The sequence below is a fragment of the Lynx rufus genome, unplaced genomic scaffold (assembly GCF_022079265.1).
Source record: "Lynx rufus isolate CCGP_SWC_20201006 ecotype Redwood Valley unplaced genomic scaffold, mLynRuf1.p SCAF_6, whole genome shotgun sequence".
NCBI lineage: Eukaryota > Metazoa > Chordata > Mammalia > Carnivora > Felidae > Lynx > Lynx rufus.
The window spans coordinates 95,707,069-95,779,157 of record NW_025814878.1 but is presented as its reverse complement, the minus strand read 5'-3'; the positions used below and the strand labels follow the sequence as shown (position 1 = coordinate 95,779,157).

Sequence of the window (72,089 nt, the reverse complement as noted above, 5' to 3'; positions counted from 1 at the left end):
CCCCGCGCTGGGCTCTGTGCTGACAGCCTGGAGCCTGGAGTCTGCTTCAGATTCTATGTCTCCCTCTCTCTGACCCTCCCCCGTTCACACTCTGTCTTTCTCTGTCTCAAAAATAAATAAACACTAAAAAAATTAAAAACAAAACCCCTACTATTAGAACACTATCATATACCATGGCTGTGTCTCAACATAACACAGAAAGAGTACTTGAACCACAACATAGGCAATTTTTGACTCTGCATTTGTTTTCCCCTTTTTCATATTTATCTCCATCTATTTTTGATGACATATATGATTTCTACATCATTCATAATTTCATTTCCAACAAATAAAAATTCCTAAACCATTGTTGTATGTCATCTTCCTAAAAATCACTCGTACCTTGATTTGTCACATATCAGCTAATAAATCACATGCTCTATTAAAAAAAAGAAAGAAAGAAAAAAGGAGGCTTTGAGTTAGAGGCAGTGGGACGTTAGTTATGTTTTTTTTTTAACTTGAGAATAACATGATCAGATTTGTATTTTGTAATCCAATTAAATAGAATATTTTTCTTAATGTCCAACTAAAACTTGCCTATTCTAACTTAAGCTAATTTCTTCATGCTTTGTGTTTTTTTGCAGATATAAAGAAACTCACAAAAATATGTGTGGACATGAAATTAGTAATCCAATGTGTGTCTCTCAGCCTTCTTGTGCTTTAATTATGCAACCTTTCCTCATAGGACCTTTTTCCACTCCTTTAATTATCTTTGGCATTCATCTCTGAATCCTCACACATTTCTCCATCCCCTTGATGAGTTGTGGTGACCAATCTTAATAATGATGTATGTTCCAGTACCACGTGGGCTCTCCCCCACTTTTTTTTTTTTTGCAATGGCATCATACTACTGATTCATATCTATAAATTATTAATCATAGAAGCCCTTCTTTGGTAGTTAGTGTCCTACTACTTACTCATCCAATTAAATTGTATAATTGGGATAGTGCTTTCCTAGATTATCGTTGAGAAAGCTGTTTGTGAAAGAATTAAGAACTTCAGTGAAGTTAAGATAGAGTCATTTATTTAACATGGCCACCCTAACAATTTCTCTTTGTTATAGTTTGTCATATTATCATAGAACAAAATTCAATTACTCTAGCAAAATTTGACTCTCACCATGCCATGATAGCTGCTTTTTAATCTTACATTATTTCAGGTAATTACATAAATGATTGTACAATGGGTCAAACTAGTGTCTCTTCAGGCACTGATGTCAGGTTGACAGTGTACAATTTTACTGAAACTTTACTAAGATGCTAAGCATTATGCAAGGATTTAGGGGCACATTATGGATAAGATAAGGGTCCTTCCTTAAATAACAACGAACACGACCCAAAAAAATGTAGAAAGTACTATGAGAATATGGTACAGAGAGCAACCAACTCCTGGGTGGAGGGAGGGATCTGACAACCCTTTGGAGAAGAGGTAGTTATGGAGATATTGAAGAATGAGCAAAGTTTTGTTATACAGAAAAGGGAGAGAAAGGAATTACAGAGGAGGAAGCTATGTGTGAAATGTCGGTGGTACAGGACCTTGGTGTGTTCACAGGAGGGCAAATGCCTAGTGGTTCCATCCCTGGCTGAACATTAGAATCGCCTTTAAAAAAATTTTTTTAATTAATGTTTATTTTTGAGAGAGAGAATGTGAGCAGGGTAGGGGCAGAGAGAGGGAGACACAGAATCCGAAACAGGCTCCAGGCCCTGAGCTGTCACCACAGAGCTTGACACGGGGCTCAAACTCACGAACCACAAGATCACGACCTGAGCCGAAGTCAGACGCTCAATTGACTGAGCCACCCAGGTGCCCCTAGAATCACCTTTTAACAAATAACTGATGCCCAGGCCCCACCTCTAAGGAATGAGGTCGGGGCCCCGCGTCAGGCTCTGGGCTGATGGCTGGGAGCCTGGAGCCTGTTTTCGATTCTGTGTCTCCCTCTCTCTCTGCCCCTCCCCCGTTCATGCTCTGTCTCTCTCTGTCCCAAAAATAAATAAACGTTGAAAAAAAAAAATTAAAAAAAAAAAAAAAAGGAATGAGGTCGGGGGCGGAGGGGGGGGTGGCGGAGGGGGGGAGGATGAGTTTCAGTAGTTAAGAAAGCTCTCCAGGTGATTCTAATGTGGAACTAGGCTGTGAAGTATAGGGTTAGGACATAAAGACCATGGAGGGCAGTAAAGGAAATGGCAGGAAATGCCTAGAAACTCAGGGTAGGACCCAGCAGAGAAGGGGTATATTTGTCATGCAGGAATTTGGTCTTTACTCTGCAGGGGGGAGCTCTCCAGGGCTTTCAAGCAGGGAGATGATTGGAGAAAGATCCCTCTGGAGAACAAACAGATGTTAGGATAGAGACACCAGAAGCATAGAGACTAGTTTGGAGCATCTGCAGTAGTCCAGGTGATACCTGCTGAAGGCCTGAACGAAGGTCCCTGACTGGATGAATCTCAGATACAGGAGATACAGGTTTGGAATAGGGAATGTGTGTTTGTGTTACTCGGACAAGGTGCAGAAATAATGGGTCTGTTTTCTAAGGTGTTGAATTTGACGTATGTACAAAACCTCTCACTGGAGATGCTCCATAGATAGCTACAAGCGGTTTTATTTTTTCCAAAGACAATGCATTATTGGAGCTCTTAGGAGCACAGCATTCAGACAAGGTTGATACATTGCACAACTCTGGATGACAAACTTTGAGAGATACTGAAGAACACAATCAAGGGCCTAAATAAACACACAAGAAGAGTAGTTGAAGAAAGAATACTTGAAGTGAAAGAGACTTAGGAAGCCATGATCATAGTTTCAAGTGTACAAAGGGGTATAAGAGAGAAGGATTAGTTACGCTATGTCTGGATCCATAGAACAGACCATGGCCATTCTCTTGGCCTTCTAGTCTCTACTCTAGTGGATTATTTCCCATACTAAAAAAATGCAGTGGTATTATTCAAATTAGCATTACACAAGAAGCATCAGTCAACCCAAAGTCTATTCTGAGCACACCCCAGCAGGAACTGGTTAAATACATTTGAGATCAGTATTTTCAGTTCACCATTTTTGTGGTGGCCCAAATATGATGACTCATGTCATAATCTGAAACTGAACAAAACCCCACTGCTGCTCTGGGAAAACAACAGGGCAATGGACAATGCAGTAGAAAAAAGAAGGGAGAGACAGCAGATGCCATTGCTGATCTACCCAATAGCATGTTCCCCTTCTTGCTTAATTTACAAAACCCTGATTTTATTCAGGATCCAACATAATCAGGGATGGCAGCCACCTACCACAGCCCCAGGGCATGAACTCTGATCAGTCTAAGCCAAGCAAAGCAGTTCCACTTCTCACTAAAATTTGTTTAGGAATGGAACTATGGCTCCCACTTAGAAGATGGAAAGGAAAGTGAGCTGGTAAGGGAAAGAGAAAGGCTTCTGAGAAGGAAAGATAAAGACAATTGACAAAGAGGCTGGCCTATGTTTCTGCCTTTAACATGGTTGCATAAAACTGTAATGTTTAGGGCTGAGACAGCCTCCTAGTGACTATGAGAAATCAGCTCTAAAGATGAGAATCCAATCTGCTGAGAATGGATAAAAAGAAAGAAAGAGGAGGCTGAGTCCATGATAATATGATCTCTGAAAATATCAGCTTTAGATTTCTTGTTATATGACCTAATTAAAGGTCTTTGTTGCTGAAGCCAATGTTAGATATTCTATTGAGTACAGCCGAAAGCATTCTGGATACAGTAGACTAAGGCTACCCTGACTTAAGAGGCCAAATACAAAATTCTATCTATACAGAAGGTGGTAGATTAATCAATCAACAGTTTGAACTTCTGTGGCTAGCATGGTTTTGAAGACTAAAAGAGGAATATAGCTGGAGACAAATTAGAAGAAGTAATTCTCTGCTAGCCTAAGGTTTATTTTCCATCGACCATGATCTGCTTCCAATCTGGAAGAACAAATGACTACAAATCTTGTGATGAAACAAACATGACTGTCCAAATATGGCCCTGGGTGTCACTCAGAGTTGCCTGCACAACTAGCCAGCTGGGACTGGGGATTCTTCTCCCCAGGATTTATCCAAACCCAACTTCTCTTGGACATTGAAGGTCCCTCCAAGTTAGGCAGACGGCGCTCCCAGATAAATATTCTCTATAGCTGGCAACTAAACCTAGATTCTGTAAATCCTCTAATAAGGGCCCAATGGACAACACCGTTCTGATGCCCACGTGGGACCCACTCTGGATGTTACCAATAGTGAAACTTACCACATGGAACAACAGAGCTTAAGTGAAAGGCAACCAAGGAAATCCTAGAACTCTCAGTCTGAGTCTTAGCAGGAAAGAAGTTTCAACATACTAATGACTGTTTGTATTGTACACTCCTCTTTGATGCTTGAGAGACAGCTACATCTACAGAGTCAGTTCTTGACAAAAATTAAGTGACAAAAAGAAGATAACCATCAAATGTGTAAAATGCATATGTGAAATAAAAAGTTTGGTACTTCAGTGTATTTTATTAACTGAGTGTTTCGGAATGCTCATTTAGAACAAAAGCCACTATGCACTACTCTATGTTTTTAAACTGTAGCTAACTCAAGACGACTCAACTCAGTATGAAAATAAATCATGGTCGTATCATTCTGGTTCCCCTCAAGCCCATCATGTCTTCTCCTCTCCACGACATTGTGTCTGTAAGTCATTCCATTGAGATCTCAGTACATAAGGAGAAGACAGTTTCTACTTTTGAGTTCTTTACAACTGGTAAAAATTTTACAATTTTTTACAACTTGATAAAAAGGCAAAGTACTGTCTTTTCCATGGTTGTGAGGTTTACTCACATTTATGTTGCACAACATAGAAATATATGATATATATATTTTTATATAAGTATACACATATTGGGGCCCCTGGGTGGCTCAGTTGGTTGAATGTCCACCTCTTGGTTTCAGCTCAGGTCATGACCTCAGTGTTTGTGGGATTGGGCCCCACATTGGGGTCTGTGCTGGCAGCGTGCAGCCTGCTTGGGATTCTCTCTCTGCCTCTCTCTCTCTCAAATAAATAAATGAAATAAAAAAAATAAACTTATTTATCAAAATAAATAAACTTAAGAAATAAAGAAGTATACAAATATTTAAGATATACAGGAATATCTGAAATATGCTCAAAAAGTTAAAGTAGCAACAAAATACCACACATGTGAAAAATTATGCACAAGGGACTATGCTCAGTTCTGAGACATAAGATCCAAAGAGCTGTGGGAGGAGGATCTGGCCTGTAGGACCTTCCCATGTAACTAGGAGGTGGAACATACACAATGACCAGGAGACATGGAGGTTGGGGTAGGTTCCCAGGAGGAGTGTGGAGACAACAAGAATGCTATAGGTGCACAAGAAGAAGTCACTTTGCAAACCACAGGTAAGGAATCTTAAGGCTTTGGGTGACTGACCTCTAAATAATGGCTAATTTCTCTTGTTGAGGACATGCCATTTACCCATATGCTGACAAAAAAATAACTTTTAAAAAAATATATAAAAACTCTTCCTTATCAGCTGAATTAGTTTCCCATGGCTGTTGTAACAAACTACTATAATAGTACCCTGGTGGCTTAAAGCAACAGAAATTTATTCTCTTACAGTTCTGGATGTCAGAGTCTGAAACCAGTACTGGGCTTCTCAGTGGGCTGAGATCAAGGTATAGGCACTTCCTTCAGAAGCTCTAGGGGAAATCCCTTCCTGGTTTCTTCCAGCTTCCGGTGGCCGCTGGTCTTCCTTGGCTGTGGATACATCACTCCAGTCTGTGGTCATGTTGCCTTCTCATCTGGGTGGTGTCAAATCTCCCTCTGCTTAAGAATTTGTATTTGCATTTACGCCCACCCAGATCATTGAGGGTACCCCCCTCACCTCAAATTCCTTAATTTAATACACATCTGCAGTCTATTTTGCCATATAAGGTAACATTCACAGACCTGATATCTTTGGGGGATCTTATTTAGTCTACTACTCTCCAATAAAAGTCTCTAAGTCTTTCAAACAATCATCTGAATTATGGAGCAGTGCTTTTCATTCATTCAAAGTTGAGTGTTTTAGGAATGGAATCAGAAATCTGTGCTTACTTACCCAACGAGTTCCTTTTTGAAATACAGAGAGGATTTCTCTTTAATTTTGCACAGTGAGTGGACAAGACTTGACAATTCTGACTGAAATCCCTGAATATATGACATTAGCATATGGTGATTCCCAAGTGTGGACCAGGGGTTGCCAACTAGCAGCCTGAGAACTGAATTCAGAGGTATGCTTTGAGGCTACATTTAAAAATGAGGGGGGGGAGGCCGGCCCTGGGCCGCTCAGTTGGTTAAGCGTCTGATTCTTGATTTTGGCTCAGGTCAGGATCTTGTGGTTGGTGGGTTTGAGCTCTGAGTCAGGCTCAGTGCTGACAGTAGTCTCTTTCTTTCTCTCTCCCCCTATCCTGTACTTTCTCTTTCTCTGTCTCTCTCAAAGTAAATAAACTTTAAAAATAAAAATAAAAATAGGAACTCTACGGGCGCCTGGGGGCTCAATCGGTTAACGTCTGACCCTTGATTTTGGTTCAGATCTTGGATCCCAGGGTTGTGAGATTAAGCCCCACGTGGAGCTCCCTGCTGGGGCTGGAGCCTGCTTGGGATTCTCCTCCCCCCTTCTCTGCCCCTCCACAGCTCACGTGCATGCACTCTCTCTCTCTCTCTCTCTCAAAATAAATAAACATTAACAAAATAATAATAAAAATAGGAATTCTAATATAAAAATGAGATTTGGGGTTTCTCTGGAAAAACTGAAGAGCTAATAACACGGGATCCTTAGCCTTCTATGGTAATAAGAAGCTAGAGAAATGTCACCATCCTTTTAGACTTGACAAGAGTCCCCATGCTCATCACAGTCCTCATTTTGCCTGTTGTCCCTAAAATGGATACCACATAGGTTGCCAATATTTTTAGTTGTCATTTATTTTTGTACCTTCACACCACTTGGTTACTGGTAGAAAAATATTTCTCTGTTCCTGTACCTCTATTGAAAGAGACAAAGTAAAAACCAGCCTGAACCATGCGCGGCGCCCCCCGCCCCCCCCCCCGGCCCGCTCCCCGAACTGCCACGTTTGAAGAAAAACTGGAGAAGAAAAAAAATGTTTTTTTTTTTAAAAGAGAAGAGCAATTCCTTTCCTGTTTAACAAGCACATACCCAGCTTTCCTGAGTCTTCTACATTTCTTCCTCTGCCTCTGACAGAATTTGAATTCACAGCTCCCAGTACTGACTGCCGTAGTAGTGGAAGGAATGCAGCCACACATCTTTAACATGGGAATCGGCTAACCTGGTGATGAGCAGTGCTCTAAATACTGCTTGGACTCCAAGAATTAACCTGGATAAAGCACTCGTAACTAAGCCACACTTAGCTTCCTAATATATCAATTAAGCCAAAAGGGCAGTAATAATAATAATTTAAATACTTAGCATGTGTATAGTACTATTATGAGTGCTTTACATATATTAATGCATTCAAATCTCACAGCTCAATCCATAGACGCTATTATTATTATCCCTATTTTACAGATAAGGAAACTGAGGCACAAGCAACTTGTCCATAGTACTATTACCATCATCCTCTCTCCCCCCAATTTTCTAGATCAGGAAACTGAGACATAAGTGACTTGTCCAAGGTTATGTAACTAGTAAGTGATAGGAACCCAGGCTGACTGTACCAAACTCAAAAGTAAGGTGAAGATCTAAAGATCATGAAACCTTTTGAGGATCTGAGAATGGGAGGAATTAGAAGTACTTTGTAGCTCAAAGTCCAAATACGGAAACCAGTGATGTCGCCATGCTCTAGGTGGCCTCATTCTGCAATCAAACATCAGCGAACCCAGCAGGGACCTCCCCAGCACCAACTGTCTACAATGGAGGCAAAGTGGATGCAGATAAAGAGGAACTGGATCCCACTTTCAACTCAAATGCATCCTCATGTAGACTCTGGGCTCACAGGCTTGTTGAATGCTTTTAAATAGCAAATGATGTAATAATGTTTGAATGTCTTCCCCTGTCCTGCAGAATAATCACCTTCTCCTTGGGGTTTTGTGTCTTGTTTTTGTTTTTTTTTAAGGAAAGGTTTTTATTATTATTATTATTGAATGTATGTGTAGCTGTACGTATGTAATCTTTACAGCAAACATGGGGCTTGAACTCATGACCCCCAAATCAAGAGTTAGATGCTCCACTAAGCCAGCCAGGCACTCCCTCCTTGGGTTTTTAAACCTGGTATCAGGAGTCATCCTTTGCTTTTATCATGGGACCCACCTGGGATAAGAAACCCTGACCACTTAACTATGCTCACACCACTTAGTCAAAGTCACTGTTGTTGGGATCATTTAGTGCTCTATTTAAAAATCCTCTTTTTAATTCAAACAGAATAATTTTTCTGTGACTATGTCACATATTGTAGATTGCCCCAAACCATTATTCTGGCTAAAGCTGAGATGCCCTTGACACCCTCATTTTTTTGCAACACATCCAGTCTTTTAATGAACACTATAGTAACAGAAGTCTTTTTCCTATAACACTATTTGATGCAGGCCCAGTATCTTCTGAGTCCGATTTCTTGGTTTTCTTTTACAGAATACATAATAAAGGAGAAGAGTATACAAAGAGAATGATGTATGAAGTATACATCATCTGTAAGACAGCAGTTTAATCACTTAGATTAGTGCTCTCAGGATTTCCTCCACCTCGTCCAGATCACATGGGTAGGGTCACAGGCACCAACCCTGTGACTTGGAGTACCTCTTGATCCTTGGGTTTACTTTCTGTGAAATCGGGATGTTGAACTGACTCATGATGAAATGAGGTGGTTTTCCCTCTCTAATGATCAGTGATTCTGTGACTCTCTGTGTAAGGATTCAAGTTAGTTTTTGTCTTAGAAAAAAAAGGACTGGGGCGCCTGAGTGGCTCAGTTGGTTGAGTGTCTGACTTTGGCTTAGGTCCTAACCTCACCTCTCGTGAGTTTGAGCCTCACATCGGGAGAGCCCTGTGTCAGGCTCTTTGCTGTCAGCATGGAGCCCGCTTCGGATCCTCTGTCTCCCTTGCTCTCTTTACCCCTCCCCCACTTGTGGTCTCTCTCTCTCTCTCTCTCTCTCTCTCTCTCTCTCTCTCTCTCTCTCTCTCTCAAAAATAAATAAACTTAAAAAAAAATGACCAATGTTTCCACATTTCCTGTCACCCACATAAAAGCTAGCAAAGGGAAGGTAGTAGACCAGAGGGACCCTGCATGCTACATGACATCTCTTTCAGAAGACAGTGCTCTACTGACTCAGCCAGGCCCCCCAAATCAGAATCTACTCCTTTCCTTCCCTCTCAGTCCAGCTCAAACAGCACCTCAAGAGCCTCCTGTCCCAACCTGCAACAAGAGACACAGCTAATGGCTCTTTCCCCCAGCTACAACAGCATCCTGTCCCCACCTCACTGCTAGCCTCTCCCTGGGATCTGTGACATGCAAGCCTGACCTGTGCATCAGCTGGGACACTCACCATGCTTCCTTCATCTCTGTGGCCTCACACCTCACATTCCACTTGCATACAGTAGGTACTCATTGTTTGACTGGTCAAAAGTTTAATTTTAGTCTTTGCTATTTATTTCCTGTACCACCCTTGGTAAGTATCTCCAAACAGTGCTATTTCTTCATGTGCAAATTAATGATAATCAAATTGACCTGACCACAAATGCTGTGAAGTTCTGAAATGGAGAATAGTAAATACCATGGAAAGGCTAAGGCAGGGCTTTCCCACCACAATGCTGGAATCACTGCTTCTCAGAGAATCACAGAAAGGCCCCCTCAGTGTCATCAGATCAGGCCTTCGGCCTTTGGGAAGGGCTGTACTCCACTAACACAGACATGCAGCCTTATTTTGCTTTCAGAGTTCCAGCAAATCTCTGAAACAAATGTTATGGTTTCTCTAGTTAGGTGACATTGGGGAAAACCTTCCTGCAATCCGCCCCAATTCCCTCCCTCCCTCCAGCTTCAATCCTCAGTGGAGGCCAAGAACATCTGCTTGTGGCCAGCAGCTCATACCATGTACCCTGCTCATTCACAGCCTGGAAAACAGGCTAGGTGCAGGGACAATAGTAGTCCATTCTTTATTCTTAAACTTTGAGAGTCATTGAATTGATGTAACAATTACTATTTTTTTTTCTTTTAAGAAAGAAGACAGAAAATGGTACACAAACTTGGCCTTGTCTGGCAGTTATGGTTTACCAGCCATGTTAAATTCAGACCCCTCCGAGCAGCTTTTCTCCCTCAGCCTTAATCGTTTTACACCGAAACTTTCTATCCTCAGAGGAAAACAGAATTACGTGCAAAATCATTAAATGGCCCTTCTCATGGCACTTTAGAGTTCCATTTTACCTCATCCTACAGGTAATTACACATTGTATTGATATTCAAATGTGTCATAACTTTACAAGAGTTAATGTTGTCAATTTACTTTAAAAGGGTACTAAAAATAGTACATTTGTGTTTATATTTTTCTTTCTGGGGCCTAATCTTTCTGCTCATATTCATTTTAGCAAAAATGTCTTCTAAGTACTTTGCCTCTTGGAATAGTGCTTTTTTCTGCACTGGGGACAGCAGCCAGAAGACCAAAAGAGCATTCTTTATGTGGAATCCGCCTTGCCTTTACCTTGACAAAGGAATGCATTAAAGATGCTTTTGGCTACTGCATCACCTGGAGTGAAGGGAGAAGAAAATCAGCTACCTGGTGTATCTCTGCTATTCCCCAGAAACTGTTCCAGTCTCGCCCTCCGTCTCCTCCTTCAATCCCACTTCTGAGCAAAAAACTTCTCACGCACCAGGGTCTTTAACACCACGAGTAGGATCCATGACTTCCCATTGCTTCTCCTAGGGTACCAAAGGGCGCCCCTGCCCTGAACCAAAAAAAGTCTTCAGTCACTTGTAGGTTACTTTCAAACTGGGACAAGTCGTTGTATGTGGCTCATGCAGACCGTGAAGAACTGAAGGAAAAGTGAAATGTTGAAGAGCTGGAGGAAGAATCACTGTACCCTGACTCGTGTGACACTGTGGATGAGCTGGGGGATGGTCCCCAAAGCTTAATCAAGAAGGCCATCGAGGGTGGCGACAGTCGGGCCCCAGCTGCCTGCCTGACTGCCACCTCAGGATGGAAGGGTGGGAGAGGTAGGGTGAGGAGCAGATGGGGGCAGTGAACGAGAACGAGTCACATATGTCAGGTATTGTGCAGATATTACAGCACCTTTAACTCAGGAGCTGACCTCACTCCATAGAAGATGCTATGCTGTCATACACAACAAACCAATCAGTAACACAGATGAAAGAGGTAAAGGCTGAATATAAAAATAAAATAGAGCAGGGGTCAGCAAACGTTTTCTGTGAAGGGCTGGTAAATATTTTAGGCGTTGAGGGCTATGTCTCTGTCACAACCACTCAACTCTGCCCGGGTAGCACCAAAGCGGTCACAGACAATACGTAAATGAATGGGCTGTGTTCTAGTAAAGTCTATTTAAAAAAAATAGGCAACAGACAGACTATGACTACAAGGCACAGCTTCTCTACCCCTGAAACAGGAAATCTGCACATAAACATTTTAAGTACTCTCCCCAATTATGCCTCGAGTACCCTCAGGTTACAGGGTGGCTCACACAAATTGTGTTCATCCTGAGAATATAAGCGCTTTTTTTTTAATTAAATTTTTTTAAATATAATTTATTGTCAGATTGGTTTCCATACAACACCCAGTGCTCATCCCAACAAGTGCCCTCCTCAAGGCCCATCACCCACTTTCCCTCTCCCCTACACCCCATCAACCCTCAGTTTGTTCTTTGTATTTAAGAGTCTCTTATGGTTTGCCTCCCTCCCTCTCTGTTCGTAACTTTATTTTTCCCCTTCCCCTCCCCCATGGTCTTCTGTTAAGTTTCTCAAGATCCACATATCCGAGAATATAAGCACTTTGTGGGCAGAAGTTTTATTATGTTCATAACTACATGCCCAGCACCTAGATGTGTACCTGGCATGCAGCTGGCACAAACAGCTGCTCACAACAAACATTTGTTGAATGAATAAATTAATGAAATGAGCACATGATGGGTCTGTAAAGGGTAATTGTGACTATTGGTGATTTTCCTGTGCCACCAACCCCACGTCCACGGCTGTCCCATCCCCTTGTGCCCCTCCTTCTTTGCAAAATTGGACGATAATATGGGGGCCAGGGCATGAAAATTATGAATCCTCCTAAAAATTTTTACACAAGTTTGAGAAAACATTTGCTTTTTAACAGCTAAGATAACACGTAAAAATATGTATCTTTATTTTCTCAGTTTTGCCTGTTAAATCAAAACTTAATAAATTGACTTTCAGAGCAAAGGCAGTGTCCAAGAGGCCAAAATCATTAATTATTACTTATTATTATTATTACTCATGCAGTGAGTAACTTTCACGATATTGTCAAATAGTAGTGGGACGTTATACCATAATACTTTACCTTCTGGCTCTGGGCCATTATCTTTCATAGTAACCATGAGGGCAGTCACATGTTATCAGCACTTCCTCACAGGTCGTATTACACCTACAAGGTAAAATATGACTCACATTGATCTTTCCTCAGAAATATGGGGCTCTCACAAGTTCCTGGCCATCACTGCACATTTATCAAGTGGCTACTCACAGCCCCAGGTGTGGGGGAAAACATACCAAAGGAAATGTGAGGTACCGTCATGGTCCTTTCACTTAAAAAAATTGAGTTAAGGTGACAAACTTAAAATTCAGGAAAAATTTAAAGTAAGATAATATATAACCCAATACTAATTACTATAGATTGAATGCTAAGATCAATAGGACCTAAATTCAACATAGACACAGCTTAAGGTTGAGGGAACTTTAGACTACAGAATTAGATTTTCTTTTTCCTATATGGGACCTTAATGATTATGCAATACTCTCACTTTACCAATGAGACCTTGAGACCTCATTACTACGAATAGAATCTTGGTTATCTTCAGAGTAGCATACTTTTATAACTTTTTTTTTCACCTTTATTTTAGAGAGAGAAAGAGTGAGCAGGGGACAGGGGCAAAGGGAAAGAGAGAGAATCTACAGCAGGCTCCATGCTCACTGCAGAGCCCGATGTGGGGCTTGATCCCACAACCATGGGATCATGACATAAGCCAAAATCGAGTCGGATGCTCAACTGACTGACTCATCCAGGTGCTCCAGAGTAGCATACTTTTTAATGTGTGAATATAAGAAGTGTTTTAAGAATTTATTAATGATATATCAAATGCTCCCCATTTCCCCTTTTGTAGAAAGTATATATTGTTAATCCTGAACCACATATTTAAAAAAAGGAGGCAGACTTCCAAAGATGTGCTTTCTTCAAACTCTGAGACAACTTCACAGGTCAACACATATAGGGTTTGATTCCACCTGCACAGGTGAGCCCCACCATAAGCACTCTTTCTATGAAGGTTCCCGACTTACAAAGCAGCGAATCAGGCACTTACTCACTGTGCAAGGACATTTCAGTTTCCCTGCAAGGAAATCAGGAATGGAAGCTTTCCGCTTGGACTGAGTACTTCCTTCCCTAGGATCAGCTGAATAGTAGTATTTTCCCAGCATCACACAGCACCTCACCAGGAGCAGAGGGATTGAGCGTGAATGCCCACATCAACTTTCCTTACCATCTTGAGAAGACCTGTGTTTCTTCTTTCATTTCTTTGGCTGCAAGTAAAGACATTTCTGATTTCTTCCTGCCATAAACACACAGCATTTGAATGCAATTTGCCCCACAAAATGGTTTGCTTTACCCAACTGTTTTTATAAGGTAATTTTCTAGAACACCTGTGTATTGATAAGAAAGTCAGAACTATTTCAAGGTGAGCACAGTCACAACCTATGATACAGTTGCACCGTAACCCCCAAACAACACGTGTGTGTGTGTCAGTCATCCCGTGCACACCTCTGTGCACAATCCCAGCCAACCACATCAACCACATCTGAGGTCCTTCTAATTCTCTACTCATAGGGCCCCTCTCAGGATGCTGTGGTTGGCAAAGCCTGCCAATGAGAGAATTTACAGTTCAGTGAGACCCTACTCACAGGCTGACGGGTCAACATCCACAGAAGGGTCACTGTACCCAGAATTCTGCCAAGAAAGCACCATGCAAGCAGTCCTGCCATAAATAGAGACACTCATACATACCCCACATGCAGAAAAAAAGAAGGGCTAGATACACTCCAACTCAGCAAGGTCCTGCAAAATGAAACGGAGGCCCTTTCCGCAAGAGACACTGTGAGAGAAAAACAAACAAACAAACGAGAAGGCAGTAGTGTTCCTGGCAAGGTTCAGATGGAAAAATAGCAACAGATCCCAGAAGCAGAGCTGCAGCCAGGGATAACCTCAGCTCAAGCCACGTTAAGTAAGGGCAGGATAACACTCACGGAGGATTCACCGCGTGGTCGCCGTGTCCTCTGAGCCATGACTTGTAGTCTACTACAAGCCAGTCAACAAATACCTACCAAATAGGTGCTACATGTTCAGGCCCCTTTGAGTCACTGTGAGGGATGGGCAGATTTTAGTTAGGTGTATGTCAGGCACTGTTGAGGCGCCATAGGGCGTCTTTGCACCACCACATGCTGGGGAAGGCATTTCCCCTTTCAAATGCTAGGAGTATCCCACAAGGCCACGTGAGTAATAAGTGGAGTCAGGCCCTGACCTCAATTCTGCCTGACTCCAAAGCTCAGGACACCACATCACCACACGTAAACTATGGCTTCTGCCCTAAAGAGGCTTAAAATAACCTAAACCAATTAGAGATCAATACAGCCAATATAATGAAGAATTAACAAACAAGAATCTTAAGACTTTAAAGAAAGAGAAGAGGAGTCAGTAGCTAGAGAAGACATTAGGTAAGAAGGAGAGCTGGTCTCCTCCTCAGAGGATGGGTAAGATTTGCATGGGAGAGTGGGGAGGAGGGAGGGAGTTTCTAGGAGAGCAGTGTGAGCCTTGACACTGCAGTGGGAATGAGCCTGGCCCCCTTAGCAGGACAGCAAGACCAAACTGCATAGAGCACACGGATCTACAGTAAACTGAAAATAGGATTTAGATAGGAGGGGTGAGGCCTGATTATGAAAGCCTTGAAAAATCAGGCAAATTGTTTGAGATAGCAAATGGAGAGGAACTGAAGGTTGCAAGGCAAGGAGAGAGTTGAAGTGATAGTTAAAAAAAAATTAGATGGACAGCAAATGCTGAAGAGACCAGAAAGGGGAGCATCTCATTCATTCATTCACTGGTTTATTCAGCAAACATTTACTGAGGACTTACTAAGAGCCAGGCTTGCTTGGACTGTCAGCTAAGTGACTGCTCCAGTCTGCAGGAGAGGAAGGGTGAGGTTCTGGATAACAACATGGAGGGAGGGATCTGAACAAATCACATTTCAAAGGTCTTGGTGACTCATTGATACAGAGGCTGAAGGAAATGAAGGAAAAGATAAAGATAATTCCAAAGGTTCAAGACTGACATGATTTCCACCTTTACTGGGAACCTCAAAAAGTGCTACGAATAAAACAAACAATGAAAGTATAAAAAGAGCTTTGATGATGTTGAACAGTCAACAAAACCCCAAAAGACCTGTTCTTTATCCTGGCAACTCGTTTATGTATTGTCTGTAGGTAAGAAATTTCAGTGAGAAAAACCACTTCTCTGGCTAAATGCTGAGTTCCCCTGGCAAGGAGCATAGACCTCTGCCTCCTCAGACAGGCTCCATCAACCCTCCAACACATCCCTCCATCATCTAAAACGAAACTGATCTCATTAAGAAATGTGGCTGCCCACTCCTGACTTTGGTGGAGGGCAAGGCAAAGTGGACAGAGGAAAACAAAAAGTGGGCAAGGTCACTGTAGCGGGCCATATATCTTACGGAGGGGGCAGTGGTACCGGATATCATTTTAAATAGAGGATCACAGCAATGCTTTCATTTCTATACCCACTTCCTAGTATTTTACAATTAGTGATCCTCAAATAGATAGGAAGGCATTAAAGATTCTTTACCAAATCACAGCGCTTTGTCCAGAAACTATTTCAAATGTGCATATTTATGCATACATTAACTCCTAGTACAGCTAGCATATGGTTCAGACACAAATTCTTCTTAATAATTTACATGTTGACTACACAAATTTCAAGCTCATTTTAATTTTACATTCAGCAAGAGTACAATTCACTGTTGGGGCACATCCTGAAAGCCTACTCACTGGAAAATGAGACATGAAAACTGTAGCTATCAAACTTCTATTGCTACAAAGAGTGTTACAGGCCAAAATAAAAAAACAATACCTTGGAGAAATCTAGACTTGCATGCAAAATTCAAGGCAGTATTCTCTCAGCCTGGCCCAGCTTTAGCAAAAGCAGATCTTTACTTAATTATAAGTAGAAATGAGTACTCTTTTCTGCAGAATGACGTTTTCAACTACTTTTATATTTAAAGTAAAAGCCCTCTATGTTAGTGTCAAAGTCAGACTTTAAAAGGTATATTACAAAAGAAACGGTTGCTCTGGAAAATCCTTCAACATCCCTCTCCTAATATCTACTCAGGTTAGTAAGAAGAAATCAGAGCAGAAAGAAACCCAGTGAAAAATGGTTGCACATAAATGTGTGAAGATTCTGCCTCAGACCCCCTTGTGGGACAGCTACAGGCCTAGTCAGGAAAATTCCAAGAGCAAGTCCCCCACATCCTACTAAAGAGGCTTAAAATCGGGCAAGGTCTTTTCTCTCTTTAACACCGAAAGGTAAACACCCATCAAAATCTTCCAGAGTCGGAGCAACCCGGAGTTTCCATGCCAAGAGGGAAAGAGCCACATGACCGCGGAGAGAAACTACAGCCCATTAGCCTCTCCCTCTCCTTCCAGCCCCTCGCTGAGGCCCCGGCGCCGGGGTCCCTCCGCAGTTCCACTCCTTCATCCCCAGTGACAGGTCGCCTAGCAGAAGCCCCTAAATCCCCGGCCCCACTTACTGGCGCCGCGAACACAGGCGGGGGCCCGCCCCTGCGGTGAGCGCAGTTCCTCGGCGACTGGGGCGCAGCAGCCGGATCGGGAACTGGGGGTAGGGGCGATCCCTGCTAGGACAGCCCGAGCGGTCCGTACAGGGACGCCCGGGAGGTCCGGCGAGTCGCACGGGCCGCACGGCGCATGGTGGAGCAGCAGGAACCCGGCCGCTCTCCAGCCTCCGGCTGGAAAACAAACAAAAGGCAGGGAGGCTTCTAGTGGGGACGACCGGCCGCTTTCCCTGGGAAAAGTTACCCTGCAGCTCCCCTCGCTGGCCCTGCGTGTCCCTGCACCGCCGCGTCCAGGCAGCCCGGGGGCGCCGAGGTGCCGCGCCGCGCTCCTCGCCGGGGCGGACCAAGCCCAGGGATCCCTGCGGTCCGCTGACCACCCGTGCGCCCCCCCCCCCCCCCCCAGCTCCACACGCTCTCCTTGTTGCATGTCTGTGCATCAGGGATCAAGATTTAGAAACGAAGGCCGTGGACACAGGTTCTGAGAACACTTCATTACAGGTAATCATGGTGAAAACGTTTGCCCGGTTTAAAAAAACATAACCAGGGATGCACGACATTGTGAATGAAATCAGTGCCACTGAAATGTACACCCCAAAATGGTTAAGATGGCAGATTGTGTTATACTTTACAGCAATAAAAAATATTTTGAAATAAAAACGCAACGGGTTGCTTGTTAGCATTCATTTGAACTTGAAGAGTTTTTATACGGTTAGCAACTTTACTTTGAAAGGCTGGATTGTATCCAGGTGGGAAACACTAGATATGATTCATACAACAATTGTATTCTGCGTGTAACTAGTTATATGTAATCTAACACACTTGTGTGTTAAACACAGTCACTTGTGTCATAAATTATATTGTAGACATTACCTTAAATCATCCACATAAAGGCTGGTTCTGAAGCGACTTGAAAAAAGAAACTGCTTCAAGCCTTCTCCTCCCCCCTTCCCAATTTAAAGTTACATAATTGCCCCAAGACTACATTTTTCAGAACTAGTCGACTGCAGGAGGGAGCAACTTTAGTTGGAGGCATCAGAATCACCTGGCAGGCTTGTGAAAACAGATTGCTGGGCTCATCCCCAGAATTCTGGTGCTGATGCTGCTGGTCCAGGGAACCATACTGCCCTGAGCAACACAATTTTAATCAATACAGCAACTGATCCACATTGTGGATCTTTCTGAGTTTTAAATTCTCCAGCTCATCTTCATATCAATTTTCTCTTTTTATGTTTGAATTCTAAGAACTCAAGGCATTGTTTTTTCCTAATAGAATCTATAACAAAGGTCTGAATTCCTCTCTCTTCTTCCTCCTATTGAAGAAACCCACAAGATACAAGACTTCCTATCCCAACTGGGAAAGGATCATCTGGCCACTTGGAAAACGTGTAACATTTATCTATCTTTGTGTTTACCTATATAATACCCAAACCATATGGCAAATGAAAATTGAAAGTCATTATCAATGAAAAGATAGGGGGATAAGAAGGTTAGCCTAACAAATTGTATGCTGCTCCCATGAAAAGTGATTTTTAAAATACCTAAAATTACCAGTTTTAGTCAAGTTCAGTTGTCCAAGCAAGTCTACCCAGCAAAAAAGAGAGACAGTCTTGATCTACCTTTAACAAGGGTCCACTGAGCTAGTAAATGGTTTGGGTCAGGAAAATTATAACCCTGTAAGTATAATATAAGATAATACAAATCTGAGGTCTAATGGATACAGTGGATACTGATATAAAATAGAAAATTTAGTAACTGAAACAACAGCATTTTAATAAAATAGCTGCTTAATTTATCGTTACAAATGGTATATTTTATTAAGCTTTATTTATTAGCTAGAATAGAAATCTGAATTAATTGACCAAGAGATCTTAAATTAGCATTCAACATATTTGATGAAATAGATTAGTTCTGAAAATATTTCAATGTCTCATTTTTCATTTGTGAAACTAATCTTTTGCATTCATGAGTCACATATATCACTTTCTCTGATTACAAATCCTTACATCTGATCTCCCCCTTCCTATTTAAACTGCAAAATCAATTTAAAGAAGTCATTGAGAAGAAAGTCATCTTTAAAAGATTTAAGTTTCCTTTAAAAATTAAAAACTATTAAAATTTTTGGCCTTCGTTAAACATGAAGGTACTTTTTCTAGGTAGCTGATTTAGGGTGGAAATAAAAACTTACACATCCAAAGGATGGTAGGTCCTGATATTAAAAGATAGCCGTTGGTCTTCCTTATTGTAGCTCACCATTCTGCCACCCACCCCCCTTTTTTTGCCCCTATTTTTCTGCCAAAGATGTACTGCATGTCTAAGATCTCCAGAATAAAATAATGGATAAGAGATTTAAACTGTGGGTTCGTTGAACTAGCTTCTTGGAAACCTGATAACCGTCAGTTATCTAACTAGTAGAAACTAGACATTTGCCAAATGAAGGTAAGGGGCTGTAAGAGTGTAGGTTTTTACAAAGCATGCAAACTTCCGTATTTAAAACAATGTAAAGTGCGGCAAAATAATAAATCGCCCGATAAAGGAGTGTCTTGTGAGGAAACAAAGTCAGGTGTTTGGGCTTTAAGAGGTGGGGCTCGTATTGCGGATAAGTTCCGACGCTCTACGCGGCACAGCGGACTACAAACCCCAGAGTACATTGCGGGCTCCGTCTCCTGTGGACTCGGGTTTCAGGGCCTTAGGAGTCTCAACGTCTTTCTCCCCTCTTGCATGATGGGATGCAAACGGAGACACTTGTAGTAAGGCAAGTCTTGCCGTGGCATTCTTTCGCCCTGCTTCTATACTAAGCTTATCTTTTCCTGAACTTCCAAGTACGTACTTGCAAAAAGTTTAGCCATTATTACAGCCTGTGACTGCAGTGGGGTTTCTCCGTTTCCCTGAAATCCTGGCGTAGGACTCGAACCAGAGTCCCCGAAAAGCGTGTAGCGACTTTCCTGAGCACCAAGTTCGATGCTCCTGAAGGGATGTTTACCTTAAGGTCTCAACCCTAGATTTGAGTTATAAACATTTTTGATATAATGCTTGTTCAAGTTTGCATAAGTGGTCACTGAGACGAATACATAGGTTGAATTCGAAGTCGGCAAATTGGTGATCTGACTGCCAAGGCGACCTCGCGCACACCTCCTACCCCTCCACTAGGGAGCGCGCTCGAGGCCAGGGAGTCGTGAGGCACACGCAAGCGGCAGCGGCACTGCGCATGCTCGGTGCGTCCGCACAGGTTTCCGCAGTAGAGGGGGCAGCTCCTCCGCGGCGTCCGGGGTTTTCAGCAGCGTCGACGCTCTGGTGCTCGCTCGGTCCTCGGCCTCCGCTGGCAGCGGGCGTCCCTCCGCTCCGCGAGTTCCCGGCCGTCGCTCTAGCGCGCCCGGATCTGGCCCCCTGCCCTGCGAAGATGGCTGCCGTACGCCGGGCCCGCAGTTACTGCCGCTGCCTGGTGCGCTTCTCCGACCGAGAACTCTGCTAAGCCCTGTTGAAGCGGACGGACAGGAGTAGACACCCGGACACCCAGCACACCTCCTCGGGGGAGCGGTGCAGAGGGGGTGCGGAGAGCCCCTCGACGGCTGCCGGCCGCCTCGCCAGCATGGTAACCCGGGAGGGGGCTCACAGGGACACTGCGAGGTGGGAGTGCGGTGTGAAGGAGGGGCTAGGCCTGGGAGGAGCCCCGAGAGAGCGGGAAGTGGAGACTGGGAGGAGTAGGAGCTGCTCGGCCGCCACCCATTGTGGGGCCTTTGGCCTGAGAGGGAGTGGAGCGGGTACCATCCCCGACCGCTCCCTTGCGTTCCCTCCTGCTTGAACCCCCCGCAGCCGGGATCCGGTGTGAGAAAGAGCGGGTTTGCAGGACAACAGAAAAGAATGCCTCTTTTTGGTTTGCTCAGGATGTGCCCCTCGAGGGATTTTATCAAAAGCAGTGAGGGTAGGTTCAGGTGAGCCGTTGCAGCATCTGAAATTGGCTGGGGGAACCTTGGCAAACGGAGACAACTTGTTGATTGTTACCCCTCCGGCAAGCAGTACCCACGGAGAAGCCGTTCAGGTCCTTTAAGGAGTCCTGGGTTTGGGACGCACCTGCCCCGTGACGCATCAAGTGCCATGGGTAGGATGTTGGCAGGCGGTCCTGGCGGTGTGGGATCAGAGAGATTATGTCTCTCTTCGTAGCGGTGAGGGCCTGAGCAGCGTCAGTGCGGTCCAAATGGAGAGACTGGCTTAAGCTCCAGAAATTGACAACGCAAATTCCATGGGACTGTTGCATGCTGGAATGTGTAGTCTCTACCCTGAACTGCCTTTCTTTGGCTTTGAGTACATTTTCCATCTGAGAGACTAACTAGGATTGAATGAATCAGGTGTGAAATGATACCAAACTAATGAGCTGACACTCAGATGTTTTATTAAATAAATGGATGGGTGAATTTATTTTGTTAAATTAACCAGAATGATAGAAAAAGCAGTAATTGATTATGCCCTTAAGCTTTCAGAATAGTTCTCTGACCGACCAGGATTAAGCACTTAACTTTTTTTTTTTTAATGTTTATTTATTTTTGAGAGAGAGACAGTGTGAGCAGGGGAGGGATAGAGAAAGAGGGAGACACAGAATCTGAAGCAGGCTCCAGGCTCTGAGGTGTCAGCACAGAGCCCGACGCAGGGCTCAAACTCACGGACCATGAGATCATGCCCTGAGCGGAAGTCGGACACCCAACCAACTGAGCCCCCAGGCGCCCCAAGCACTTAACTTTTTATATTTCATTAATCCCATCTGCAAAACAGGAGTAAAATGATGAAGACATAAGCAACTCAAGTGAAAGGTGATGTTTAGGTCGACTCAATTATGAAAAATAAAATGAAAATCTCTGGGTGACAGCTGGGGACCTACTTATTTCAAGTAGTATTTGAGTTGACAAAGTGTAGTAAAACCCCAAATTTGATAGTCATCATACTGCCAATATCAAAGTAATAAAGGACTGGAATTCAAGAACAATGCAGGAACTCAGGGGAGAAGATGCTTTCTGTATTAAAGATTTCCTGTTTCTTTTCCTCATTCTTTAGACATGCTCTGTATGTCCACATGACATTTTTTTGTTAATTCAAACAATTTTTTTTGAGCTCCTATTGGTGCTAGACCCCAACGGATACTAGATCTCCAATATAACCAGACCTGTAAGGTCATTTATGGTAAAAATTTTTATTTATTTATTTTTAATGTTTATTCATTTTTAGAGAGACCGAGCACTAGTGAGAGAAGGGCAGAGCAAGAGAGGGACACAATCTGAAGCAGGCTCCAGGCTCTGAGGTGTCAGCACAGAGCCTGATGTGGGGCTCGAACTCATGGACTGTGAGATCATGACCTGAGCCAAAGTCGGACACCCAACCAACTGAGCCACCCAGGTGCCCCGATTTATGGTAAACTGTTAATCGTAAAATGTCACATATGAAAAAGTACCTCGGAGGTTATCAAATCCAACAACCCTCTCTTCACAGATGTGAAAGGTGAAGCCTGGACAGGCTTTTTCTACAACTTAAGCAATGTGTTTGGCCCTCTAAGGTTACTAATATGACTGATCCTGTTCCCAATGCACTGACTCTAGCAAAGAGACAAAAATAATCTCAATACAGTTGTTAAATGCTATGATACAAGCACAAATGTTGTAGGGAAACAAAGGCAGTCAAATGATTAGACTTACTGGGATGATTCCTGAACTGAACCTTGAAGGATGAGAAGTTACCAAGTGAGGAAGAAGTTATTCCATATGGAGAGAGCAAGCAGCATGTGCAAGAGCATGGAGCTGGAGAGAGCAGGGGAAGCTCTGGAATGAAGTCACTTTAGTAAGACTGCTAGGCCAGAGTTAGAAGGCTGAGTTACAAAGAGGATGTCAGAGGGAGCTCAGGTCCCCTCCCATTAGCTGCACTTAGTGTTTACAGTGATAAAGCAGCCTCTTATTTAAGGATAGAAAGATGCTCCTCAATGGGGTCTATAAATTCAAAGTCCTGGGGTACCTGGGTAGCTCAATCAGTTAAGTGTCTGACTCTTGGTTCTCCTCAGGTCATGATCTCACAGTTTCTTCAGTTTAAGCCCTGTATTTGGCTCTGTATTGGCAGCACAGAGCCTGCCTGGGATCCTTGCTGTCTCCTTCTCTGTCCCTTCCCACTTGCACTGTCTCTCTCAAAATAAGTAAATTTAAAAAATAAATAAAAATTTTTTTTTAATTCAAAAAAAAAATTCAAAGTCCTTCATTATGGGTTTTCCTATCAGTACAAAAGCTCCCAGCTTAAAGAGACCAAAAAATATATTTGACAATACATTAATGCTTCCATTTTCCATTTTTCTGGAAATTAATTCAGAATCTTGGCCTCTTTCATTGATATCTTCATTAATTTATCCTTTGCGGTGTGCCCAGCACTTTCCAATATACTAACTAGTTCAAGTCTTAAAGTCACCTCTGCTTTGAGTCTGGTTGCCACAGATAAGATATGAAATGAGGCTTATTTATGTTGTGATGTAAAGTAGTACAAGTCTGTCTGGTTGCCAAGTTCAAAAATTTGTGTTAATGTGTTTTGTCCTAGAAACAAATTACAGTGAAAATTTACAATTATAAAGCTTGCATCTTGGAAACAAGTGAAATTAAGTAGGTTTTATTCTAATTTCTAACCCTCTGGTCATTTCCCCTATTACCACATTGTGGGACTGAACACATGAAGTGTTGAGCAAGTTCCATTTGCTACTGAGCCTGTTAGCTAACAGACTGAACTGAGGAAGCATTTCATTTTCACTGGAAAGTAGGATTCAGTTTAACTTAGCAAACATATATTGAGAATAAAAGGATAAAATGCAAGGAAACTGACCTGAGACCTCTGTTAAGCCCCAAACCATTGCACAGTAATCCCAGCCCATTTTTTTTCCACTTAAATCAATCCAATATATATAAATCTGGGTTTATAAGACAGAACAGGCTTCTTTACAGAAACATTCACTATTACATGTCTTTAATTAATGACCTTTCCCAGGACATTTAAAATAATAAGAGAAAAGTCGCATTCACATATTAGTAACATGCCAGTGGTGTAAAAGGAAGGGCATCTACCTATGGACTAAAAATGGTCTTTTAAGTGCTGGATGAAAAGAAAACTATTTGCTGAACTCTATGCTACAACTAAATGTTATTTTCTGAAGCAGAGCTCTTTTAAATCATCTACCATAACATTTTAACTGGAGTCCAGTAAAGTTGTTTATTCTGCACTGTTAAAAAGAAGTATGGAATTTTATTCTACTGGAATCATTAAACTTAACTGTGAAGGAGATGAGAGAGAAGCAACTAAATATTTCACTGGGCAAGTAGCTCAAGGAGATGTGGATTACAAAGGGAAACTGATGTTTGCATATTCCTGATGATTATTTTGTTTTCCCCTTCAGGCAGAAGCTGAGGAAGATTGTCATTCTGATACTGTCAGAGCAGGAGATGATGAAAATGAAAGCCCTGCTGAAACAGATCTGCAGGCATGTTTCTTCAAGTGTATATTTAATTCTTATTCCATTACTTTCCATACATGAGCAAAAATTGGTCATACTTACAAAGATATATCGGTTTTTATTTGCATTGAATTTAACTGTACCTTCGTACTGGTTTACAGAATAAGCAAATTAAAGCTATCTTACAGATTTTTTTTAAATGATTTATTAAATCATTTTATTAAATTTATTTAAATCATTTTAATTTATTTATTAAATAAATTTATTTAATTATTAAATCATTTTTTAAATGATTTATTGGTTGCAGTATTATTGGCTGTATTCCCTATACTGTACTTTTCATCTCTGTGTCTTACTTATTTTTTAACTGTAAGTTTGTACTTCTGTTTTTTCTTTTTTTAAGATTTTATTTTTAAGTAATCTCCATACCCAGTGTGGGGCATGAATTTACGACCCCCAGGTCAGGAGTCTCATTCTCTACCAACAAAGCCAGTCAGGCAACCCTGGAAGTTTGTACTAAATCCCCATTTCACCCATTGTCCCATGTCCCCTCTGCCAACCACCAGTTTCTTTTCTGTATTTATGAATCTGTTTCTGTGTTTGGTTTGCTTGTCTTTTCATTTGTTTTGTTTTTAGATTCTACATATAAGTGAAATCATATAGTATTTATCTTTCTGTGATTTCTTTTAGCATTATACTCCCTAGGTGCATTTCATGTTGTCAGAAATAGCAGGATCGCGGGGCACCTGGGTGGCTCAGTCGGTTAAGCGTCCGACTTCGGCTCAGGTCACGATCTCACGGTCCGTGAGTTTGAGCCCCGCGTCGGGCTCTGTGCAGACAGCTCAGAGCCTGGAGCCTGCTTCAGATTCTCTGTCTCCCTCTCTCTCTGGCCCTCCCCCGTTCATGCTCTGTCTCTCTCTGTCTCAAAAATAAATAAACGTTAAAAAAAATTTAAAGAGGGGCGCCTGGGTGGCGCAGTCGGTTAAGCGTCCGACTTCAGCCAGGTCACGATCTTGCGGTCCATGAGTTCGAGCCCCGCATCGGGCTCTGGGCTGATGGCTCAGAGCCTGGAGCATGTTTCCGGTTCTGTGTCTCCCTCTCTCTCTGCCCCTCCCCCGTTCATGCTCTGTCTCTCTCTGTCCCAAAAATAAATAAACGCTGAAAAAAAAAAAAAATTAAAAAAAAAAATTTAAAGAGTATAGCTCTTTCACCTCCTTGATTAAATTTATTCCTAGTATTCTGTCAAGTGCAATTAATAATAATAATAATAATCCCATTTAGGATTATTTTCTTAATTTCTCTTTCTACTACTTTGTTCTCAGTGTACAGAAATGTGACAGATTTCTGTATATTCGTTTTGTGTCCTGCAGCTTTACTGAATTCATTTTTCAAAAAAAAATTTTTGTGGAGTCTTAGGATTTTCTATATGTATCTGGAAATAGTGACAGTTTTTTACTTCCTTACCAGTCTGGATGCCTTTTATTTCTTGTCTGATTGCTGCCACTAGCACTTCCAGTATTATGTTGAGTAAAAGTGGTGAGTGGGTGTCCTTGTCCTGTTCCTGATTTTCCTTTAAAGGAAAATCTTCCAGTTTTTCACCGTTGAGTATGATATTAGCTGTGGGTTTGTCATATATGACCTTTTTTATGTTGAGGTATGTTCCTTCTAAACCCACTTGAGTTTTTATCATGAATGGGTATTGAATTTAGTCAAATGTTTTTTCTGCATCTGTTGAGATGATCATATGGTTTTTATACCTGTTAGGGTAAAGTTTCACATTGATTGATTGGCATATATTGAACCACGCTTGCATTCCTGGAATAAATTCCACTTGATTGTGGTGAATGATCCTTTCAATGTATTACTGAATTCAGTTTGTTAATATTTTGTTGAGGATTTGTACATGTATGGTCATCAGAGATGGTGTCTTTGTCTGGTTTTGGTATCAGGGTAATGTTGGCCTTGTAGAATAAATTTGAAAGTTTTCCTTCCTCTTTGTGTTTTGAAATGGTTTGAGAAGACTAAATATTAACTCTTCTTTAAATGTTTGATAGAACTCACCTGTGAAGTCATCTAGTCCTGGACTTTTGTTCATTGGAGTGTTTTGATTATCAGTTCAATTTTGTTAAGGTATTTGATCTGTTCAAATTTTCTATTCTTGATTCAGTTTTGGAGGATTATATGTTTCTAGGAATTTATCCATTTCTTCTATGTTGTCCATTTGTTGGCATATGCCTTTTCAAATATTGTCTTGGAATTCTTTGTATTTCTGTGGTGTCAGTTGTAATATCTTCTCCTCCTTTTCTGCATTTACTTGACGACTCTTTGTGTCTTTTTGGGTTTGGCTAAATGTTTATCCCTCTCTTGCTTGCTCTTTTTTTTTTTCCAAAGGACCAGCTCTTGGTTTCATTGATCATTTCTATTGTTTTTTAAGTCTCTATTTCATTTATGTCTGCTCTGATCTTTATTATATCCTCCTTTGTACTGGCTTTGGGCTTTGTTCTCCTAGTTCCTTTACGTGTAAGGTTAGATTGTTTGAGATTTTTCTTGTTTCTTGAAGTAAGCCTGTATCACTGTGAATTTTCCTCTTAGAACTACTTTCACTGCATCCCAAAGAATTTGGACCATTGTGTTTTCCATTTGCATTTGTCTCCATGTATTTTTTTTATTTCCTCTTTGATTTCTTTGTTGATTTATTGGTTGTCTAGTAAGGTGTTATTTAGCCGTTTTGTGTGTTTGTAGTTTGCCCAGTGTTTTTCTTTTAATGGATTTTTAGTTTCATAGTGTTGTGATCAGAGAAGATGCTTGATATCTCAAACTTTTTAGTTTTTTAATTCTAACATACAGTAATAGTTTTCCGGTGTACAATATAGTGATTTAATTCTATACATTACCAGATGCTCATTATAGCAGGTGCACTCCTTAATCCCCATCACCTGTTTCACCCATCCTCTCACTCACCTCCTCTCTGGTAACCATCTCAAACTTTTAAAATTGGGATTTGTTTTGTGGCCTAACATGTCCTCTGTCCTGGAGAATGTTTCATTTACACTTGAAAAACGTGTATTCTGTTGATTTTGGTTGGAACATTCTGTGTATATTTGTTACGTCCATCTGGTCTAGTGTGTTGATAGATTTTTGTTGGTTTTCTTATTGATTTTCTGTCTGGATGATTTGTCCATTGGTGTAAATGAATTGTTCATGTCCCCTACTATTGTGTTACCATCCATTTTTTTCTTTGTTAATATTTGCTTTATGTTTTTAAGTTCTCCTGTATTGGGTGCATAGGTATTTATAATTGTTACATTCTCCTTTTAGAGTGATTCTTTTATCCCTTTTACACTATTATGTAGTGTCTTTGTCTCTTGCTGCGATCTTTATTTCAAAGTCTATTTTGTCTGATACAGGCATTGCTTTTTTTTCTGCTTCTGTTTACATGGTATATATTTTTCTGTCTTCACTTTCAGTCTGTATGTGTTGTTAGATTTGAAGCGAGTCTTTTTTTTTTTCTGACTAAAACTACATTTGATTGGTTTATCTCTAAATATTTCTGTCACACAAATTACAAAAAAAATTTACTGTGCATTAAATACTGTATGCAAAAGTTAAAACCTGATAATGCTCTCGGACCTTGGCTGCACCATTTTCATAGCTGAATAAATTTTTTTTTATGGTTTAGTCCCATAAAAAGTCTCAGTTTAGTCCCATTACATAAAGTAAACTTTGGAAAATACAAATAGGTTTTTTTTTTTTTTTTTTCAGTTTTTATTTTAATTCCAGTAAGGTAACATACAGTGTTATATTAGTTTCGGGTGTACGATTCCATACATCACCCTTTGCTCACCATATGACAAGTGTACTCAAGACCTATGCCCCACCCACCTCCTTTCTGGTAACCATCAGTTTGTTCTCTATAGTTAACAGTTAACCATCAGTTTATTTTGTATAGTTCAGAGTTCTCTATGGGTTTGTCTCCCTCTTTTTTTTCCCCCCTTGCTCATTTGTTCCTTAAATTCCACTTATGAGTGAAGTTATATGGCATTTGTCTTTCTCTGACTGACTTATTTTGCTTGGCATTATACTCTCCAGCTCTACCCATGTCATTGCAAATGGCAAGATTTCATTTTTTTTATGACTGAATAACATTCCATTGTATATATATGGCACTTCTTCCTTATCCATTCATCTATCTATAGACACTTGGGCTACTTCCATATCTTTGCTGTTGTAAATAATGCTTCTATAAACATAGGGGTGCATGTGTCCCTTTGAATTAGTACTTTTGTATTCTTTGGTTAAATAACCAGTAGTGCAATTACTGGATCATAGGGTAGTTCTATTTTTAATTTTTTGAGGAACCTGCATACTGTGTTCCGTATTGGCTATACCAATTTGTATTCCCACCAGAAGTGCAGGAGGATTCCTTTTTCTCCACATCCTTGCCAACACCTTGTGTTGTTGATTTGAGCCATTCTGACAGGTATGAGGTGATATCTCATCGTGGTTTTGATTTGCATTTCCCTGATGATGAGTGATATTGAGCATCTTTTCATGTGTCTGTTGGCCATTTGTGTGTCTTTGGAAAAATGTCTGTTCATGCCTTCTGCCCATTTTTAGTTAGATTAGTTTTTAGATGTTGAATTGTATCAGTTCTTTATAGATTTTGGATACTTGCCCTTAATCAAACATGTCATTTGCAGATATCTTCTCTATTCAGTAGGTTGCCTTTTAGTTTGATTGTTTCCTTTGCTGTGCAGGTTTTTATTTTGACAGAGTCTTCCAATAGTTTATTTTTGCTTTTGTTTCCCTTGCCTCAGGAGACCTATCTAGAAAAGTTGCTATGGCCAGTGTCAGAGAAATTACTGTCTGTGCTCTTTTCTAGGGTTTTTATGGTTTCAGGTCTCACATTAGGTCTTTATTCTGAATTTATTTTTGTGTATGATGTAAGAAAGTGGTCCATTTTCATTCTTTTGCATGTTGCTGTCCAGTTTTCCCAAAACCATTTATTGAAGAGTCTGTCTTTTTCCCATTGGCTATTCTTTCCTGCTTTGTCAGAGATCAGTTGACCATATATATATATATATATATATATATATATATATAGCTGTGCGTTTTTAATATATGGCCTTTATTATGTTGATGTATGTTCCCTCTATACCTATTTTGTTGGGGTTTTTATCATGAATGGGTGTGGTACTTTGTCAAATGGTTTTTCTGCATCAATTGAAATGATTACATGGTTCTTATTGATATTATGTATTATGTTGATTGACTTGCAAGTATTAAACCACCCTTGCAACCCAGAATTAAATGCTACTTGATCATGGTGAATTATTTTTTTTAAATGTATTGTTGGATTCAGTTTGCTAGTATTTTGTTGAGGATTTTTGCATCTATGTTAATCAGGGATATTGGCCTGTACTTCTCTTTTTTAGTGGTGGTGTTATCAGGGTAATGCTGGCCTCATAGAATGAATTTGGAAGTTTTCCTTCCTCTTCTATTTTTTAGAACAGTTTGAGAAGGATGGATATTAACTCTTCTTTAAATGTTTGGTAGAATTTGCCTATGAAGCCATCTGCTCTGGGACTTTTGTTGAAAGGTTTTCATTACTGATTAAATTTCTTTCAGCTTTCCTTCAATTTGCAGTTGTATTTATTTGAGTCCTTTCTCTCTCTCTCTCTTTCTCTCTTTGATAAGTCTGGCTACAGGTTTATCAATTGTATGGATTTTGTTTTCAAAGAAGCAGCTCTTGGTTTCATCGATCTGTTCTATTATTTTTTTAGTTTCTATAACATTTATTTCTGCTCTCATCTTTATTATTTCCTTCCTTCTGGTTTTAGGTTTTGTTTGTTCTTTTTCTAGCTCCTTTATGTATAAGGTTGGGTTGTTTATTTGAGATCTTGAGGTGACCTGTATTGCTGTAAACTTCCCTCTTAGAACTGCTTTTGCTGTATTCCAAAGGTTTTGGACTGTTGTGTTTTAATTTTCATTTGTTTCCATGTACTTTTTAATTTCTTCTTTTATTTCCAGGTTGATTCATTCATTGTTTGGTATTATGTTATTTAACCTCCCTGTATTTTCGTCTTTCCAGATTTTTTCTTGTGGTTGACTTCTAGTTTCATAGTGTTATGGTCAGAAACAGTATGGCTTCACTCTTCTTGCATTTGTTGAGTCTTGTTTTGTGGGCTAATATGTGATCTTCCCAGAAGATCTTGTGCACTTGAAAAGAATCTGTATTCTGCTGTTTTAGGATAGAATATTAGAGTATATCTGTTAAGTCTATCTGTTCCAGTGTGTCATTCAAAACCATCTTTTTCTTTTTGATTTTCTGTTTAAATCTGTCCATTGGTGTAAATGGGGTGTTAAAGTCCCCTCCTAGTATTCTATTGATTCGTTCCTTTATGTTTATTATCTGTTTTATGTATTTGGGTGCTTCTGTGTTGGGTGCATAGATATTTACAATTGTTATATCTTCTTTTTGGATTCTCCCTTTAATATTATGCACTGTCCTTCTTTTGCTTTTGTGATAGTCTTTGTTTTAATGTCTAGTTTGTCCTACAGAAGTATTGCTACTCCAGCTTACTTTTGACGTCTGTTAGCATGATAGATGTTTCTCCATCCCCTCGCTTTCAATCTGCAGGTGTCTTTAGGTGTCAAATGAATCTCTTGTAGGCAGCATATCGATGGGTCTAGTTTTTTTATCCATTCTGTCACCCTGTGCATTTTGATTGGAGTGTTTATGACATTCAAAGTAATTATTGATAAGTATTTATTGCCATTTTATATTTTCTTTGGTGGTTTCTGAAGATTTTTTTCAGATCCTTTTTTGTCTGTCCGATGGTTTGTTGGTTTTCTTAATGATATATTAGATTTCTTTCTCTTTATTCTTTATATATTTATTAGTGGTTTTTGATCTTTGATTACCATTAGGTTTATTTATAACCTCTTCTGCATATAGCAGTCTATATTAAGTTGATGGCCATTTGATTTTGAACCCATTTCTCTGGAGCATGGGGTGCTGGGGTTTGGTATAAGCAAGTTAGGTAGTAGGTGTCCACTCTGTGCTCTCCCCTGTTTGTTAGTCTGCCTCTTGCCCTTCTCCACAACCGGGGCTCCCTCCCCACTACAGTGGCCACCATCTGTTTATCTTCCACACTGTGTCTGTAGCACTTCCTACTTTCTTCTGTGTGGCTTCTTCTTTATAGTTGTGGAGCTTGTTCTGCCAGTCTTAGGCTCAATTTCTGGAGTATTTAGGATGATTTGATAGTTAGCTAGTTGTATTTGTGGGATGAGGTGATCCTAGGGTCCTCCCACTCTGCTGCCATCTTCCAGACTCTGAAGTGAGTCTCTTGTAAGTCAGTCTCTTGTAGGCAGCATATAGGTGGTGGGTCTTTTATCCATTCACCACCCTGTATTTTCGGTAGAGCATTTAGTCCATTTACATTTAAAGTACTTGTTGTTAGGTATATTCTTATTGCCATTTTGTTAATTGTTTTAGGGTTTTTGTATTTTCTCTCTTTTTTCCTGTTTTCTTGCTCTCTTGTGATTGATGGCTTTCTTTAATGTTATGTTTGGATTCCTTACTCTTTATTTTTTGTGTGTCTATTACGGTTTTTTCATTTGTGGTTACCAGGGGGTTCGTATATCATATCCTATGTTTGTGCCAGTCTATATTAAATTGATAGTTATATAAGTTCAAATACTTAAAAAATTATTTTTATTTTTTTTTAACATTTATTTGTTATTGAGAGACAGAGCATAAGCATGGGAGGGGTAGAGAGAGGGAGAGACACAGCATCTGAAGCAGGCTGCAGGCTCTGACTGTCAGCAAAGAGCCTGATGTTGGGCTCGAATTCACAAACCGCAAGATCATGACCTGAGCCGAAGTCAGATCCTTAACCGACTGAGCACCCAGGCCCCCCAAGTTCAAATACTTTCTAAAAGCACTAAATCTTCATTCCCTGTCCCCTGCTTTTTGCATATGATGCCATATTTTACATCTTTTTAGTTTGTGTATCCCATGACTAATTTTTTTTATAGGTACGATTGATTTTATCACTTTTATTGTTTAACCTCCATTCTGGCTTCATAAGTGATTCATCTACTGCCTTAACTATATGTTTGCTTTTACCGGTGCATTTTTTTTCTATCAATATCTTCTAGTTATGGCCTTTCCTTTTTCACTTAAAGGATTCTCTTTAACATTTGTTGTAAGGCTGGTTTAGTGGCGATGAATTTCTTTAACTCTTTTTTTGGTCTGGAAAACTCTTTATCTCTTCTATTCTGAGTAATAGCCTTGCTGAGTAGAGTATTCTTGGTTGTAGGTTTTTCCCTTTCAGCACTTTTTTTTTTAATTTTTAATTTTTTAATTTTTTTTTTTTTTTTTTTTTGAGAGAGAACACGAGTGCAGGAGGGGCAAAGGACAAGTGAGAGAGAGAATCTCGAGAAGACTCTACACCCAGTGCAGAGCCTGATAAGAGGCTCAATCTCATGACCACAAGATCATGACTTGAGCCAAAATCAAGAGCTGGAGGCTTAATTGACTGAGCCACCCAGGCCCCCCTGCTTTCAGCACTTTGAATAGAGCATGCCACTCCCTTCTAGCCTCTAGTAAAGTTTCTGCTGAAAAATCAGTTGATAACCTTACGGGGTTTCTCTTGTATGTAACTGTTTTGTTTTGATGTTTTTAAGATTCTCTCTCCATCATTACTTTTTGCCATTTTTAATATGTGTCTTTGTGTGGACCTCCTTGGGTTCATCTTGTTGGGGCAATATGTGCTTTCTCGACCTGGATATCTGTTTGCCATTCCAGATTCGGGAACTTTCAGCTATTATTCTTCAAGTAAGTTTTATGTCTCTCTGTCTCCTTCTGGGACCCCTATAATGCAAATAATGTTACACTTGATGATGTTACAAAGGTCCCTTAACTATTCTCATTTTTTAATATTTTTCTTTTTTTCTGTTTGGCTTGGTTGCTTTTCATTACATCACTGACCCATTCTTCTGTGTCCTCTGATCTGCTATTGATTCCCTCTAATGTATTTTGCATTTCAGTTACTGAGTTTTTCACCTCTTTTTGGTCCTTTTTTTTTTTTTTTTAAATGTTTATTTTTGAGAGAGCGCACGCAAGCAGTGGAGGCTACAGAGAGAGAGGAAGACAGAGGATCCAAAGTAGGCTGTGCACTGCAGGGCTCAAACCCATGAACCATGAAATCATGTCCTGAGCTGAAGTCGGACGCTTAACCGACTGAGCCATCCAGGCACCCCTGATTCATTCTTTTTTATATTTTCTATCTCTTGGTTGAAGTTCTCACTGAGTTCATCCACTTATAAGTCTGTTGAGTATCTTTATTTATTTATTTTCTAAGTATTTGTGTGAGAGAGAGACAGACAGATAGATGGTGCATGGGCAGGGGAGGGACAGAGAGAGACAGAGAGGGAATCCAAAGCAGGCTCTAGGCTCTGAGCTGTCAGCACAGAGCCCGACGTGAGGCTTGAACTCACAAGCTGTGAGATCATGACCTGAGTTGAAGTCAGACGCTTAGTTGAGGTGCCCCTGTTGAGTATCTTTATGACCATTACTTTGAACTCTTTATTAGGCATATTGCTTACCTTGGTTTCATTTAGCTCTTTTTTTTTGGTGATTTTTGTCTTGTTCTCTCATTTGGGACATTTTTCTCTGTCTCCTCATTTTGTCTCTGTTTCTCTGTGTTAGGTAGGTCAGCTACATGTCCTAGTCTTGAAGTAGTGGCCTTGGGGAGCCTGAGTGGCTCAGTCGGTTGAGCATCCAACTTTGCCTCAGGTCATGATCTCGCAATTCGCGGGCTTGAACCCCTGTGTCTGGCTCTGTGCTGACAGCTCAGAGCCTGCTTTGGATCCTCTGTCTCCCTCTCTCTGCCCGTCCCCTGCTTGTGTGTGTGTGTACGCATGCACGCGCGCGCTCTCTGTCTCTCTCTCTCTCTCTCTCTCTCTGAAAAAAAAAAAACATTAAAAAAAAAAGTAGTGACCTTGTATAGAAGAGGTTCTGCGATGCTCTGTAGCTCAATCCCCTGGTCACCAGAACCAGGCAGTCCCATGAGTGTCCTCTTTGTGGGCTGTTTGTGCCCTCCTGTTGTGGCTGAGCTGTGATTGATATGGGCATGCTGATAGGTTGGACTGTTCCAGGTCCATCTGGTTTCGGTAATCTGCTGTTTGCTATAGGTGCACTGGACGGGTTTTGCTCTTGGTGCTGTTAGATGCCCAACTGTAGCTGCTATAGACTTTACAGTTGGTGGAGTCAGTCCTCATGTTGGCTGTCTGCAATTAACTGCTACTGACAGCTACAGGCACACCAAAGGGCACGGCTTCTCCCAGCACAGCCAGCTAAGATCCTGGCTGCAGGAATTGATGTGTTATTTTTGTGGGGTATCTCCCTCCATTCCCACAATAGGAGTCACTTTGGAGGGGTGCTGGTCCTGCCCAGGGCTGCCTGCTGGCTGTAGCTATTTTCGACGGGAGAAAATGTAACTATTTTCAACGGGAGGTCTACAGGGAAATGCAGCTGCGGGGCACACAAGTGTTAGCAAGGGAGACGGATAGTGTTAGAATTTGCTTCTTGCATGTCTCTAGCTCTTCAGACTGGGGGAGGGAAAAAAAATGGCACCCATTAGCACTTTTGTTCCAGGAGAACTCTCCTGCAGGTACCTGCACCTTTGGCACATGTCCTGGCATTAATTAATAAATACTTTCATGCATACCCTAGGCACTTTCAAAGTGCTGCTTCTGTGCGATTTGCTGATAAGGTTTTTAGTGTGCTGGCCCTTTAAGGGTGGAGACTCATCCAGTAGCTCTCTAACTCTCCAGGAGTTAGGCCTCAGGATTTTTAAAGCCAGAAGTTATGAGGACTCATCTTCCCAGGGCTGGGAGTGCTTGCTGTGGGGTGATCCCCTTGCTCCTCTGTGCTTGCGATATCCCTCCTGTTAGAGGTTAATTATCCTGGGGATTTGGTTTCCAACTATGTCTCTGTTCTTCCTACCCTTTTCAATGTGGCCTTCTCTCTCCAACTAGCTGTGGAAGATCTGTTCTGCATCTTCAGGTCATTTATAGAATTAATTGCAGTAGATATACTTGTTGTCTTGGTGTGTCCATTAGAGGAGGTGAGCTCAGGATCCTCTCACCATCTTCCACAAACAGCAGAACCAGTTTATCCATCCCTTACTGCTACTTCTAGGTACTTTGGATGATACCCCCACTCCTCATGGGCTTCTTTCCTATAGGTACACTATCTTCATGAAACTCTTGTTGGTAACTTATGGACCCTGGAGTTTCACTTGGCCTCTCAGTTTATTAACAGAAACCCAAAAGAGGAAAACTTGTTCAAATGTTAACATTTGCAAAGATCTTAATGCAGTATTTTATAATACTCTGCATTGAACAAAATATATAATACATTAATTATTTCCTTCTTCTGGAAAATTCTGAGTACTCATGTTGAAAATGACAATAATTGCTGTTATATAGTTTGATTTATGAGTTTAAAGTGTTCAAAACAAGGCATAACTCATGGTGCCTGGGTGGCTCAGTCAGTTAAGCGTCTGACTCTTGATCTCAGCTCAGCTCTTGATCTCAAGGTTGTTGGTTCCAGCCCTGCATTGGGCTCCATGCTGGGTGTGGAGCCTACTTAAAAATAGAAACAAAAAACCAGAACAAAATATAAGGCATAACTCAAAACCCATCATCTTATAAAGATTGATGGATTTGACCACCTAAAAGTTAAAACCTATATGTAGAAGAGACATATATTCAAGAGAAATGATCAGCTAGAAAAACTATTTACCACATATAGGCAGATGATTGATACCCACTCTCAGTATATGGAACATCCTTATAAATTAGTAAGAGGGACACAAGATAGATATGAATGGATAGCTAATGGAAAAATAATACAAATAGCTATTAAATATTTGAAGAGATTATTGGTCTCATAGTTTTTAAAATACAAATTGGATCTACACTGGTGTTTTCTTAAAACAATCAGATTGGTGAACAATGCCCATTGTTGTTCAGTCTTGGAGAACACTTAACCAGTGCACATGACATATAAACTGCTACAACTTTTTGGGGGGACAGACTAGCAAGATGGAACAAAATGAAAAACATACATTGCAGAAAATTAATCTTAAGAAAATGAGTAAACTGAGTACATACATATGTACAAAAATGTTTTTTACAACAGTTTTATGAAAAAATTGAATAAAACCCTAAATATCCATCACTTATGTTAGTAATGGTGAATTCAAACAGTGAAATACACTGTAGTCATTGAAAAGGATGGGGTAAATCCTTGTGCACTGAAATAGAAAAATGTTCATTGTAATTAGATAAATATATCTTACTGAATTTAAAACTTTGTAATAACTTATATGAAATGTGTCATCTAATAGACATTCAGTGCTGCTAAAGACTCTATACGTCAGAGGTATATGTGTTTTGGGTTAGAAGTAGGAGGGTGGGAACTAAAACAGAATGGCAAGAAAAATTATTTTAAAAACATGTATTTTTATATATGCCTCTTCAAAAAAAACTAGGAATAATATACACAGTCCTGTTGATAATGGTCTTCTTTGGGATGAGGGACATTGCCAGTTGGGTTCCCAGAGAGCAGACTTGAAGGTGGAGATTATGATGAGGGAGGTTTACTAGGGAGTGCTTTTGGGATCAACACCTATGGAAGGGAGAGGGAGGGAAGAATTGGCCTTAGTCAATTCTGTAGTTCTCAGAATGGAGGAACCAGAGCCTTAACAGCCATTGGTAGTCATTGGGTAGGGATTGCCTGGGAAAGGGTGTGATCTTGCTGAGGCAATACCTGAAAGGGCTGACAGCTAGCTGGGGGCTGTTTCTGTATTAGTCCCAGCAGGTGGGCTCATCAGTGCCTTCATTCCTAAAGGGATCTGGGCAGCACAGCAGTCTACCACTTCTTCACTTTTTTTCTGTATTTAAAAATTCCTATTACATATATAAGAGAAAATAGTTCCTTTTTAAAAAAGAGAATGGCTATTGAAAGAAAGGTTTTAGGTTCAACTAGAGAATTTTTAACAGCACTTTTCACATCTAGTAGATGATGTATTCCAGGTAAACAAATGTTTGAAAGCTTCTAGCCCCTAGGTGCTAGAAATGTTTGAAATGTTCAATGTTTGAAAGTTCAGCCCCTAGGTGATGGCCTCTATTTTCAGCTCAACAGAATTTGGTTTTCTGGTACCATTAGATTTTTCCTATATAGACAAACTTGGGTGACTCTTCATAATTTTTTTAAAGATTTAAGCAGAACATTATTTTAGAAGATAACGTGTCGAATGGATATTAGTAACTTAAAAGACCATGTTTTCTAGTCTTCTATTATTTATATGGAAATTGATGTTGGACCTGTTGATAAATTGTTCAGAGCTAAGCTACTCTTCCTTAATGAATCCTAAAGTACTTTTTCCTTCCTTAGGCACAACTCCAGATGTTTCGAGCTCAGTGGATGTTTGAACTTGCTCCAGGTGTAGGCTCTAGCAATTTAGAAACTCGGCCTTGTAGAGCAGCAGCAAAAGGCTCTTTACTGAAAGCAGACACCAAAGGAAAGCAAGAACTGGCAAAGGAAGAAAAGTTAAGTATTATGGACATTGTGACAAAGTAACTTTTTTATCCAGTTGCGCATGAGAATTTGCGTGGTCTTAAGCAAGTGATCATTATAGTTGTATTCTGGTGAAATAAGCACATAACTTATAATTATAACAAAACTTTTCCTCATGTGTGAAAGTATACCAGTATGTCCATCCTTCACTTCTGCTGCTAGGTACTTTGGATGATACCACCATTCATGGACTTCTTTCTGGAGGTACACTATGTTCGTGGAACTGTCGTTGGCAATTTATAGATCCCTGAGATCCATTTGGTCTCTAAAAGATTGATGCCTCTGAATTTATTAGCAGAAGCACTAAAAGAGAAAAAACTTGTTCAAATGTTAATACCTTTGCAAAGGTCTTAATGCAGTATTTTGTTAAAATTTGCGTTGAACAGATGTATAATGATGCATTAATTATTTCCTTATTCTGGAAAATTTTGAAAGTGCTCACACTGAAAAAATTTTGAATGCTGCTACTTATGTGAACTAGGCACAGCACGCTTTCCATTTTTCCTATTCCATAGAGGCTATCATCTTTACATCAATTTTTCTTACAAGTGATTTGCCAGTAAATAATTAAAATTACCATGATAACTAAAAACTTCCATATTTGTTTTGTTTTTTTATTTTGAAACAGTTACAGAAACAGGTATAGGGAGGTCTCGTGTTGGTGACATCTTACATAGCTATAGTACAATATCAAAAACTAGGAAATAGACGTTGGTTCAACGCACAGAGCTTATTCAGACCTCTCAAATTGATAAGCACTTCTTTGTATGTATGTATGTAAATAGTTCTATGCAGTTTTATCACATGTGTGGCTTCCTTTAACCACCACCATGATCAAGATAAAGAACTGTTGGCACCACAGGGCTCTCTCTGTCAACACCTTTATAGTTGTACCCTTCCGGCCCCCCCTCCCTGACCATTCATAACCCCTGGCAATCACTAATCTCCATTCCTATCATTTTGATACTCAAAAAATATTGTATAAATGGAATCATCTAGTATATAACCTTCTGAGGTGGGCTTTTTTCACTCAGCATAATTCCCCTGAGATCCACATTTGTGTGTAACGGTAGTTCCCTTTTTTTGCTCAGTAGTATTGCATGGTATGGTATACCCCAATTTGGTTATTCATCGGCTGAAGGACATTTGGGTTGTTTCTAGTTTTTGGCTATTAATAGAGCAGCTATGAATATTCATGTACAGGTTTTTGCATGAATGTAAGTTTTCATTTTTCTGGCCTAACAGTGCAATTGCTGGGTTGTATGGTAAGTGCCTGTTTGATTAAAAGAAACTGCCCAGTTGTTTTCTAGGGTGTCTGTACCATTTTATGTTCCCTGCAGCAATGTATGAGTGGCCCACGGTCTCCACATCCTTGTCAGCCCTTGGTGTTGTCGTTACTTTTTAGTTTTAGCTATTCTGATAAGTATGTAGTGATACTTCATTGTGATCTTAATTTGTATTTCCCTGATGGCTAATGATGTTGAATATCTTTTCATGTGCTGTTTGCCATCTTTATATCCTATCTGTACAATATGTTGTCTTTTCTAATTGTATTGTTTGTGTTTTGACTGTTAAGTTTTTGAGGGTTCTTTATGCATTCTAAATACAGTCCTTTGTTGAATATGTGGCTTTTAAATGCTTTCTCTCAGCTTGTAGCTTGTATTTGCATCCTCAGGGTATTTCACAGAGCAAAAGTTTTCAATTTTGATGAGATCCAGTTTATCAGCCTTTCCTTTTATGGATTATGCTTTGGGAATTGAGTGTAAGAACTCTCTGCCCAGCCATAAACCTCCAAGATTTTTTTTTTCCCTAAAAGTTAAAAGTTTTATATTTTACATATAAGTCTGTGATCCATTTTTGAGTTAATTCTTTTTTTTTTTTAATTAAAAAAATTTTTTTTTAAGACAGAGACAGAGCATGAGCAGGGGAGGGGCAGACACAGAATCTGAAGTGGGCTCCAGGCTCTGAGCTATCAGCACAGAGCCCGACGCAGGGCTTGAACTCACAGAGCGTGAGATCATGATCTGAGCTGAAGTCGGACGCTCAACTGACTGAGCCACCCAGGCACCCCTTGAGTTAATTCTTATGTAAGATGTGAGGTTTAAGTCACAGTTCATTACTTTGCCTATGGATGTCCAGTTGTTCTGGCACTATTTGTTGGAAAGACTGCCCTTCTGCCATGCATACTCATTTTTTTTATTATTAAATAAAGTGGCTTTAATTAATTAATTTATTATCTTTTAACTTGTTTTATTTTTTATTTTTTTTTAGATTTACATCCAGATTAGTTAGCATCTAGTGCAACAAAGATTTCAGGAGTAGATTCCTTAGTGCCCCTTACCCGTTTAGCCATCCCCCCTCCCACAAGCCCTCCCATAACCCTGTTTGTTCTCCATATTTATGAGTCTCTTCTGTTTTGTCCCCCTCCCTGTTTTTTTTTTTTTAATTTTTTTTTTTTTAACGTTTATTTATTTTTGAGACAGAGAGAGACAGAGCATGAACAGGGGAGGGGCAGAGAGAGAGACATAGAATCCGAAACAGGCTCCAGGCTCTGAGCTGTCAGCACAGAGCCCGATGCAGGGCTCGAACTCACGGACCGTGAGATAATGACCTGAGCCAAAGTCGGACGCTTAACCGACCAAGCCACCCAGGCGCCCCAACCCTCCCTGTTTTTGTATTATTTTTGTTTCCCTTCCCTTATGTTCATCTGTTTTGTCTCTTAAAGTCTTCATATGAGTGAAGTCGTAGGATATTTGTCTTTCTCTGACTAATGTCGCTTAGCATAATACCCTCCAGTTCCATCCATGTATTTGCAAATGGCAAGATTTCCTTCTTTTTGATTGCCGAGTAATACTGCATTGTATATATATACCACATCTTCTTTACCCATTCATCCACTGATGGACATTTGGGCTCTTTCCATTCTTTGGCTGTTGTTGATAGTGCTGCTATAAACATGGGCGTGCATCTGTCCCTTCGAAACAGCACACCTGTATCCCTTGGATAAGTACCTAGTAGTGCCATTGCTGGGTTCTGGGTAGTTCTATTTTTAGTTTTTGGAGGAACCTCCATACTGTTTTCCAGAGTGGCTGCATCAGCTTGCATTCCCACATGCATACTCATTTTTAATACAGACTTTCAAAAATTGCATTTCACTATTTTTATAGGCTCGAGAACTCTTCCTAAAAGCGGTAGAAGAAGAACAGAATGGAGCTCTCTATGAAGGTAAAACTCAGGGCCCAGGATCATATGGTCATGACATTTCTGAATAACAGCTCTTATTGACCAATTCTTTTTTTAACTAGACTATACTTGTATATAAACATCAGTCACCTTATATTTGAAATTGTTTTTTAACAAATCAAAACTAAAAATTATATTTCTGTGTAACCTTTTTCCAGAATATTGCTGTGACACATCATCATATTGGCCTACATTTAGGTTTTACTATTTATTCTTCATTATTAAAGTCTTAAAAATAATTGTTTCTCATTTAAAAACAGGGTATTCTTTTATGGATGAAAATGACTTCAGAGGAGGAGAATATAAAGGATAGTTTCAAGAACCTATCTTCTAATTTACGTGTACACAAAGGAATAATTGCCAGCTTTAATTGTCTCTTTTATTAATCCATTAGAAATGCATAAATAAAGTGATGGGGCATTTTACTGTATTAGGCATGTAAGTAGGCTTCCATTTTGTGAAAGTAAAGCTGATAATTGGGGTGTGGGAAAGATGCTTTGCTTTAATCATTTGAAAATGCCCCAAAAATAACATTTTCAGGATTACTGCATTTTTATTTGCACATTTCTTCTAGCGATATTTTTACCCTGAGATATTAAAAGAGCCCAAATGGTGAAAGCCCTCTACAGTCTTCATTAGTTTGTGAGAGTCCCATTTCCACTTAGTGTATAGTAATTCACCCAGAGTGATAGAACACAGCAGAATATATTGAACTGAATAGACTCCATCTAAGGGAAAAAGAGCTGGTAGGCTTTTGAAGTCTCAAGTTCTGTTGGTATAGCTTTGTGGGAGAGATTACTAAGTATTACAGCTCTAAACCACCTGGCCAGGAACTTCATAAAAAAGTAGCTTTTAAAGGTTATTTAGCTAAATAATAGCTTGATTAAAGGAAGTTGGATTTGAAGGTTAAATTCAAAAAAACCTCTTTATTCTACCTAGTAGGAAGCATTTGATTATCCTCAACTCTGCAACCTAGAAAGAAAAGGTTGCTTAAAAGTGTTTTTCTTGGGGCTACAACAATTGCTTTTTCAAAGCCCAAGAAAGACAACCACTTAAGATCACTTCTAACAATGCTTAAGAGGCTGAGGGAAAAGGTGGGAAGGGCTAAAAGCAAAGAGTGAAATACAGCATCCTTAAGCCTGTATAATGTGTTAGCTTTAGAAAAAGGAAAGGTTACTTCTGAGTAGTGAGGTTTGGAAATAAGTTTGTTCACTGAACTATTGCATACAGAAAAAAAGGAATTTGGCTCTTTGTAAAGAAAGTTACCAAATTAAACCACAGTTACAGGTAAAGGAAATGACAAAAATGTGCGGTCATAGCTAATTTAGCTTTATTTCTTCTTTTAGCCATCAAGTTTTATCGTAGGGCTATGCAACTTGTACCTGATATAGAGTTCAAGATTACTTATACCCGGTCTCCAGATGGTGATGGCGTTGGAAACAGCTAGTGCGTATATAATTCGATAGACAGTAATACATAGAGTTTGTTAAAGTTAAGCGTCTTTGCCCTGTTGACTCTTAACGTGATAAGAAGATGGTGGTAATTCTGTTGAATTATATAGTCTTTAGTATAAAGACTTGTTTATACAGTTGTAGAATTTTTTTTAGTTAGGGAAATACTAAGATTAAAATATAGAAATGCACATTTTAAGCAGATATAATGAAGACAAGGTAACAAGAGTTTTTGTTTTGTTTTTTAAGTAAAACCAGTGATTATTGAAAGTAAATTAAAAGACACATTTCAGCTTTCTGAAACCTGTCTTAAAAAGTCAAACCTATTAAAATGTAATAGGCCAAAGTTGACAAAATGTTAATAATCGTCGAAATTGGGTGATGTGTACACGGGGTTTCATCAAACTAGTCTTTCTCCTTTTTTATATGTTGGAAGCTATACATTTTTTTAAAAAAAGGTTTTTCATTTTATTAAGAAAATGCTGAATTATAACAGGACTTTATTATTCTTTTAAGGTGTCTAGGAGGACATTGAGACTGTAACATTTGCTTAAAAGCACAGGTACAGGAAAGAAACTCTTTCTTTGGACAGATGCCACTTGCAGGAAAGTCATGAAGTGGCATTGATAGTTTTATATGGACAGAGCTCAAGAGAATTTTAAACCAGTACTTTTGAAGCTATTTGCAAAACAATTCTATAAAACTGTTTTGGCTTAATCCATCTCTAAAAGCTTAATTTGCTGAAATGAGAAGGGAGGAGTGTCTGTACCCATGAGAGAATGTCAGGTTTTTTTTTTTTTTTTTTAACTTGTTTTATTTTTTTATTTTTTTAAATTTACATCCAAATTTGTTAGCATCTAGTGCAACAATGATTTCAGGAGTATATTCTTTAGTGCCCCTTACCCATTTAGCCCATCCCCCCACGCACAACCCCTCCAGTAACCCTCTGTTTGTTCTCCAAATTTATAAATCTCTTCTGTTTTGTACCCCTCCCTGTTTTTATATTCTTTTTGTTTCCCTTCCCTTATGTTCATCTGTTTTACCTCTTAAAGTCCTCATATGAGTGAAGTCATATGATTTTTGGCATTCTCTGACTAATTTCACTTAGCATAATACCTTCCAGTTCCATCCACGTAGTTGCATATGGCAAGATGTCATTCTTTTTGATTGCCGAGTAATGCTCCATTGTATATATATATCACATCTTCTTTATCCATTCATCCATCGATGGACATTTGGGCTCTTTCCATACTTTGGCTATTGTTGATAGTGCTGCTATAAACATGGGGGTGCACGTGTCCCTTCGAAACAGCACACCTGTATCCCTTGGATAAATGCCTAGTAGTGCCATTGCTGGGTCCTGGGTAGTTCTATTTTTAGTTTTTTTTTTTTTTTTTTTATGTTTATTTATTTTTGAGACAGAGACAGAGCATGAACGGGGGAGGGTCAGAGAGACAGGGAGACACAGAATCTGAAACAGGCTCCAGGCTCTGAACAGTCAGCACAGAGCCCGACACGGGGCTTGAACTCATGGACTGCGAGATCATGACCTGAGCCGAAGTCGGACGCTTAACCGACTGAGCCACCCAGGTGCCCCTATTTTTAGTTTTATGAGGAACCTCCATACTATTTTCCAGAGTGGCTGCACCAGCTTGCATTTCCAGGGAATGTCAGGTTTTTAAAATGAGCAATACACAGGAAAATCATGTTTTGGTAATGATTATTATATTACCTCTGTCATGAAATAATTAAGTTCCCCTTATGGATGATGTACTTATTGCCACTGTTTTTTTAACTGCTTACAGTATTAACACACAGGCTTTGGATATTAAAAACATCCGAATGAAGTCAGTCTTAATTGTGTGTTTGAACTTTGAAGCTAATAGTATATTGTTCACCAAGTGAGAGTTACCAGTGTGAAATAGTTCATATTCAAAATGAGTCATTTGGACTTTTTTAAACCGTCTTTAAACTCAGGTGGTCATTTAGACCTAGCTCTTAGCCAGTTTTATGAATAGATATAGGTGCTGTTAAGAAAGGTTGCCTTAAAACATGAAAGAAGCATTTCTTTTCTCTCCCATCCCTTTCTGCAAGCCCATATGCAATGAAGGTTTTTTAAAGATACAGTTGTTTTTTTGTTTTTTTTGTTTTCTTACTGATCTAGTAATCCCTGAAAGTCTCTTTCCTGGCTTTGTTTTGGTTTCTTGCCTTCCCTAAAATGTCAGTAGAGAAGCCTTTGAGTCCATCTGGCCTCAACCACACGTGCCTTTGTTGTATTATAATAAACCTTTCCTGGTCTTTTGATTTCACTCTTCCTCTAGGCCTTTTTGTAGTCTGATCACTTAAGGTTAATTTCAGCAAAAATGGAAAGCTAGAGGTTTTTTTTTTTCTTTTCCCAGAACTCTAAACTGCACATTTGTTTATGTTGGTAGATGATTTGTGGACCCTGCTAAGATTTTTTTAAATTACATATTTTCCTCTCTTAAGGTAGGGTGATAAGGCACATCTGTTACAAAACCCTTGGTAAGTAAGTACCACAGATGACATCTGTATGTTTGATTTTTATCCAGTTAGAATGGAGTATAGTCATACTAGTATGGAATATATTTACACAAGTTTTTTTTAATCATTTGAAATGATCTTTTTCACTAATTCAAGAAATCTCTACAATAAAATGTACTAACTAAATGTCAGTAATTGTATCCCAAATTCTAGTTCTTTTTTTTTTTTAATTTATTTTGAGAGAGAGATGGAGACAGCATGAGTTGGGGAGGGGCAGAGAGAGAGGGAGACAGAGAATCCCAAGCAGCCTCTGCACTGTCAGAGCAGAGCCCATCATGGGCTCGAACTCACGAAACTGTGAGACCATGACTTGAGCTGAAACCAAGCAGACGTTTAACCGACTGAGCCACCCATGCGTGCCCCCTCCCCTCTGAATTCTAGTTCTTCCTGGGTGAGAATGAAAATTGCTTTTTCCTTCAAAAGACTGGGTATGATACTCCTTTGCAAGGCAGAATAAACTTTTTTCAAATCAAAAAAGTAGTTAAGATAGTTTGCTTTTAGATGACTTTTTCTGAAGCAGATTTTAAAACTATGAAAACTCAGTTTCTGAGCTCTGTTATGGACTGAGGCACTTAGTTTATTCACTTCCCTCCTTTTTCAGCATGGAAGATAATGATGACGACAGCAAGATGGCAGACCTCTTGTCCTGCTTCCAGCAGCAGCTCACGTTTCAGGAGTCTGTGCTCAAACTGTGCCAGCCTGAGCTGGAGAGCAATCAGACTCACATATCAGGTATGAGTTCAAGGTTGTTAGAACTCGGCGAGGCACACTTTCACCAGAGATTTAAGGTTTCCAAACTAGGTCAGATAACTTGCCAGGTAATTGCTTTAGTTCAAGATATGTTGGGAGAGCTAGTTACAATTACTGTTTGCAAAACCTCAAGTAGAAAGCAGTTTGTAGCACAAATCAAGGAGGTCCAACTTGGTTCAATGAAGATCTAAGAGGGTGTTGAAGCAGTCCAAGAAAATTAGAGGAATATTGGTGTCACCAGCCATTTTAGCCTGAGATAGGCACGTGTTCAAAAATGAATGTTTTTCTTTTCATATGTTAAATGTTTAATTAGTTATGGGATTTTCCAGATTCCAGGAGATGAAAATAAGTTTTTAGTGTTAGCGAATGGAATATGGATTTTATATGTGTGTGTGTGTGTGTGTGTATCAGACTATTTTTCTAACACTTGTATTTTAATATATCTTGGTGGTAAAATGATCCTTTGAGGGAAAGGGTGCTCCATAAAGGTGACTTCTGATTCGCTCCATAGTGAAAAAAACAAAGATTTGTGTCTTGATGTTAGAAACCATTATTACTTTTGGATAATTAAATACACACGTGCACAGCTCTGAGCAGTACTAAGGGTGTGATTCACAAATGTGTGGGAGTATGGAGAGCTACCTGCACCGAGAATGAGATGGTAAAATAAGAGTCGCCGAACGGTTGGTTTTCTTTTGCAGTGCTGCCAATGGAGGTCCTGATGTACATCTTCCGATGGGTGGTATCTAGTGACTTGGATCTCAGATCATTAGAGCAGTTGTCACAGGTGTGCAGAGGATTCTATATCTGTGCCAGGTACTTCACCTGTTTTAAAACAACTTGGGCAGTGGTGAAAAAAAATTATGGTCTTTTGCCGGTTTTGATAAAAAACTTGATTGATGTTCTGGGTAAAAATTTAGAATGAACAGTTTGGCCTAAGTTGTATTTGTGTGATTTTCTCAAACCACTTAGCATTTAAAGGTAGAAGGCACTAGGTTTCCAGAGTATAGACTATTATGTAGAACAGAGGTAGTCACACACATTACTTCCACAGGGTAGTTTGCATGCTAGTCTCGCTGATTTGGAAAAGAAATTGCACTAGAAAAATAAACTCAAGTCATTTTCAGAATAACTCTAAACCCATTAAGTGATAATGATTTAGGGGTACCTGGGTGGCTCAGTTGGTTGAATGTCTGACTTTGACTCAGGTCATGATCTTGTAGTTCACAGGTTCGAGTCCTGTGTCAGGCTCTGTTCTGACAGCTCAGTCTGGAGCCTGCTTTGGATTCTGTGTCTCCCTCTCTCTGCACCTCCCCTGCTGGCTCTCTCTCTCTCCCTCAAAAATAAATAAAAAAATTAAAAAAAAATTTTTTAAGTAATGATTTAAACTTAGATTGCACTAGAACTTTCTTTTGGCCCATTAAAAGTTATTCTATACTTTTATTTTTTAATGTTTATTAATTTTGAGGTGGGGGAGGGGCAGACAGGGAGAGAGAGAATCCCAAGCAGGCTCCACTCTGTGATGCTATGTGGGACTCCATCTCATGACGTTGAGATCACGACCCAAGCCAGTATTGAGAGTCTGATGCTCACCGGCTCCACCCTGAACATGGAGCCTGTTTGGAATTCTCTCTCTCCTTCTCTCCCTCTGCCACTCCCCTTCGCGCAGTCTCTCTTCTCAAAATAAATAATTAGCATTAAAAAAAAAAAAAGAATAAGACGCTCAATGTACTGAGCCACCAGGCACCCCCATCTTATACTTTTAAAATATTGCTACATAAAGAATAATCCTAGCTTAGTATAAAATTATTTGAGATTGGTCATCTTTCATGGGTATCTTACATAAAAATACATACTTTGTCCTTAGCATCTAGAAGTTTTTTATAACTTCTTAAACTTCATTATTTTTTAACAACCTAATTTCATTTGGAGTCTTGTATTTTGGGTAAAATGTTTGAATTGCCTGATGCCTTTGTTTTTTGGTGATTCTGTGTGCTATTCCAGTTAACAAATTCTTATTAAACAAGTAGATTTCAGTTTTGAAATGGGAGTCTCTAGAACTGTTAATCTATTAACTTTTTAAAAAATTATAGGGGCACCTGGTTGGCTCAGTGGGTTAAGCATCCAACTTCAGCTCAGGTCATGATCTCACAGTTCGTGGGTTCGAGCCCCATGTGGGGCCCTGTGCTGGCAGCTTGGAGCCTGGAGCCTGCCTTGGATTCTGTGTCTCCCTCTCTCCCTGCTCTCCCACACTGTCACTCTCTCTCTCAAAAATAAATAAACATTAAAAAAATTATAAAGGGAATTTTCAGGGATAAAACTTCTGTGTGTTTTCATAAAATAAAAATAATCATAAAAAGAAAAAATTGGGGAGGTAGTTAATCCTTATTTGCAGCCCGGCTCAGATACAAGTAGTTTTTTACATCTTTAAAACTGAATATTTCAAGTTACAGATAGAGTTAAAGTATTTTGAGCTGTATCGGAATCCTGTTAATATTCAGTATATCTTTTGCTTAGTTTTTCTACACTAACCCCATAACAGTCTTGTTGGTGCTGCCTTAAAAGTAGACCTCCAGTCTGACCGTTTCACCCTTGTCCAAGTACCCTTCTTGGTCAGCCACAGTTATACCTGGTCTGAGTTATGGCAGTGGCCTGCTTCCACTGTGACACCCCTAGAGCATATTTTCCAGACTACCAGAGTGATCTTTTAAAAGCATAAGTCTGGGCACCTGGGTGGCTCAGTTGATTAAGCATCCAACTCTTGGTTTCAGCTAGGGTCATGATCTCACGGGTTGTGACTTTGAGCCCCACATCAGGCTCTGTACTGACAGTGTGGAGCCTGCTAGTGCTTCTCTGTCTCCCCCATCTCTCTGCCCCCTGCCCATGCTTTCTCTCTCTCAAAATAAATAAACTTAAATTGGAAAAAAAACCCAAAAACCTGTAAAAGTATTAAATCATACTCAGAGCTCTTCAGTGGCATCTGTCTCACCTAAATAGCCTGCAAGCTGTTACCTCCCCTGCCCTTGACTGCCTCTCTAATCATGTAGTCTGTTAACCTTGCTTAGTTTGCTGCAACCTCATGGTCCTTGTTGAGTGTGCCTGTCACACTCCTACCCAAGGGCCTTGCACTTGCTATGGCTTCTGCCCAGGGTTCTTTCCCGGCCACTATATCTGAAATTGTCTCTATTTCCCCACTACATTTCTTGTCTGTTTACCCTGCTTCATTTTTTCTTACACTGGGCACACTACCTGAGACTTTTTTGTTTTCTTAGTTTTGTTTGCTTTCCCACCAATAAACCAGCAGGGCCTTAGCCGTGTCTATCAGTCTATCTCCAGAACCCAGACAGTGACTTGTAGGAGCTCAACAAGTTCTTGCTGAATAGAAGATGATTGCTAGTAGCAGAGATATTTCTTGTATCTGCATAGATGGACTTAGCCTTTTTTATAAATTGATGTTATGTTTTATCACCTAGAGACCCTGAAATATGGCGTTTGGCCTGCTTGAAAGTTTGGGGCAGAAGCTGTGTTAAACTTGTTCCATACACATCCTGGAGAGAGATGTTTTTAGAAAGGCCCCGTGTCCGGTTTGATGGTAAGTTGAACTCTTTAGAACTGAGAAGAAATAGTGGTCTGTCCTGCTGATTTTGATAAATACATAGTCTTCATTTTCTGTAACAGATGTAAGTCCTCTGATCATATTTAAAGGAAACCACAATAAAATTAAAACTAGAAACATGTTATGTGCTTGTAACTATAAAATTTTTGTTTGTGTTCCTACTTAAAAAAAAAAAACAACTTTCTTTTTTATAGGAGTGTATATCAGTAAAACGACATATATTCGTCAAGGGGAACAGTCTCTTGATGGTTTCTATAGAGCCTGGCACCAAGTGGAATATTACAGGTACAACTGTAGTAAACTGAGTGAGTGAAAAATTCTCTCTCTCCAAGTATTAGTTTATTAGTTAGTAGGAAGCTGTTCTCTGTGGCTTTTGCATTTATCTATAGAATGACCCTCAGTATTTTTATCCAGTATTATAATAGGACCTGCACTCGAAGAACTAATAGGTTAATGCACATGATTTAATTCCTCCTAGCCTCTAAATCTAAGAATCGTTTTATGTTTTTCTTTTCTTAAATTTTTTAAAGTTTATTTATTTATTTTGAGAGAGACAGAGACAGTGTTAGGAGAGAGAGAGAGACCATCTCAAGCAGACTCTACACAGCACAGAGCCCGATGTGGAGCTCGAACTCAAGAAACCATGAGATCATGACCTGAGCTGAAATCAAGAGTCAGACACTTAACCAACTGAGCTACCCAGGTGCCCCAGAATTGTTTTATGTTTTAGAGTTCTTGTTTTTTGCTTTTGGTGTGCCCATTCATTTGCCTTTTCACATAGCTTTTGCTATTATTCAGCTTTACTATCCATCAGATGTTACCGTCATTGAGAAATAAGTAGACATGGGGCACCTGGGTGACTCAGTTGGTTAACCGTCCGACTTTAGCCCAGGTCATGATCTCGTGGTTCATGAGTTCGAGCCTCACATCGAGCTCTCTGCTATCAGTGCAGAGCCTGCTTTGGATCATCTGTCCCCCTCTCTCTCTCTGTCCCCCACCTCGCACTATCTCACTCTCTTTAAATAAACATAAAAAAGAGGAATAAGTAGACTTGTTAACTACTGTGTATTATCATTAGAGCTCACTTTTGATATTAGTGCTTTAGGAAAAGTGCTTTAATAGAGGAATATTTTTATTCAGGAGTAAAACTGAAAGTTAAACAGTTCCCTCTGAGAAAGATAATAAAATGCCTTCACTTCTATTGTGCTGGCCTCACAGGTTGTCAGTAGTGTTTGTTTTAATGATGTTTTGCCAGTTTTTGACCCATGGTATTTCTGTTTTGATTTCACAGCAGAGAACAGGTTTAGGGCTAGAAAACAAGGACATGTTTTATACTTTGTGTGTGTGTGGTGTTTTTTGGTGTTCTTTTTCTTTTTACACAGGTACATAAGGTTCTTCCCTGATGGCCACATGATGATGTTGACAACCCCTGAGGAGCCTCAGTCCATTGTTCCTCGTTTAAGAACTAGGAATACCAGGTAGTATTTTTCTGTAGTTCTCTATCCAGCCCACATTTTATATGGATACCTGCAGGTTAATGTCATCCAGTGCTTCCTTAAGTTAGTACTGCATGATTAAAACAGCACTCTGCAAGAGCCCTTGTGAACAATACTAATTCCTGGGCATCGCTCTAGAGAGGACAGTTCAGTAGGTCTTTGGAACCTTACCAAACTAGGTTTATTCACATCCTAGTTGATTCTTCTCGGGCAAGTTGAGTAACTACTATTGTAATATATTACTTCCTAGGTTATTTAAATACATACAATAACTGATTAATGGACTTAACTTGTATTTTTTAATTTTTAGAACTGATGCAATTCTACTGGGTCATTACCGCTTGTCACAAGATACAGACAATCAGACCAAAGTATTTGCTGTGATAACTAAGAAAAAAGAAGAAGTGAGTATACAAGGTGGAATTGGCAGTTCTCTCTTCATTTCAGTACCCTACTCATTTAAGAATTTTGGATTAGAAAGGATAAGAAAATTGTGTTTTAGGGGCACCTGGGTGGCTCAGTCAGTTAAGCCTCCAACTTCGGCTCAGGTCATGATCTCACGGTCTGTGAGTTCGAGCCCCGCGTCAGGCTCTGTGCTGACAGCTCAGAGCCTGGAGCCTGTTTCGGATTCTGTGTCTCCCTCTCTCTCTGATCCTCCCCTGTTCATGCTCCGTCTCTCTCTGTCTCAAAAATAAATAAACGTTAAAAAAAAATTTAAACAAAAAGAAAATTGTGTTTTATAATTTATACGTTTCACAAAACGTATGTTGACTTATAGCATCTCTTTAAACAGAGCTGGCAGGTTTTCTAAAATGTGGGGTATTTTGAATTATGGATTCGCTTGTTTTTCTCTAAATGATTTCTTGTTCTAGTCCAGGCTTTTTACATATGAAAATGTAAACCCAAAATATCCTATGAAATAGCTAGTAAAATCATACCTGAATATGTTTTTAGCTGTTCTCATTTTGAATCATAAGGGATTTTGTTCTTAAGTTAGCTCACACAGATGATTCTTTCTCAAGGATACTTTTACAGAGAATTTCAATTTTTTAAGTTTATTTTGAGAGAGAACATGAGCAGGGGAGGGGTAGAGAGAGGGAGAGGAGGAGCATCCCAAGCAGGCTCCTCACTGTCGGCGCAGAGCCTGATGCGGTGCTCGAACTCATGAACCATAAGATTGTGACCAGAGCCAAAATCAAAAGTTGGATGCGAAACTATCTCAGCCACCCAGGAACCCCGAGAATCAATCAGTTTATACTGGAAATAAGCTAATTTCCTTCTTCCTGTGTTTATATAAGGAAAAAAATGCCAAGCAAATGTGACTATTGAATTATTACATTCCAGATTACTTTTAACTGTCTTTAATACATTGAGGGCCTCATTTTTTTCACAACTTTTCTCCATATGCGTTTTTCAGTCCTGGTTTTAAAAATGTATACCCAAGGAGTCCATACACCTGAGTAGTCGGTCGTGACGTAATTGGAATAAAGACTTGCCTAATGCTTTTATAATTAATGTAGTTTTTGAACGTTTTCCTCCCATCAGATCCTCCTCTCTTCCTTGGCATCATGTGTTGAGATAGTTAGGGCAGGGTTTCATCGGAGTCCCTTCACGTTGTGGCCATCTGTTGCCGCCTTCTCTGCCTGCCTCAGGTAGGCTACAGGAATCTGGGCAGCAGTCTGAGAGGCAGAGGTGGCTGCTATGGTTGTGATGTTGGCCATGAGCTTTCCAAGGTCAAAATGTGAGGCCCTTGTTATTTAGGTTTTATCTAATAAAAGAGTTTAGGAACTCCCTACATTGAGTTCCAATTTTCTCTTCAGAATATGATACACTGAAACCATGTATAGTGTTGGCATTCTTGTGTCATTAGCAATAGTATTTGCAAAAGTGTGATTCTAATGAACCTTGTCCACATCTATTTCTTCATTGACTTACCACAACAGTTAAGTTCTACTCTATGCTTTTTCTACATCTTTCACCAGTTCATCCCTTTGCCTCCTTAAAAATTGTGTTTTCAGCAGAAAGAAGTACTGGGCTTATATGTAGAAGATAGCAGTTTTCATTTCCAACTCTGCAACTGCTGTGTAATTTTGATTAACTTGTTTGACCTCCCTAGGTCTTCATTCTTTTAGCCATTAACTAGCAATGTACAATCATATTTAACACTTGGGGTTACTGTGATGATTAACTAAGTCGATGATAGAAAACCTTACTTTAGAGTGCTTTAACATTTGTCAGAGCACTCATACACATTCTTATTTGATACTGAGGACACCTCTGCTCTGTGCAGATGCCATGTTACTTTTAGCATCACTCTTGCATAATGTATTCCTATGATATTTCTACGTGTCAGTGAGTTGAGGTTTCATTATGGCTCACATACTTTTTCTTTTACAGAAACCACTTGACTATAAATACAGATACTTCCGTCGTGTCCCCGTACCAGAAGCAGATCAGAGTTTTCATGTGGGGCTACAGCTGTGTTCCAGTGGCCACCAGAGGTTCAACAAACTCATCTGGATACATCATTCTTGTCATGTTACATACAAGTAGGTGAATGTGATACAAATACTAGAGTTACACAATAAATGTGTACTTGATGTCAGGCTTAGAAAACCCTCACATAGCTTTCAAGTTCCTCCAGAGTTGACATTACATTGTAAAACAGCATTACATTACAGAGTGTTACGTGCTCCCGTAGATGCGCTCAAGTCTGTTGTACTTACCTAGAGAACTCTCAGTGTGGTAGTTAGTGCTGCCGGTTCAAGCCGGTCATGTTCTTCCGTTTTCTGGGTGGGGGTCACCTGCCCAGGAAGAGGGCCCGGGCCAATGACAGTCTTTTCTATGGCAGTGTTATTCTGTCAGGCATTCAAAAACCAAAACAACAACTGCAAACCAAGAAACTTGCCGAAAGGAGATAAACTGAGAGTGGACCAGGAGGCGGAACTCTCCCCAGTGCCCCTGGGAGTGGGAACTGGTGCCGCCACTTTGGAAGTGAAAGTCGAGCTCCTCAAGCAGAATGGTACTCAGTCACTCAAAGCTGTCCGTGCATTACTTACTCGTTGACTTACTCAAGGCACTTTTAAAACACTAGATCTGTTTTCTTCCCCTGGGTTTCAGTCTTACCATTTTTTTTACTTATTTCCATTGTGTTTATTCTCAGGGATTATACACTGATTTTAATAAAATGGTAGGTAGAAGAGTAATAAGTCTTCTAAAAAGATCTGTGTTCGAAAGCCAAATCTATCAGGTCGTTCCTAATTTAAAGCTCTTTATGTTAGGATTACCTGTGTGAAATAGTTAATGAGCAGAAGAATATGTGTGAGAAAGGAGCAGTACAGAGATAAGAGAAAGAGCAATTTGTGTGGATGTTGAGGTTCACTGTTGCTAGGTTTAAAGGAATATTGGTGTGTGGTCGAGGGTTCTCCGTTCCAAAATTGAATCCGAAATTCTCAGAGACAAGTTTTGAGGTCATCTCCTATTAACCTACCTCATAGCCTTGACCACAGGGTCGAAAACTTTCTGCGTCTTGTTTCCACCTTACAAGGAACTTTCCCCCCACTCATATGAAAGGTCCTGAGAACTGAGAAAGCATTTTTCTTTCTTTTAATTCTTACCTACCAGTCCTATACCTCCTCTTTTGCTTCACTTAGTAAAATTGTGCGTGGAATTTTTTTTTTCTTTTTAAAGAAAGATACCAAACCCAGAGTAAAACCAAACAAATAGCATCACGTTTTAGGAGAAAAAGGACATGATAGGTGTCATCTATAACTGCTAATGATAACATTGATTTCCTTACAATATTTATAAAGTCACTTGAATTTTCAGCCTTTGTTTATGTCTCACCTTTTTGGAGACAAATAAAAGGCTATAGTAGTTTAACTTGTCACCTGCTTCTTCTCCCTCCGAACTGTGATCATGCTGTTGATCATGCAAATATTTAAGTCATTAAATTCTATTATAGGACTATAATTCTTTATAAATTACATTTTAACAAGATCCTTAAAATGCCTATAGTCTTTAACTTAGAATTTCTATTCTTAGAAATTTGTTCAAAGGATATAATAAAAAATATCATATTATTTTTAATTACCAAACAGTGAAAACAACCTAAATCTCCAAAAAAAGGGGATTGTTATTATTAAGTAAATTGTGATATAGGCAGACAGTGAAATATTACACAGGAACTAAAAATGACTTCTGAAGTGTATTTATTGATAGGAGGAAATGCATATGTCAGAATGTTAAATTAAAAGCAGGATTACTAACAGTATGATCTCAATAGAAAAGCTCAATAGACAGGTTAAGGTCCTTGGAAGGAAGTACAGTTGACCCTTGAACAACATGGGTTTGAGCTGCATGAATCCACTTATATGTGGATTTTTTTCAATAAATAGAGTACTTTAAATGTATTTTTCTTATGATTTTCTTAATAACTTTGCCTCTTCTCTAGCTTACTTTATTGTAAGATTATAGTATATAATGCATATAGCATACATAATATGTATTGATCGACTGTAACTGGAAAGGTTTCCAGTCAGCAGTAGGTCATTAGTAGTTCTGTTTTGGGGGACTCAAAAGTTATATGCAGATTTTTGTGTGGGAGGTTGGCGTCCTTAACCCTGCGTTGTTCAAGGGTCAACTGTAATTCATATGCTATGTCTAGGTGATGGAATTATGAGTGATTTTTCTTTGTACTTTTCTAAATTTGTCAGTTAAAAAAAATTTAATATTTATTTATTTTGGAGAGAGAAAGAGCAGGGGAGGGGCAGAGAGAGAAGGAGACACAGAATCTGAAGCAGGCTCCAGGCTCTAAGCTGTCAGCACAGAGCCCGACATGGGGCTTGAACTCACAAACCGTGAGATCAGGACCTGAGCTGTGAAGTTGGCTGCTTAACTGAGCCACACAGGTGCCCCTAAATTTATCAGTTTTTTAATAATATGCCTATTAAATAACCAAGTAAATTTTAAAGATTTAATTGGCTTTATTGAAAGATTCATGAATGGGGAGCTCTGAGGAGCTGTACAAAATGGAAGGTTTTATAGGAGAGCCAAGCAAGAAGGTTATTAACAAAAGAAAAGGATTGTTTCAAGCAAGGACACTTTCCCTTAGAGGGAAAAGCTAGGTGTCTTATGCAGACTACCTCATCTTACTTTGGGGATTGCAGAGGGCCCATGTGGCAGACTCCTTGGTACCATCAGAAAATTCCTGACTGACCAGTTAAGACTACATTTCTGAGGGAGGTGGAAACTGCAGTTTGGGAGCTCATTCTGATGATGCCATTTTGGACCTGTGGTTTTCTTAATAGTTCCCCCTTTAACAGTTCCCCCTTTTGATCAGACTCTCAGCTTAACTGAGAGATGTGATAAAAATTTAAGGCATTAGCACCAACTGTCAATTACCATTCTGTACTTCTCACAGCTTTTGTAGATCCTTTGTGTGGTACCTATAGCTCCTGATTCTTTTCCTTAATCTCTATGATGTTGCTAGGTCATAGCTTCAGGTTCACATTCCAGTCTTAGGAGATCATTTGCTTGCTGATCAGTGGCTGTGAACATACATTCAAAGATTTTGAGAGAAGATAATGCATCAAAGGGATTATTACTTTATACCCAATAGTGGGAGTATACTTTAGAGCCATGGTCTCCAAGACTCAAACCAAGAAAAAACAAGTCAAAGACCCTGCTGAAGGAGTCATCTTTTTAAGCCCAGGGGCTTGCTCAGTGATCTTATATAATTGAGTTTTAACTTCCCCCTAAGTGTTCTTAATCCAGTCACAGTGGGTGGTGTTGGCCACAACACAAGATGTTCAGCTAAAAGATAATCAAGGACAACTTTGGCTAGAGAGTCTAAGGATCTCTGTTGTGCTACTGCTTTAGCAGCAGATTTTGCAATACTTTTGAGAATTAAGAAGTTCTTGATCATAGCCTCATTTATATTTATCCCTAACCAAGAAAATAGGGACCTGTGAAAAGGAGTGAATCTGAATCATGAATGTCTCCTCATAGGTCTTCTTTAATTCAACAGTGTAAATTTAGAGAAATTCCAGAGGTTATACACCCCATCTCCCTTAGCAATGGCCTAGGAGATACAGATGAGGGTGTTATCTTTCCAGGCCAATGCCAGAATGAAGGAAAGGCGAAGAGGAGAAAGGCGTTTACGTTTAGTTAGCATATGAGGTGTTGATCCATCATCTGGGAAGGAAGGAGTCTACCTTGATGTCAGCTACATCTTTTCCTTGTCAATTTGATACAGAGGTCTCCAGCATCTGTACAGGACCAGGTGTCAGGTGGAGCCTTCTCTAATTGTGTGATGTGTACGCAGGGCTTAATACTTCTTAGTTTTGAAGGAGGGTCAGTGGTCAGGAGCACCTGGTACTCCTGGTAAGGTCCTTTTCCAGTGGGGCTGGAGGGTTGTTTTCCTCTGACGTTTATGTAGTCACCAAGCTCTAAACTGTGATCAACAGGTTTCTCTGAACTGGGATCCAGAAGCTTCTTGAACCGTTTGATGTCAGGCTTGAACACAAGACATTAGAGACTTGTAGTAGCTGGTTATATGAGCATGAGACAACAGGGGTTCAGCAGAAGGTTGTGTACTAATAGAATTCCAAGAAGTTTGTAAGGTTTCATTAAGAATTCCAAGAAGGGGCGCCTGGGTGGCGCAGTCGGTTAAGCGTCCGACTTCAGCCAGGTCACGATCTCACGGTCCGTGAGTTCGAGCCCCGCGTCAGGCTCTGGGCTGATGGCTCGGAGCCTGGAGCCTGTTTCCGATTCTGTGTCTCCCTCTCTCTCTGCCCCTCCCCCGTTCATGCTCTGTCTCTGTCTGTCCCAAAAATAAATAAAAAACGTTGAAGAAAAAAAAAAAAAAAAAAAGAATTCCAAGAAGGCTAGTATGATTAATCCGGTGAAATGGCCGCTTTGATCACTGGAGATGAAGTGGAAGGTATACCCCAAATGGGAAACACATTTTTTAATGTTACTTATTTTTTCCTGTGAGGGCATCTGTCTTACAGCAGTCATGACCCATCTAGAAACCACCCATATAATAACAAAAACACATTTATTGATAACCCATACTAAGTGGCAACTGAATGAAGTCCAGCTGCAAGTATTCTGAGTCCAGAGGGTGGAGGTTTAAGGCTTCTGGGAACAAAAGTAGATTTTTGGGAGGAGGGGAGTGGTGGTGACCAGTCAGGTCAAATATTGCTGATAAACATCTATAAAATTACAAAACCAGTCTATCAATGTCTGTTTATAATCTGAGTCTTTTTAAATGTCCTGTGGTAGGAATGCAACAATTGAAAAATGGGATTTGTGGGGCATCTGGGTGGTGCAGTCAGGTAATTGTCCAACTCTTGATCTCGGCTCAGGTCATGATCTCACAGTCTGTGGGTTTGAGCTCTGCATCAGGCTCCGTGCTGACAGCGCAGAGCCTGCTTGGGATTCTGTTTGTTTCTCTCTGCTCCTCCTTCACTTTTGCTGTCTTCCTCTCAAAATAAATAGATAAAACTTAAAAAAAAAAAAAAATGGGATTTGCCAGGGAGCCAGAAAGAACCAGGCCATCTTGGGTTTCCCATAACCCAAGTGTTGGTTTCATTTGCAGTCATTACTTACTCAGCTCCATTTCTCCAGTTTAGAAGCAGGCTGCTGCCATGTCACAAGGACATCAGGATGACAAGAGTCTCGTGATGAGGGGCCATTTTTATGGAAGCAGAGTAGACTTCATCCATATGTGCCACAATTTTACAAACATAGAGAAGGCTTAGTGTTAACTCATTTGACAATGCTTTCCATGTAATTTGCATACTAAGTAAGCCTCATTAGTTTAACAGGTCCTTTGGAAGTTTTTCAAAAATTTTTAAGAAGGGTTTTAAAGCACTTGCCTAAATAGGATTACAAATCGTTATGAAACTTAATATTTAAAAGGTAAAGACATTTTTGCAATTTATCAAAAGCAGACCAAAGTCCAAGAAAACTTTGTTTTCTTAACAGAAAGCCAGACTCTAATTTTACACCATCTTATTTTGGTGTTAAAACTTATTTAGTTTTTATGTAAGGGAGAGAGCATGAGAACAGAGGAGAGGGGCAGAGGGGGAGAGAGACTCCCAAGCAGGCTCCACACTCAGAGTGGAGCCCGACAGGGGGCTTGATCCCACAAGCCTGGGATCATGACCTGAGCCGAAATCAAGTTGGACACTCAACTGACTGTGCCACCCAGGCACCCCTAAAACTCATTTTTTAAAATAAGTTTTAATCTTAACCAGCTTGACCACACATTAAAATTCCTTTTCAAAGATTCTTTCTGCAAACCTTTTACAAACTTTTTTTTTTTTTAATGTTTTTTATTTATTTTTGAGAGAGAGACATAGCAGGAGCAGGGGAGGGGCAGAGAGAAGAGGAGACACAGAATCCGAAGCAGGCTATAGGCTCTGAGCTGTCAGCACAGAGCCCGACGCGGGGCTTGAACCCATGAACTGTGAGATCATGACCTAAGCCCAAGTTGGACGCTTAACTGACTGAGCTACCCAAGGGCCCCACCACTTCTTTCTACACTTTTTGTCCTTTTTAAAATTTTTATTTCCCTTTAAACAGCCAGCTTCATTTTAGGATAAAACTTCTTTTTCCTCAACAAAAAACACATCTCCATTTCTCATACCTTTTGTTACTAAAAACACATCCTACTTTTCCTGGCATATACAGATGTTTCCCTAATTATTTTTAGTGGCTTTAATTATGTATATTAGAATTCTTAACCCTTAAGAAACCTTAATTTCTAGTGAAAACTAAGAAGTGAGCTTAGATTTTTTAATTTGCATATTTATGAATATATTTTAGAATTTCTATAAGCATGTACCTTTTTAAATTTTTTTTTTTTAATTTTTTTTTTTTCAACGTTTATTTTTATTTTTGGGACAGAGAGAGACAGAGCATGAACGGGGGAGGGGCAGAGAGAGAGGGAGACACAGAATCGGAAGCAGGCTCCAGGCTCTGAGCCATCGGCCCAGAGCCTGACGCGGGGCTGGAACTCACGGACCGTGAGATCGTGACCTGGCTGAAGTCGGACGCTTAACCGACTGCGCCACCCAGGCGCCCCATCCTTTTTAAATTTTTTAGTGTAGCATTAGCTTGTTTAAATATCTTTTTGTTTCTCTGTAATAGGAAGCCAAAAGTAGATAAGCCTATGTTTACTAATTAATGTTTTAGAATTTTCTCTTATTTGGAAATGACCTACATATTTAATGACTTACTTAACCTAACTCAGTAAAACTTCAAGGTTTTAGACTATCCAAATAAAAAATAAAAAACTTAGGGAAAATATTGCTGAAAAGCTCATTTGTAAACTTTTGTCTTTATTTTTGAAATATCCTGAATTATGTTTAGATTACCTACAAGAACTTTATTAAACATTAGACATTAAAGTCAGCCATTATCCTAAGCTATTATGTTTTGTGTGGCTACATCTTATAAGAGAGAACGTGAACTTAAATAGCTAGTAAACTCAGGTAGAGTAAGTTTTATATTTAATGTTGATAACTAAAAACATGTTTGTTTTAATTAAGCCATCAACCATAATCTAGTTTTTTATATCAAATATTTTCCCAAAACCTGTGAACTTAAACATTTGGGTTTCTTTCTGAGTTTCAGACTGCCCATCCTTACAGGCACTTGCCTTCAAACCAACTACGTAGAGCTTTTTTAGAAATTCGTTTTAGCAATACCATGCGGAGGTAGAAAGTAACACATAACACACTTGTAGACACATGTGAACAGACAGGCTCAGGGACTTAGAGCTGGTTTTGAAATTTCTGCTATGAAATCAGTACAGGATTTACTAGTTAATGAAAGTTGGATGTGAGTTTGTTTTTCTGGTAGATGATGAATAGGTTAAGGTTACCTGGTTAGGGGGTAAAGCTTTTTTTTTTTTTTTTATAATATCTGTCTTTGGATATTAAGTTTTGTGCTTGTCCTTGGTAATTAAAATTCCAAAAAATCTTTCTCTGTTTTATTTTTTTCTTGATAAGAATTATCTCCCTTAAATTTTCATTTTAACGAGATGGACTAAAGAGCTCCTGGAGAAGACCAGGTAGAACATTGAACATTTAGATTTAAAAGGTACAGGGGAAAATGCAAGCTCCTTTTAGAGGAACTTTGGTTTCCTAAGGCCAATAATGTACAAGCTGTTTGAGATAAACAGGGCAAGTCTGGGGATTGCTAGAGGCATAGGTGAACTCATGATTGCCTATAGAGCTATATTTCTGGTTTTGTAAAGATTTGTAACATCAGGACCAGTTGCTTTCAGTTCTTCAAAGAATTGGATTGAATTCAAATGAAATCATAGGTTGCTCCATCTATCCAACTACAGTGCCCTCAATTTGCTTTTTTTCCCCTCTCGGTACATAATTCTAAGTATTTTTGGCAATACTGAATAGCCTCCCTCGGGTATAAGATGGGTCACCAAAGAGAGTGTAGGGGATATCAACTTTCCCAAATCTAGAACCACTCACAGTGATGGCCAAAAGAAAGAACCAACAACCTGTATGTTCCAGGCAGGCAGAAAACCAAGACCAGTTACACAAAACAAGACCAGCAAGGAGGCAATAGCCGTCCCTGGGAGAGAAGGGATCAATAACCAATGGGTCTGGATTTAGAAGGGAAGGGACAGTGTGATTTTATTTTCTTTTTAATTGGGCAGACAGATTTGGAAGAGCTGGTTCCAATAAGAATTTTCACCTTTTGCTGGCTTCTGCCAGCTTTTCCAGGATCACTTTGGCAAGATCTGTATCTGTATCTGCCAGTTTACCCTTGACTATTTAAAGAATAATGTAGCAGCTTATGAGAAAAATCCCTCAGCTTCATCAACTCTGAGAGGGGTTCACATGAGGGCCCTTCTTTGAAGGTAGATATTGAAGGTAGGTAACAGGGAATGGCCTGTAAGGCCATTAACTTGGCAGAATTTTGTTTATGGTTTTATTAGCCTTCTCAGAGTGGAAGAAAAAATTCAGACTAGAGTGAGTACCCAAAGGAAGACAGAGAGGAAGCACTAGGAGTCATGTGAGTCTTAAAAGTCTTGTTTTAGATAGTTACCTTTTCTGTGTTTAATATTTCACTAACTTCCTGTGATCAAATCTTTCAGTGAAACTATTTTGGAATTTTAAAACCTTTTGAAAGCCTCTGCATGCCAGAAAACAAGTCTCCCATCCTGTTTAATTTGGAAACCCTTGCTTGCAAGTGTACTTCTTAAATGATCTCATCTAATTGGCATGTTCCCCATACTGGCTATTGTATTTCTAGGTTGTAATTCCTCTGAGGGCTGGCGGCGGTTTGGTAGGACCCTAGTCACGGAGTTAACCCACATTTCTGTTCAGCTGCCTTTTGGGGCACCCAACCTGATGGTTACCAAGCCAAGTTCCTCAGATACAAAACAAGCTTAGGAGGATTTTGCCATTTTTGCTGGATATCTAAAACTTCTGGGACTAGAGTTCTTAGACACGGAATAAGCAGGTGTGCTGGAACATGGCACGCTTGACTTACTAGGATTTAAGGATCCCATTAGGTAGGCCTTTGCGTTTCTCCAAGTTGAACCAACACCTAAAAGGGATGCACCATGGGGTTGGGAACTGTGTGTTTTACAATCTACTTTGTTGCCTGGAAGGTTTCTTAAGGTTGGTAGGTGACCTAGTGCCTGTCTAACCTGTTCCATGACCAACTTCTATCCCAGGAGACTTCTTGAGGTGGGGAGCCCTCTAACAGCCTTTAAGTGCTCCACCCATACCCACCAATTCGTGCGGCTTTTTGGCCTCCAAGATCCCCACTATTGATAGCCTTTTCTGCACAAAACCATCCTGGGAAACGTGCACCTCAGTGTTTCGGCCTGTAAGAAGGCCCTGTGCACACCACCACCAATTCCTGAGGAACCTTCTTTTCTACCAGGAAATTGTGGTCTGCAAGGCTAGGGGCTTGGCTCAGGCAGACCCTTCTGCCACCTCAAGCTGACCTGCCCTGTAAAGGAAAACCAGCTAGATGGGGAGCTTGAACATCAACAACAAAAAACTCAGAACTGAGAGGAACTTACCCACAGCCCTGAAAATGGTGAGAAAGGCAGTGAACTCAAAGGGTCACAGGTACCATACCTGTTTCTCATTGTCCCCAAGTGCTGCTGGAAATTCACCTGGGATCCTGTTGCTGCCACCAAATGTGTTAAATGACAAAAATTCAACCAAGTACATTTTAAATGTCTAATTGGCCTTATTAAATAAGTTACTAATTGGGCAGCATCCCATCTAACAAGTAGAGGGGAGGTCGGAGGAGTTGCACAAAATGGAAGGTTTTTGTAGGAGGGTGGGGACAAAAAGGTTATTAACAAAGGAAAAGGCTTTTCCCAGGCAATGCTGCTTTCACTTAGAGGGAAAGAGCAGGGAGTCTTCCCATGCAGATTACCTCCTCGTCCTCTGGGGGATGGAGAGGGCCCATGTGGCAGACGCATGGGCACCCATCATAAAATTCCTGACTGATTTGAAATTGCATTTCGCTTATGTATTAGGCCCTGGTTTGGGAACTTGGTCTAAGTGACACCATTTGGGGCCTGTGGTTTTCTTTTATCATGCCTCTATCATGTAGAATTTACTGAGATGAATTAAAAATAAAGACTATAAGATAAGCCCTCCCCTATAAAGATGGAAGAATTTTAAATAAGTTGCAACTTCCTTGTAACTGGTCTTTTTGTGCTTTCTTGCAGATCAACTGGTGAGACTGCAGTCACTGCTTTTGAGATTGACAAGATGTACACCCCCTTGTTCTTCGCCAGAGTGAGGAGCTACACTGCTTTCTCGGAGAGGCCTCTCTAGGGCCTTCCGTCCAGTCCTCTGTCACTGTTGCATGAATCAAAGTATATAGAGCAAAAGAGCACCTAAGTTATAAATGTACATATATATATATATGGAATTGGGACTTATTTTACATTGTTAGAGTTCTTTTAAGAAGAGTATAAATTGATTATTTTTTTTATTTAAAGGGATAGTTGATACCTGGGGTATTTTGTTTTGAAATTAAGAAGTTGAGATTACAAGTTGTTTAAGCACATTTATGTTGTGACAAACCTTAAAATGAGCTTTAAATCCTGTTCTTTTTCAAGAGGATTTCTGAGCAGAGCTCTGTCACATAATTCTCTTTCTGCCTGATCATCCCAATATTAATTGCATCAGGGAAGGGCTCCACTGGACCAGCATTTCTTTCACGCATGACATAGTCTCTCTGCACTAAAGGCTCAAAATGTGAAAACTTGTTCTGGATTTGTTTGAAACTGTTTGACCAATAAACATAATAAACATTTCTTTCAAGAAAATGTATTTAGATGGCCTTTTTTAAATGTTGGAATAAAACATAGCCCTGGGTAGCCAGCGAAGGTTTAGGAATCTGCCTCCTTATATCTGTGGTCTCCGTATGTGGCCACAGATTGTCACTCTCCATACTCCAGCCTCATCTAGGCACCTTACAGATGTGTGACATTAAGTGACAGACTGAACTCTGGCCTGGAGCCCTTCAACAAACTCAGCTGGGCACCTTTGTTCCTAAAAGAGCAGCAGATGATCATATCAACCCACGCCCAACTCTGTCCAGAATTAAAGTGGGGAGAAAACCAGCCACTGAGTATGCTGTGTTACCTCCCTGATAATGGTGCCATTGCTGTGTGGTCTCAGAGTTTGTGTGTGGCAGAACTCTCCTGGAATCAGCTTTGTTGTTGGACATTCAGACACAGCTGGGGTTGAAGACTCCCGTCCTTTCAGAAATCAGCATCTGCAGCCAGTTGCTTTCAAGTTCATGTTGACATTAAGAGATGCTTCCCAAGTTCCTACAATTCGGTGTGGGAGAAAGTTACTACATGTTATGTTAAAGATGAAAACCAAGCATCCAGCGTGTGTGTGAGAAGAGACTTCTGCTTAGGTTGGCTTTGTGTAACAATCTGAGAAATGTTTTCCTCAAGGTAGAAAAGAGAGAGAGAAGCAAAATGCCTTAGAGAAGGCAGCTCTTTATGATGTGACTACTAGTTTTGACATACAGGTTAAGAGGACATCTGATTCGGACGTAATCAAATAGAGCTAGAAAAATAGATTCCTAAGGAGAGTGGGAGTCGATTCTGCTTTGCCACCCATGCCTGGATTAGAAGACCTGCTGCATATAGCCAGTGGCGATCAAGTTCAAAGCTTCCCTCTGGTGACCACTAAAGCAACTTTTATGTATTTACCTTGAAGCTGAAAATACTATTTTTTCAAATTTTATGTACATAGGTTTTCAATACAAAAGCAATATACCTGTATTGTGAGAATATTAGAATGTACAAACAACGGGGCACCTGGGTGGCTCCATCAGTTGGGTGTTCAATTCTGGATTTTGGCTCAGGTCACGATCCCAGGGTTGTAGGAATCAGCCCCACGTCAGGCTCTGCACTGAGTGTGGAGCCTGCTTAAGATTCTCTCCCTCTGCCCCCTCTCCCCTGCTCCTGTGCTTTATTAAAACAAAAATTAAAATAAAAAAATATATACAGAGAATCAAAAAGCAATCCTAACACGCAAAGAAAACTAACCAGGAGGAATTTTTGCTGTGTAACCTTTTCCTCCTATTCTCTGCAAGTCCTGTCACAGAAGCCTTTCAACTTCAGGAATGTCCTTCCTTTGCTCTATTTGGACAAACCAATAACTACTATGGAAAGCTGACAGAGCAGTATGTCGACTCCTAAGAAATCAAAACATTTTCCAGAAATTGCATTTATATCCTGCTTGAACTGCTCAGATGTCCAGATGCCCTTCTAGGGAATCTGGCCTAAGAACTAACTGTGGAGACAACTTCTCTCCCTCTTGTGTTTCCTCCACAGCCCCCTTCTCACACCTTAGTGGAGGACAAGGTAGGAGTGCTTGGGGCTGCTGGGGGCTCTCCCTCCCCTAGACTAGATAGACATTGGTGGGAACCAGCACTAACTCCCCACCTACCTCGCTGGCCCCCTGTGTGCCACCCCCTGAATTGAATTCCCCTGCAAACCTTGCATCATCTAATCCTCTTGCCTCAGCAGGTGCACACCGAAGCAGCTCTGGCAGGGACTGGCACCACTCCAAAGTGACTCTTGGCACGGGGAGAGGGAGAGAGAACCCCACATGCCGGTGTGCCTACAGTTCCATTAGCAGAGCCTTTTGGCTGGCTGTGCAAGGCAAAAGTGCTGCTGCTTGGTGCACCCGTAACTGCAGCAGACGGATGAACTGCAGACATTTATTCTGACGTCCGGCCCTGCCGGTGAATGAGAGCCTCCGTGGACCACAGGGAGAAAACCCGTCCTTCTGAGGGCCCATAGCCGCAGCAGAAAGGCTGAATGCAGACACATGGTCTGATTACTGAGCGCATCACCTGCAAGTCCCAAACCAGTATTAGGCCCCTCAACAGTGCAAGAACCAAACTCTGCCATGTGCCCACAGCAAAGTGGATCATTGCTGCTGACTAGGAGAAGGCAAACACCACTCAGCCACGACAGCACAGTGCACTCAGCCCCCACAAGGGGCACCCCTGGAGCACCTGGTTTTGGTGACTGGGGACACTGTGCTCCAGGACCCCACAGGACATCTTCTACACAAGGCCACTACTATGAAGACCAGGTGACACAGCTGACCTCCCTAATCCATAAACACAAAGACTAAGATAAAATGGGGAGGCAGAGGAATATGGTTGAAAGGAAAGAATACTAGAAAATCACAGCAAAAGTGCTAAATGACACAGATAAGCAATATGCCTGATAAAAAATTCAAAGTAATGGTCATAAAGATACTCATTAGACTTGAGAAAAGAGCAGATAAACTCAGGAAGAACTTAAACAAAAAGAAGAAAAATATAAAAAAGAACCAGAGATGAAGAATTCAATAACCAAAATAAAAATTACACCAGCGGGAACTGACAGCAGATTAGAGAATACAGAACATATCAGTAATTGGAAGGTGGTAATGGAAAGCAACCAAGCTAAACAGAATCAATAAATAAAAAAAATAAAAAATGAGAATAGGTTAAGGGAACTCAACATCATCAAATTTAATAACATTTGCATTATAGGGATCCCAGAAGGAGAAGAAAGAGAAGGCGACAAAATTTACTTGAAGAAATAATAGCTGAAAATTTACCTAATCTGGAGAGGGAAACAGACTTCCAGGTCCAGGAAACACAGAGAGCCCCTTGCAAGATGAATCCAGGAGGGGCACCTGGGTGGCTCAGTCAGTTAAGTATCTGACTTCGGCTCAGGTGATGATCCTGTGGCTCATGGGTTCAAGCCCCGCATCAGACTCTGTTCCCAGTGCAGCGCTTCAGATCCTCTCTCTCCCTCTCTCTCTGCCCCTCCCTTGCTTGTGCTCCACTCTTTGTCTCTCAAAAACAAATGAATAAACATAAAAAAAAAAAAAAAAAGATGAACCAGGAGGTCCACACCAAGACACATAATAATTAAAATGGCAAAAAGTAATGATAAAGAGAGAATTTCAAAAGCAGCAAGAAAAAAAAAATTACGTACAAGAGAAACCCTGTAAGGCTATCAGCTGGTTTTCAGCAGCAACTTTGCAGGCCAGAAGGGAGTAGAATGATATATTCAAAGTGCTGAAAGGAAAAAAACCAAAACCCTGTAACTGAGAATATTCTATCTAGCAGGCCATCACTTAGAATAAAAGGAGAGAGAAAGAACTTCCCAAACAAAAGGTAAAGGAATACATCATCACTAGAATATCCTGACAAGAAACATTAAAGAGAATCCTTTGACTGGAAAGAAAAGGCTATAGCTAGAAGGAAATGATGAAAGAAAAAAAAATTCACTGTTAAAGCATGCAGTAAAGGTAATAGATAAAATCACTTATAAAGTCAGTATGGAGTTTAAAACAAAAAGTAGTAAAATTGGTTATTTACACAAAATTCAGTTAGGGGCTACACAAATAAAAATTTAGAATGTGCTTGAATTTAAGTGACCATTAACTTAATATAAATTGATGTACACATGAGACATTATATATGAATGAAATGGTAACCATGAATCAAACCATATCATAGATACACAAAAAAGAGAAAGGAACCCAAGCATAACACTAAAGTAAGCCATCAAACCACAAGGAAAGAGAGCAAGAGAAGAATAAAGGAACAGAAAGTACCTGCAAATTAATAATAACTAATAATAATAATATTAAGTTCATACTTATCAATAATTCCATGGAAAAAGACTAAATGCTCCAATCAAAAGAAACAGGGTGACTAAATGTATTAAAAAAAAAAGACCCATCTATATGTTGCCTACAAAAGATTCACTTTATAACTAAAGACACATACAGACTGAAAGTGAAAGCATGGAAAAAGATACGTAAATAGAAGTGGATGGGGAGGCAGGAATCAATGTAACAATACTTAGATCAGACAAAATTACTTTGTAACAAGAGACAAAGAAGGGCATTATTACATGATGATAAAGGGCTCTTCCACAAGAAGATATAACAATTGTGAATAACTGTCCACCCCACATTGGAGCACCTAAGTACATAATGGAAATGTTAACAGAAATAAAGGGAGAAACTGACAGTAATATAATAAAAGTAGGGGGCTTTAACACTCCACTTACTTCAATGGCTAGAGCATCCAGCAGAAAATCAATAAGGAAACAGTGTCTTTGAATGACACATTAAACCAGAAGGCCTTAACAGAGATGTACATTCCATCCAATACCAATAGAATACATGTTCTTTTCAAGTGCACATGGACCATTCTCCAGGATAGGTCACCTGTTGGATCACAAAACAAGTCTTAATAAATTTAAGTAGACTGAAGTGCATGGGTGGCTAAGTCTGTTGAATGTCTGACTCTTGATTTGGGCTCAGGTCATGATCCCAGGGTAGTGGAATAGAGCTCTGGGTTAAACTCTGTGCTGAGTGTGGACCCTGCTTAGGATTCTCTCTCTCTCTCTCTCTCTCTCTCTCTCCCCCTCTCCCTCTCCCTCTCCCTCCCCCCCTCTGCCCTTCTCCCCCACTCATGTGCTCTAAAATAAAAATTTAATTAAGTAAATAAGTTTCAGAAGATTGAAACTGTATGCATCTTTTTTTTTTTTAATTTTTTTTTCAACGTTTATTTTTATTTTTGGGACAGAGAGAGACAGAGCATGAACGGGGGAGGGGCAGAGAGAGAGGGAGACACAGAATCAGAAACAGGCTCCAGGCTCTGAGCCATCAGCCCAGAGCCCAACGCGGGGCTCGAACTCACGGACCGCGAGATCGTGACCTGGCTGAAGTCGGACGCTTAACCGACTGCGCCACCCAGGCGCCCCTGTATGCATCTTTTTAAAAAATTTTAATGTTTATTTCTGAGAGAAAGAGAGAGATGTGTGCACACAAGTAGGGGAGGGGCAGAGAGAGAAAGAGCTCTGAAGCGAGCTCCATGCTGACAGCAGAGAGAGCCCCTCATATACATCTTTTCATATAACATAATGAATTCCAAGAAATGAATCACAAGAAAAAAATTTAAAAAACAAATACAGGGGTGCCTGGGTGGCTCAGTCAGTTAAGCATCCGACTTCAGCTCAGGTCATGATTTCATGGTTCGTGGGTTCGAGTCCCATGTTGGGCTCTGTGATGACAGCTCAGAGCCTGGAGCCTGCTTCAGATCCTGTGTCTCCCTCTCTCTCTGCCCCCCCCCCCAATTCAGGCTCTGTCTCTGTCTCTCAAAAATGATAAACACAAAAAACCTTTTATTTTTATTTTTTAGTATAATTTATTGTCAAATTGGCTTACATACAACACCCAGTGCTCATCCCAACAGGTACTCTCCTCAATGCCCATCACCCATTTTCTCCTCTCCCCACCATCCACCCTCAGTTTGTTCTCTGTATTTAAGAGTCTCTTGTGGTTTGCCTCCCTCCCTCTCTGTTTTTAACTATTTTTACCCCTTCCCTTCCCCCATGGTCTTCTGTTAAGATGCTCAAGATCCACGTATGAGGGAAAACATATGATATCTGTCCTTTTCTGACTTATTTCACTCAGCATAATACCTTCCAGTGCTATCCACATTGCTGTAAATGGCATGATTTCATTCTTTCTCATTGCCAAGTAGTGTTCCATTGTATATATAAACCACATCTTCTTTATCCATTCATCATTTGATGGGCATTTAACTCTTTCCATAATTTGGCTATTATTGAAAGTGCTACTATAAACATTGGGGTACAAGTGCCCCTATGCATCAGCACTCCTGTATCCCTTGGGTAAATTCCTAGGAGTGCTAATGCTGGGTCATGGGGTAGATCTATTTTTAATTTTTTGAGGAACCTCCACACCATTGCAGGCTGCACCAGGTTGCATTCTCACCAACAGTGCAAGAGGGTTCCCATTTCTCCACATCCTTGCCAGCATCTGTTGTTTCTTGAGTTGTTAATTTTAGCCACTCTGACTGGTGTGAGGTGGTATCTCATTGTGGTTTTGATTTGTATTTCCCTGATGATGAGTAACTTTGAGCATCTTTTCTTGTGTTTGTTGGCCATCTGGATGTCTTCTTTGGAAAAGTATCTATACATGTCTTCTGCCCATTTCTTCACTGGATTATTTGTTTTTCGGGTATTGAGTTTGGTGAGTTCTTTATAGATTCTGGATACTAGACCTTTATCTGATATGTCATTTGCAAATATCATTTCCCATTCCATTGGTTGCCTTTTAGTTTTGTTGATTGTTTCCTTCACAGTGCAGAAGCTTTTTATCTTGATGAGGTCCCAATAATTCACTTTTGCTTTTAAATCCCTTGCCTTTGGATATGTGTCAAGTAAGAAATTGCTGCGGCTGAGGTCAAAGAGGTTGTTGCCCTGCTTTCTCCTCTAGGGTTTTGATGGTTTCCTGTCTCACATCTAGGTCTTTCATCCATTTTGAGTTTATTTTTGTGTATGATGTAAGAAAGTGGTCTAGTTTCATTCTTCTGCACGTTGCTGTCCAGTTCTCCCAGCACCATTTGCTAAAGAGACTGTCTTAAAAAAAAAGGCACAAATACATGGAGACTGAACAACATGCTAAATAGCCAATAGCCAATGAAAATATCAAAGAGGAAATTTAAAAAATACCCAGTGAAAAATGAAAATGAAAACACAACTCTCCAAAATCTTTGTTAAAGCTGTTATAAGAGAAAAATTTATAGTGATACAGGCTTACCTCAAGAAACAAGAAAAATCTGGGGCTCCTGTGTGGCTCAGTTGGTTAAGCGTCTGACTTTAGCTCAGGTATGATCTTGCAGTTTGTGGGTTCGAGCCCCACATCAGGCTCTATGCTGTCAGCTCAGAGCCTAGAGCATGCTTCAGATTCTGTGTCTCCTACTCTTTCTGCCCCCCTCCCCCACTTGCACTCTGTCTTGCTCTCTTTCTCAAAAATAAACATAAAAAAAATTTTAAAGGGCAAAAAGAAACAAGAAAAATCTCAATCTAACTTCATACCTAAAGGAACTAGAAAAGGGAAAATAAACAAAACCCAGGGTTAGTAGAGGAAGAGAATAATAAAGATCAGAGCAGAAGTACATGAAATAGAGACCAAAAAAACAAACAACAGAGGGGCATCTGGGTGGCTCAGTCAGTTGAACCTCCAACTCTTAATTTTGGCTCAGGTCATGATCTTGGGGTCATGGGGTTGAGCCCCGCATTGGGCGTGATGTGGGGTGTGGAGTCTGATTAAGATTCTCTCTCTCTCTCCCTCTCTGTCCCTCTCCC

At 40.1% G+C, this 72,089-nt stretch overlaps 1 protein-coding gene across 1 annotated transcript; it reads left to right on the top strand.

Moving 5' to 3' along the window:
• The first annotated feature begins 20,521 nt into the window (after positions 1 to 20,521).
• On the top strand, positions 20,522 to 64,697 carry FBXO9 (F-box protein 9). Its single transcript, XM_047101788.1, has 13 exons — positions 20,522 to 20,710; positions 24,527 to 24,610; positions 38,055 to 38,210; positions 41,405 to 41,462; positions 42,827 to 42,926; positions 46,095 to 46,225; positions 46,945 to 47,059; positions 49,717 to 49,835; positions 50,054 to 50,144; positions 51,242 to 51,337; positions 51,666 to 51,759; positions 53,753 to 53,904; positions 64,092 to 64,697. Exons 1-13 carry the CDS (start codon positions 20,708 to 20,710, stop codon positions 64,198 to 64,200), a joined length of 1,308 nt encoding a protein of 435 aa, XP_046957744.1. The 5' UTR covers positions 20,522 to 20,707; the 3' UTR covers positions 64,201 to 64,697.
• The last annotated feature ends 7,392 nt before the right edge of the window (positions 64,698 to 72,089 follow it).

Excerpts from the sequence above, each read along its gene's own strand:
- FBXO9 (XM_047101788.1), top strand. Across the intron at positions 24,611-38,054 it reads CTGCTGAAACAGATCTGCAG|GCACAACTCCAGATGTTTCG; the intron begins GCATGTTTCTTC and ends TTCCTTCCTTAG. Across the intron at positions 50,145-51,241 it reads CACCAAGTGGAATATTACAG|GTACATAAGGTTCTTCCCTG; the intron begins GTACAACTGTAG and ends CTTTTTACACAG.